The following is a 66,780-nucleotide window of genomic DNA, read 5'->3' on the forward strand; positions in this document are numbered from 1 at the left end:
TGTGTTGCATTGGGGCAAAAGATTGGGGCTGAGGCTGGGGCAAAGGCTGGGACAGAGGCTGGGGCTGAGGCTAGCGGAGTCAGATGAGAGGTGTGTTGGGGGGGGTCTGGAGGGAGTGTGAGGGGTGTGTGTGGGGGGGTCTGGAGGGAGTATGAGGGGTGTGTGTGGGGGGGTCTGGAGGGAGTGTGAGGGGTGTGTGTGGGGGGGTCTGGAGGGAGTGTGAGGGGTGTGTGTGGGGGGGTCTGGAGGGAGTGTGAGGGGTGTGTGTGGGGGGTCTGGAGGGCGTGTGAGGGGTGTGTGTGGGGGGTCTGGAGGGAGTGTGAGGGGTGTGTGTGGGGGGTCTGGAGGGAGTGTGAGGGGTGTGTGTGGGGGGGTCTGAAGGAGTGGGAGAGGTGTGTGTGGGGGGGTCTGGAGGGAGTGTGAGGGGTGTGTGTGGGGGGGTCTGGAGGGAGTGTGAGGGGTGTGTGTGGGGGGGTCTGGAGGGAGTGTGAGGGGTGTGTGTGGGGGGGTCTGGAGGGAGTGTGAGGGGTGTGTGTGGGGGGTCTGGAGGGAGTGTGAGGGGTGTGTGTGGGGGGTCTGGAGGGAGTGTGAGGGGTGTGTGTGGGGGGTCTGGAGGGAGTGTGAGGGGTGTGTGTGGGGGGGTCTGGAGGGAGTGTGAGGGGTGTGTGGGGGGGGGGTCTGGAGGAGTGTGAGGGGTGTGTGTGGGGGGTCTGGAGGGAGTGTGAGGGGTGTGTGGGGGGGGGTCTGGAGGGAGTGTGAGAGGTGTGTGGGGGGGGTCTGGAGGGAGTGTGAGGGGTGTGTGTGGGGGGGGTCTGGAGGGAGTGTGAGGGGGTGTGTGTGGGGGGTCTGGAGGGAGTGTGAGGGGTGTGTGGGGGGGTCTGGAGGGAGTGTGAGGGGTGTGTGTGGGGGGTCTGGAGGGAGTGTGAGGGGTGTGTGTGGGGGGTCTGGAGGGAGTGTGAGGGGTGTGTGGGGGGGTCTGGAGGGAGTGTGAGGGGTGTGTGTGGGGGGTCTGGAGGGAGTGTGAGGGGTGTGTGGGGGGTCTGAAAGGAGTGTGAGGGGTGTGTGTGGGGGGTCTGGAGGGAGTGTGAGGGGTGTGTGTGGGGGGTCTGGAGGGAGTGTGAGGGGTGTGTGTGTGGGGGGTCTGAAAGGAGTGTGAGGGGTGTGTGTGGGGGGTCTGGAGGGAGTGTGAGGGGTGTGTGTGGGGGGGTCTGGAGGGAGTGTGAGGGGTGTGTGTGGGGGGTCTGGAGGGAGTGTGAGGGGTGTGTGTGGGGGGTCTGGAGGGAGTGTGAGGGGTGTGTGGGGGGGTCTGGAGGGAGTGTGAGGGGTGTGTGTGGGGGGTCTGGAGGGAGTGTGAGGGGTGTGTGTGGGGGGTCTGGAGGGAGTGTGAGGGGTGTGTGGGGAGGTCTGGAGGGAGTGTGAGGGGTGTGTGTGGGGGGGTCTGGAGGGAGTGTGAGGGGTGTGTGGGGGGTCTGGAGGGAGTGTGAGAGGTGTGTGGGGGGGTCTGGAGGGAGTGTGAGGGGTGTGTGTGGGGGGTCTGGAGGGAGTGTGAGGGGTGTGTGTGGGGGGTCTGGAGGGAGTGTGAGGGGTGTGTGTGGGGGGGTCTGGAGGGAGTGTGAGAGGTGTGGGGGGGGGTCTGGAGGGAGTGTGAGAGGTGTGTGGGGGGTCTGGAGGGAGTGTGAGGGGTGTGTGTGGGGGGTCTGGAGGGAGTGTGAGAGGTGTGTGGGGGGGTCTGGAGGGAGTGTGAGGGGTGTGTGTGGGGGGTCTGGAGGGAGTGTGAGGGGTGTGTGTGGGGGGGTCTGGAGGGAGTGTGAGGGGTGTGTGTGGGGGGGTCTGGAGTGTGAGGGGTGTGTGTGGGGGGTCTGGAGGGAGTGTGAGGGGTGTGTGTGGGGGGTCTGGAGGGAGTGTGAGGGGTGTGTGTGGGGGGTCTGGAGGGAGTGTGAGGGGTGAATCTGAGGTCAGCAAGAGAGAGGGCCTGGGGGAGCGGGAGAGAGGAGGATGTAGAGGATGGAGTGAAGGGAAGAGAGGAAGGTTGTTTTTCGGTGATTCGGATGGTGAGTGGTCTTCATGCTCATCCCCTAGAGAGTGAAGAGATGGAAGGAGATGCAGAGAGTGGAGGAGAAAATGGAAAGACTGAAAGACACAGAGACGAAGGATAGACATAAAAAGAGATAGTGACGTATAAACAGAAAGTGACGTTTAAACAGACAGAGGGCAAGACATTCAGGGAGACAGAAACGTAGAGAGAGATAATGGGCCTTATTTTAACGATCTGAAACGCAAGTATCAAACGGGAAACGCAAGTAACTTTGTTGGCGGAACTCGGGCGCTGTTGCTATTATACCGGCGGGATAAATGATCCAACTCTAAAATGAGTTGGATCTGAAGTAGCTACATTAGACCTACTCATAGGTGTGGTTTGGGCGTAACGTGCAATAAACCAATCAGAGCTTCATCTCACATTCCCTTTAAGACAGGCGCGCTTGTTCCATGGTGGATTGCTATTATAACGGCGGATTTTCCAGGCGCATGCCAGGAGCGGTTTTACAGCCGAGGAGACCGACGTTCTCGTCAGGGCCGTAAAAGATAGAGAAGTGACATTGTATGGGGATGGGAGAAGAAACCCACCCAAATTAGCTTTGGTTAAAGAGGCGTGGGAGTAACAGGGGGGTCAGATGGCTGAGCGGTTAGGGAGTCGGGCTATTAATCAGAAGGTTGTTGGTTCGATTCCCGTCCGTGCCAAATGACATTGTGTTCTTGGGCAAGGCACTTCACTCAACTTGCCTCGGGGGAATGTCCCTGTACTTACTGTAAGTCGCTCTGGATAAGAGCGTCTGCTAAATGTAAATGTAATGTAATGGGAGGAAATTGCCACAATTGTTACAAATCAAGTTCACATAGATAGAGATTTCTCATGAAAATCTTTAATCATTGACATGAAAGAAATGTAACACAGCCATACAATAAATCAAAACAATGTAACGCAGCTTCGCAGGAAGAAGACCCTGGCCTCGCCAGCAGTGCGCACGGGCCAAGCATGCCCCCTTAAAATAGCATCTGAATAACGCGCCACTGACTTTAGACTACGTTTTTCCTGGTCTGTGGCAGAATTGTTTTCTGAAACTGCAAAATAGCACCAGGGAACGTTTGCGCCGGAACACGCCTCCTTTTTTCGCTGACCCGCCCCCGGGAGCGCAAGTTCATTCCCTAATTTACCGACGTGTGTCTGTGGAGGGTAAAGTCCGCTGTGCGTCGGGTGCAAAATAGGAATGATACATGCGCCGGTGTACAAAATCAATTGCGCTGGGTGCAAGATAGGGCCCCAGATCTAATATTGGACATCTGGAAGTGATCAGATCTGAAGATGTTTCAAAGAGAAGAGAAGAGGGGAGGGGAGAGGAGCATCATATGTACCCTAACCCTGGAGGTGCTTCACAGTCTTCCCTACAGACTGTCACTCATGCAACAAGCGCACACACACCAGTAAACAACCTTAACCACACATCAACACACATTGAACAGGTCAGATTTAAATACTATGATAGGTTAGAGGGAGAAAGGGGGAGAGAGAAAGAGAGAGAGAGAGAGAGGGAAAGAAAAGAAAGAAGGGGGAAAAAGAGAGTTCATGTTGGGAGAGGTTTATCTGGTCCCAATCATCATCAATCATGGGAGACTAGTGGTGAACCCCTGCTTTCTCTCCCTTCAACTCTCTCCTCTACCCCTCTCTCTCCTTTTCTCCTTCTCTCCCACTCTCCCATCCAGTGATGTCATACCTAGTCAGTGATGTCATACAGAGACCTATCAAGTGATGGGACAGAGAGGGAGGAATAGAGAGGGAGGGAGGGATAGAGAAAGAGAGGTAGAGAGTTTAGTAGGCAGGGTTAACAGGAATAACAAAGGAGATTCATCTTTCTGTTTTGTCAAACCAACACAGTGGTATGTCCTTGTTGTGTTCTAGTTTGTGAAAAATCACTAAAGATAATATAATATTGTATAATAATGCTAACAAAGTGACTCCATAGTTCATGCCCCTCTCCCCTCCTCCTCTCCTTCTCTCCTCTCCCCTGCCCCCTCCCCTCTCATTCTCTACTCTCTCCTGCCCCCTCCCTCTCTCCTTCTCTACTCTCCCCTGCCCCCTCCCTCTCTCCTTCTCTCCTCTCCCCTGCCCCCTCCCTCTCTCCTTCTCTACTCTCCCCTGCCCCCTCTCTCCTTCTCTACTCTCCCCTGCCCCCTCCCTCTCTCCTTCTCTCCTCTCCCCTGCCCCCTCCCTCTCTCCCCTCCTCCTCTCCTTCTCTCCTCTCCCCTGCCCCCTCCCTCTCTCCCCTCCTCCTCTCCTTCTCTACTCTCCCCTGCCCCCTCCCTCTCTCCCCTCCTCCTCTCCTTCTCTACTCTCCCCTGCCCCCTCCCTCTCTCCCCTCCCTCTCTCCTTCTCTACTCTCCCCTGCCCCCTCCCTCTCTCCCCTCCCTCTCTCCTTCTCTCCCCTGCCCCCTCCCTCTCTCCCCTCCTCCCAGTAGGCTTGGTGTGCAGGAGGTCAGTAGGTCAGGCTGGTCTCCAGAGGGGTTTATAATTATCTGCTGTTGGCACCAGCCACAGGTTCAAGCGCTGTGTGAGCGTGTGTGTGTATATATGTCAGTCTGTGTATGTGTGTGTGTGTAAGGGTGTGTGTGAGCACAGGCAACAGTGAGAAGGAGGACGCTCTTGGCTAGACTGGGTGATTAGTGATTAGTCGTCCCTAACTGTCAGCTCCTTGTTTTTCCTTTTTCATCAATCGTCTCTTCTCCTGTCCTCTCTCTCCCTCCCTCTCTCCTCTTCCTCGCTCTCTCCTCTCCTGTCCTCACCCCTTCCCTCTCTCCTCTACCTCCCTCTCTCCTGTCCTCACCCTCCCTCTCTCCTCTCCTGTCCTCACCCCTTCCCTCTCTCCTCTACCTCCCTCTCTCCTGTCCTCTCTCTACCTCCCTCTCTCCTGTCCTCACCATCCCTCCCTCTCTCCTCTTATGTCCTCTCCCTCTCTTTTGTTCTCTCCTCTTCTCGTCTCTTCTCTCCTGTCCCCACCCTTTCCTCTCCTTTCCTCTCTTTTCTACTCTCCCCTCCCTTTCCCTCTCTCCTCTACCTCCCTCTCTCCTGTCCTCTCTCTACCTCCCTCTCTCCCATCCCCTGTCCTCTCCTCCCACAGTAGGAATATTCACTCTGGCCTCGTTGAATGGAGTCTGTCATTCTCCCTCTGCCCTCAGAGAGCGAGAGACAGCGAAGGAGAAAGATAGATGAACTGAGATTGTATTAAATTATTTTACAATTATTATCGTTATTGTCCTGCCAGCTCAGACTCTGCAGGCTGAGCCTGAGCCTCTTCAGTCTATATTTAACACACATGGGTGAATCCAGTTTGGGATCCTGTCTCTTTTTTTTTGCAAGCGAGGAAAAAGAGATTTTGCCAATTTCCAAGAGTGCTGCGAGATGAGATGTGTTTGTTTGAAAACGGAGGAGCAGCAGGAGATCTGCACATGGCTGGCAGACTGCATTCCAGACAGACACCTCAGCCTGGACAGAGAGAGACAGAGACACAGAGTGACAAAATATGAGGCAGAGGGGGAGATAAATATATTTATCTTGTTTTTTAAACACACCCTCTTCACCCTCCTCTCCCCTACTCACCCTCCTCATCCCTTCCTCTCCCTCCTCTACCTCCTCCTCCTCTCTAATTGTTCACAGGTGTTTGTTATCAGGACACAAAGGAGGCTCCTATTCAGCCACACAACCCTAACCATGTCCAGCCTTCTGCGACTGTTACCCTCACCCTAACCATGTCCAGCCTTCTGCGACTGTTACCCTCACCCTAACCATGTCCAGCCTTCTACCCTGTTACCCTCACCCTACCCTGTTACCCTCACCCTACCCTGTTACCCTCACCCTACCATGTTACCCTCACCCTACCCTGTTACCCTCACCCTACCCTGTTACCCTCACCTTACCCTGTTACCCTCACCTTACCCTGTTACCCTCACCCTACCCTGTTACCCTCACCTTACCCTGTTACCCTCACCTTACCCTGTTACCCTCACCCTGTTACCCTCACCCTACCCTGTTACCCTCACCATACCCTGTTACCCTCACCTTACCCTGTTACCCTCACCTTACCCTGTTACCCTGACCCTACCCTGTTACCCTCACCCTACCCTGTTACCCTCACCTTACCCTGTTACCCTCACCCTACCCTGTTACCCTCACCCTACCCTGTTACCCTCACCTTACCCTGTTACCCTCACCCTGTTACCCTCACCTTACCCTGTTACCCTCACCCTACCCTGTTACCCTCACCTTACCCTGTTACCCTCACCTTACCCTGTTACCCTCACCCTACCCTGTTATCCTCACCCTATCCTGTTACCCTCACCTTACCCTGTTACCCTCACCTTACCCTGTTACCCTCACCCTGCCCTGTTACCCTCACCATACCCTGTTACCCTCACCCTACCCTGTTACCCTCACCCTACCCTGTTATCCTCACCCTGTTACCCTGTTACCCTCACCCTGTTACCCTCACCCTGTTACCCTCACCCTACCCTGTTACCCTCACCCTGTTACCTCACCCTACCCTGTTACCCTCACTCTGTTACCCTGTTACCCTCACCTTACCATGTTACCCTCACCCTACCCTGTTACCCTCACCTTACCCTGTTACCCTCACCTTACCCTGTTACCCTCACCCTACCCTGTTACCCTCACCTTACCCTGTTACCCTCACCTTACCCTGTTACCCTCACCCTACCCTGTTATCCTCACCCTGTTACCCTGTTACCCTCACCCTGTTACCCTCACCCTGTTACCCTCACCCTACCCTGTTACCCTCACCCTGTTACCTCACCCTACCCTGTTACCCTCACTCTGTTACCCTCACCCTACCCTGTTACCCTAACCCTGTTACCCTCTAGGGTTCTAGGGCTAGGGTTCTAATGTTTTATGGCTAGGGTTCAAAGGTTCTATGGCTAGGGTTCTAAAGTTCTAGGGATAGGGAACACTGGGCCTCAGACCGAAGGCGGTAGGAAACAGAGGTAAGTAGAGCAACACATTTCAGCCCACTTCCTGTACTCTCTCCTGCAAGCTGTAATGGATCCCATGTGTGGAGACAGAGAGACATGTTCCTCCAAAGATTGACGAGAAGGTTATAGACAAGACAGAGAAAATAAATACAAAGATGAATTCTAGAGCGAGAGAGACAGAGAGAGAGAAAGAGATTAAGCCCAGAAATGGGGAAAAAAGGAAATAATTAAAATATGGGAGACTCGAGACCCAGGTTAGAGGGAGAGGGAGTGATTGCTATTCCAGTCACAGCGAGGCAGCATGGCGGCACTGTGCAGTGATGTTGGATGTCGGGAGCAGCCAATCCCAGGAGACTCATGGGAGGTCGAGGGTCAACCAGCCCCTTCCTGGTGCACCATATGTTAGAGGATTTCTGCATTGCATTGTGGGATACGACATCAGCAACCCCCATTGCTTTGTTTCCAAATGACTAACACATACCTTCCCTCACTCCAGACATCCCAAGTCTCCTGGAAGGGGGGAGGGGGTGCAGGTTGGTATGTCTGGAATTACATATTATTATAATGTATATGTTATGGATAAGAATAGCATCTCATATAGAATTAGGATCTTTATTAAAGGTTCAGACAAGCTGCTAGGCAGCAAATGTACTTTGAGAAGGTGGTTGACCTCCATGTTCACCGCAGGGAGAAAGAAACACACAAAAGTGGAGGAGGTAGTAGGGCTAGCTAGCTGTGAGGTAGAGGAGGTGTAGCTAGGCTAGCTGTGAGGTAGAGGAGGTGTAGCTAGGCTAGCTGTGAGGTAGAGGAGGTGTAGCTAGGCTAGCTGTGAGGTAGAGGAGGTGTAGCTAGGCTAGCTGTGAGGTAGAGGAGGTGTAGCTAGGCTAGCTGTGAGGTAGAGGAGGTGTAGCTAGGCTAGCTGTGAGGTAGAGGAGGTATAGCTAGGCTAGCTGTGAGGTAGAGGAGGTGTAGCTAGGCTAGCTGTGAGGTAGAGGAGGTGTAGCTAGGCTAGCTGTGAGGTAGAGGAGGTGTAGCTAGGCTAGCTGTGAGGTAGAGGAGGTGTAGCTAGGCTAGCTATGGTAGAGGACTTGTAGTTACACACACACAGTACAAACATACAGAGTGCACACATGCACCAACACACACGCATGCCCTGCATGCCATTACACTTATGTGTACAGTATAAACATGCAGACACACACACCTTACTGAGTTCCCAAACTAAACATTTTCCTTTGACCCACATCTGGTCTGCTGCAGCACACTCTGGCTGCCTCAAAACCACAATACATGATTAATTTGGGGTACAATGGCATGAGCTTGCTCACACATGCAAATACAAAAACAGATACACACACACAGTCAAAGGCACTGACTGTCCCCACCGCCACACACACCTACACACACAGAGACATTCCAGTGCACTGCACTGGCTACCAACACTGGGCTAGGTGGGGGTTTGGGGCTGGGGTTAAGAGTTTAGGTTATCAATGTCAGAATAAGGGTTGGGGTCAAGGTTGGGGTCAAGGTTGGTTCTGCAGTGTTAGGGTTTGTTGTTTCCATGACTATGTGATAGAGCAGCAGGATAGAGGGCAGAATGTTCTGGAATGTTTTCCATGTCAGGCTCATGTGTGGGTAGGTAGCCTGTGTGTGTGTGTGTGTGTGTGTGTGTGTGTGTGTGTGTGGGGGGGGGGGGGGAGGCGGGGTGGCTCCTGCTACCTCATCCTTCCCTTTGCCAACCCCCTCCCCCCTCTCTGCCCCCCCTCCAGGAGGGTGTGTCTCCATGCAGCAGTTAAGACCTGGTTTCCTCCTAGAGAGGCCTGAACAGGGAGCAACAAAGACCACTTTCTACCCTCCTTCTCCTGCTCCTCTCTTCCCCCTCCTCCTCCTCCTCCTGCTCCTCTCTTCCCCCTCCTCCTCCTTCTCCTGCTCCTCTCTTCCCCCTCCTCCTTCTCCTCCTCCTCTCTTCCCCCTCCTCCTCCTTCTCCTGCTCCTCTCTTCCCCCTCCTCCTCCTTCTCCTGCTCCTCTCTTCCCCCTTCTCCTCCTCCTCCTGCTCCTCTCTTCCCCCTCCTCCTCCTTCTCCTGCTCCTCTCTTCCCCCTCCTCCTTCTCCTCCTCCTCTCTTCCCCCTCCTCCTCCTTCTCCTGCTCCTCTCTTCCCCCTCCTCCTCCTTCTCCTGCTCCTCTCTTCCCCCTCCTCCTCCTCCTGCTCCTCTCTTCCCCCTCCTCCTTCTCCTGCTCCTCTCTTCCCCCTCCTCCTTCTCCTCCTCCTCTCTTCCCCCTCCTCCTCCTTCTCCTCCTCCTCTCTTCCCCCTCCTCCTCCTTCTCCTGCTCCTCTCTTCCCCCTCCTCCTCCTTCTCCTGCTCCTCTCTTCCCCCTCCTCCTCCTTCTCCTGCTCCTCTCTTCCCCCTCCTTCTCCTGCTCCTCTCTTCCCCCTCCTCCTCCTTCTCCTGCTCCTCTCTTCCCCCTCCTCCTCCTTCTCCTCCTCCTCTCTTCCCCCTCCTCCTCCTTCTCCTGCTCCTCTCTTCCCCCTCCTCCTTCTCCTGCTCCTCTCTTCCCCCTCCTCCTCCTTCTCCTGCTCCTTTCTTCCCCCTCCTCCTCCTTCTCCTCCTCCTCTCTTCCCCCTCCTCCTCCTTCTCCTGCTCCTCTCTTCCCCCTCCTCCTTCTCCTGCTCCTCTCTTCCCCCTCCTCCTCCTTCTCCTCCTCCTCTCTTCCCCCTCCTCCTCCTTCTCCTGCTCCTCTCTTCCCCCTCCTCCTCCTTCTCCTGCTCCTCTCTTCCCCCTCCTCCTCCTTCTCCTCTCTTCCCCCTCCTACCCCTGCCCCTCCTCCCATTCATGTAGCCATAGCAATGTGTGAAGTGGTTATCAATCAATTCTGCTGGTGTGTGTGTGTAGGTATGTGCATGGAAGTGTGTGATTGTAAGTCTGTTTCTGTGCATGTAGCTGTGTGTGTGTGTATGTGTGTGAATGTGTGTGTGTGTGTGTGTGAGAAGCCATGGGCATCTCCTCCCTGAGAGCCGCTCTGATTGTAAGACTCTCTGAAGTAGAAGCACAAAGTGGATGAACCTCAAATCTGACAAATTGCTGAATTGCCTCCACGCTGTCATTCCTGTTTGGACACACTCTGCCCATCTGGTAGTCATCTACTGCTCTGCAGCACTGAACACTGCCACATTTGATCTCTCTCGCCCTCGCCCTCTCTCCCCCTCACTCCCCCCTCCTCTCTTTCTCCCTTTCTCTCTCTCTCCTTGTCTTCCTCTCTCCCTGTATCTCTCTCTATCTTTCTCAATCAATCTCATTTCTTACTCTCTCTCTCTCTCAAATCAAAATCAAATCAAAATGTATTTGTATAGCCCTTATTACACGCAAGCATGTCTGTAGGAATGAGTTCATGACTGAGCTGATTTCAAAGGAAGCGATCTGGCAGCTTAAACACCACAGACAGAAGACAGAAGAGATAAACACACACACGCAGCGGATCAGAAACACATTTGAACAATTAGTGCTCCAAAGTTTTTTGTAAGGATTGTTAAACATAAGGTTCTATGAATTCCTCCAACTGATGTTCTGCAACATGAGGCTCGAATGAAGCTCCCAAACTAAGGGTCTCCCTTCGAGGGGGGGAATCTCAAGACAAGATTCCTATCTATTAAGAAATGCTTCAAGACTGAGTTCTTCAAAGGTTCTCCAGTGTTCTCCAAGTCTGGGTTCTCACTAAATGGTTATAAAAGGGGAGGTTCTTTAAAGACTGCAGTAAACAGTTGCTGACTTGCTCTCACACACACACATATGGATAACACACATGGACAAACGCAGATGTATATAAACACACACACATGGATAACACACATGCACAAACGCAGATGTATATAAAAACATACACACAGATAAACACTCACAGATAAACAGACACATACACAGGGAAGATGCAAAGTTATTGCATGATTGTGTAATCGATAGATTTATTAATTAATTAATCAAAGATTAAAAGAGAGAAAGAGGGAGATACGGGAGAGAGGTAGAGAGATGGGCAAAGAAAAGGGAGGCTGTGCTGGGAAAGAGATAAAGAAAGCAAAAATTGTGAGAAAGGGGAAGAAGAGATGGAAAGAGAGAGAGAGAAGTTGAGGAAGAGATGGAAAGAGAGTGAGGTTGAAGGGCAGACAGCTGCAGACTAACAACCCTCAGCTTCTCAAATTGCCTCTGCCCCGGTTTCCTGCCCCCCCCCCCCCCCCATCCCTGCCCGCTCTGCCCCGGTTTCCTGCCCCCCGCTCCTCCTCCCTGCCTGCCTGCCTGGCCTCCTAATAGCCCCACCCCCAATAATCATGATGTCACCACAAACACTTTCTCTTGTTTTTCTAATAGTTTCATCTTTTATCTCTGTTGTTTTAAATGTCAGTCTACTGCTACATCTGCTGTAGGTCCTCCTCCCCTGTGTGTGTGTGTGTGTGTGTGTGTGTGTGCGCGTGTGTGCGCGTGTGTGTGTGCGCGTGTGTGCGTGTGTGTGTGTGCGTGTGTGTGTGTGCGTGTGTGTGTGCGTGTGTGTTTAGTGAGCCCCTGCCCTGGGTTTCCACAGCTCATGAATCCAGGAAATTATAGCAGAGCTGGGTAGACCATGCAGCTATAGCATCTATAGGTAGACCATGCAGCTATCGGTAGAACATCTATAGGTAGAACATGCAGTTATAGGTATAACATCTATAGGTAGAACATGCAGCTATAGGTAGAACATCTATAGGTAGAACATGCAGCTATAGGTAGAACATCTATGGGTAGAACATGCAGCTATAGGTAGAACATCTATGGGTAGAACATGCAGCTATAGGTAGAACATCTATAGGTAGAACATGCAGCTATAGGTAGAACATCTATAGGTAGAACATGCAGTTATAGGTATAACATCTATAGGTAGAACATGCAGCTATAGGTAAAACATCTATAGGTAGAACATGCAGCTATAGGTAGAACATCTATGGGTAGAACATGCAGCTATAGGTAGAACATCTATGAGTAGAACATGCAGCTATAGGTAGAACATGCAGCTATAGGTAGAACATCTATAGTTAGACAAGCAGTTATGGGTAGAACATCTATAGGCAGAGTATGTAGCTCTGCAGAGTCTGCAGCTCTGCAGAGACTGAGGGGTTTAATCCACTGGATTATCTGACTCGCATCCACTGAACTTTTCTGGAACAATAGGAATTGTCACACACACATACAGGCTCTGGATGTTGTAGGGCTGTCTTGGTCCTGGCCGTGGAACAGTGGACCAGCTCTATACCCTCGGCAGAGTCCTGGAGGGTACATGGGAGTTCGCCCAACCAGTATACACATGTTTTGTGGATTTGGAAAAGGCGTTCGACCGTGTCCCTCGGGGGCTCATGTGGGGGGTGCTCCGAGAGTACGGGGTACCGGATTCCCTGATCGGGGCTGTCCGGTCCCTGTACGACCGGTGCCAGAGTTTGGTCCGCATTGCCGGTAGTAAGTCGAACTTGTTCCTGGTGAGGGTTGGACTCCGCCAGGGCTGCCCTTTGTCACCGATTCTGTTCATAACTTATATGGACAGATTTTCTAGGCGTAGCCAGGGCGTTGAGGGGGTCCGGTTTGGTGACCTCAGGATTGGGTCGCTGATTTTTGCAGATGATGTGGTCCTGTTGGCTTCATCGGGCCGCGACCTTCAGCTCTCACTGGAGCGGTTCGCAACCGAATGCGTAGCGGCTGGGATGCGAATCAGGACCTCCAAATCTGAGGCCATGGTTGTCGACCGGAAAAGGGTGGAGTGCAAGTTCAAGTTCAAGTATCTCGGGGTCTTGTTCACGAGTGAGGGAAGAATGGAGCGCGAGATCGACAGGCGGATCGGTGCGGCATCCGCAGTGATGCGGGCTCTGCATCGGTCCGTCGTGGGGAAGAAGGAGCTGAGTCGAAAGGCGAAGCTCTCTATTTACCAGTCGATCTACGTTCCTACCCTCACCTATGGTCACAAACTGTGGGTAGTGACCGAAAGAACGAGCTCGCGAATACAAGTGGCCGAAATGAGCTTTCTCCGCAGGGTGTCCGGGCTCTCCCTTAGAGATAGGGTGAGAAGCTCGGTCATCCGGGAGGGGCTCAGAGTAGAACCGCTGCTCATCCGCATCGAGAGGAGCCAGTTGAGGTGGCTCGGGCATCTGATAAGGATGCCTCCTGGACGCCTCCCTGGTGAGGTGTTCTGGGCACGTCCCACTGGGAAGAGGCCCCGGGGAAGACCCAGGACATGCTGGAGAGACTATGTCTCTCGGCTGGCCTGGGAACGCCTCGGGGTCCCCCAGGAAGAGCTGGTGGAAGTGGCCGGGGAGAGGGAAGTATGGGCCTCCCTGCTTAGGTTGTTGCCCCCGCGACCCGACCCCCGGACAAGCGCCAGATAACGAACGAACATACATACACACACTCCACACACACATACACACATGCACACTCACGCAGGCTGCAATGTCCAAGATCCTCCTACTGTCTCTCTCTCACCTGCTTTATGAGACAACAACTGGAAGCAGGGTCACTGTGTGTGTGTGTGTGTGTGTGTGTGTGAGTATGTGTGTGTGTCTGTGTGCTTATGAATATAAAAGTGAATGTGGTGTGTGTGTGTGTGTGTGTGCGTGTCGAAAAGAGGGAGAGAGAGTTAGTGAGTGAGTTTGTTGGGCGACATGCATACCTCAGTGCATGTTGGACAGTATAAGAATGTGTTCTCTTGACAACAGACACACAGTCTCTGTGTAACATGCCTCCCTGTCGCCAGATGGGCTCTGCAGGGCCACATGTCTCCTCCAGGCAGGGATGGGCTCTGCGGGGCCAGCCAGGCTCCTGGCTCCTCGGTGGGCCTCAGACCCTGACCCCCACCCTGGAGGTCCGGCCTGCTGCCTGGAAACAATGTGAGTCATGCAGTGCCAACACCCTCCTCTCTCACACTACACAGTTGGGTGTTTATGACTGTGTGAGTGTGTGTGTGAGAAGAGAAAAGGGACTTGAGCTGGGATTACCAGTAGAAATAGCAGTGGATCACTGAAACACAACAGAGCCTGGACTGTAACATGTCTGCTCAGCCTGTAGAATGAGCCAGGCAGCTGTCTGGAGGAGCAGCTGGCAGACTGGGGAGGAGGGAGGAGGAGGAGGAGCAGGGGAGGAGGAGCAGGAGGAGGAGAGGAGAGGAGAGGAGAGGAGGAGGAGGAGGAGGAAAGGAAAAAAGAGAGGAGAGGAGGAGGAGAGAGGAGCAGGCTGCATGGTACAGAGACAAGCATGGTGTAGAGTTAGGGTTAGGTGTCGGTTTTCAACTCAAACATCAGAGTTTCATCATGAATCCACTCTGCTGAACGATAGTTAGATACTGTATAGCTTGCTTCATCTACTCTACTGTACTCTACTCCTTTCTATTCTACTCCACTCTAAACTCTACCTTACTCTGCTCTACAAAGCTATCATGTATGTCTGCTGGCCTGTCTGTCTGCATGCCTGTCTGCATGACTGTCTGCCAGTCTGTCTGTCTGCCTGTCTCTGCCTTACAGGCCTGTATATAATATGGGACACAATCCAAAAATGACACATGTTGTCAAGCCAAAGCACAATGAATGTATGTGTGTGTGTGTGTATGGATGTGTATTTCTGAATGTGTGTGTTTGAATGCGTGCAAGCATGTGAATGTTCTCTAGTCCATTTTCCACTCTCTTTCTTTGTCCAGCTCTGTGCCGATGCCCTGCCCAGATATGCAGGAATTAAGGCCCATCGCTCACAGGGAACCTTCCTAATCAAAGTGCCGATTCCTGCAGCAAACAGCTGCCCTGAGCCTTAACTCCTCTCTGTGGTCTGGTCTGGGTCTGGGTTCTCTCTGTCAGAGCAAGGAGTTACTGGGCTCAGTTGCCCACGGAGACTGTGGAGTAACCAGGGTAACATCGCCTGCTGAGCTGCAAACACACACACCTGAGGTGAGTCACTCTGACACACACACACAAACGTACACACACACCTGAGGTGAGTCACTCTGACACACACACACACATACACAAATGTGTGTACATTTGTGTATGTGTGTGTGTGTGTGTGTGTCAGACACACACCTGTGCACCTCTCTGCCGTATCTATACCATGAGTTAGTTAACTAACCATAGATACCTTCAAGAGTTAGTTGACTAACCATAGATACCTTCAAGAGTTAGTTAACTAACTATGGATATCTATAAGGGATGGATGTAGCTCAGTGGTAGAACATCACTGTAGATAGATGCAAGTGGTCGCAAGTTCAAATCCCCCTTCACATTGTTTTGAATGAAAGCAAAATATGATATTATTAATTATAATGAGTATAAATACCTCCAGATGGTTGTTTAACTACAGATCCAGCCAAGAGCTAGTTATCTAACAAGAGATACATTCAGGAGTTAGGTATCTAATTATAGATGCCTTTAATAGTTAACTTTAGATACCTGAAAGTCTGTCTATAAATATATTTAGATGTAAATCTCTGTTCCTCTTCTGGGTTTCAGAGATCCCCTAGATCTTTCTCTCCCCGTCAATCTGGACAGATACTCTATAGAGGGGGTGGGAGCAGGGAGGTAGAGTGGGTATGGAGGGGGTGGGAGCAGGGAGGTAGAGTGGGTATGGAGGGGGTGGGAGCAGGGAGGTAGAGTGGGTATGGAGGGGGTGGGAGCAGGGAGGTAGAGTGGGTATGGAGGGGGTGGGAGCAGGGAGGTAGAGTGGGTATGGAGGGGGTGGGAGCAGGGAGGTAGAGTGGGTATGGAGGGGGTGGGAGCAGGGAGGTAGAGTGGGTATGGAGGGGGTGGGAGCAGGGAGGTAGAGTGGGTATAGAGGGGGTGGGAGCAGGGAGGTAGAGTGGGTATGGAGGGGGTGGGGGCAGGGAGGTAGAGTGGGTATGGAGGGGGTGGGAGCAGGGAGGTAGAGTGGGTATGGAGGGGGTGGGAGCAGGGAGGTAGAGTGGGTATGGAGGGGGTGGGAGCAGGGAGGTAGAGTGGGTATGGAGGGGGTGGGAGCAGGGAGGTAGAGTGGGTATGGAGGGGGTGGGAGCAGGGAGGTAGAGTGGGTATGGAGGGGGTGGGAGCAGGGAGGTAGAGTGGGTATGGAGGGGGTGGGAGCAGGGAGGTAGAGTGGGTATGGAGGGGGTGGGAGCAGGGAGGTAGAGTGGGTATGGAGGGGGTGGGAGCAGGGAGGTAGAGTGGGTATGGAGGGGGTGGGAGCAGGGAGGTAGAGTGGGTATAGAGGGGGTGGGAGCAGGGAGGTAGAGTGGGTATGGAGGGGGTGGGAGCAGGGAGGTAGAGTGGGTATGGAGGGGGTGGGAGCAGGGAGGTAGAGTGGGTATGGAGGGGGTGGGAGCAGGGAGGTAGAGTGGGTATGGAGGGGGTGGGAGCAGGGAGGTAGAGTGGGTATGGAGGGGGTGGGAGCAGGGAGGTAGAGTGGGTATGGAGGGGGTGGGAGCAGGGAGGTAGAGTGGGTATGGAGGGGGTGGGAGCAGGGAGGTAGAGTGGGTATGGAGGGGGTGGGAGCAGGGAGGTAGAGTGGGTATGGAGGGGGTGGGAGCAGGGAGGTAGAGTGGGTATGGAGGGGGTGGGAGCAGGGAGGTAGAGTGGGTATGGAGGGGGTGGGGGCAGAGAGGTAGAGTGGGTATGGAGGGGGTGGGAGCAGGGAGGTAGAGTGGGTATAGAGGGGGTGGGAGCAGGGAGGTAGAGTGGGTATGGAGGGGGTGGGAGCAGGGAGGTAGAGTGGGTATGGAGGGGGTGGGAGCAGGGAGGTAGAGTGGGTATGGAGGGGGTGGGGGCAGGGAGGTAGAGTGGGTATGGAGGGGGTGGGAGCAGGGAGGTAGAGTGGGTATAGAGGGGGTGGGAGCAGGGAGGTAGAGTGGGTATGGAGGGGGTGGGAGCAGGGAGGTAGAGTGGGTATGGAGGGGGTGGGAGCAGGGAGGTAGAGTGGGTATGGAGGGGGTGGGGGCAGGGAGGTAGAGTGGGTATGGAGGGGGTGGGAGCAGGGAGGTAGAGTGGGTATGGAGGGGGTGGGGGCAGGGAGGTAGAGTGGGTATGGAGGGGGTGGGAGCAGGGAGGTAGAGTGGGTATAGAGGGGGTGGGAGCAGGGAGGTAGAGTGGGTATGGAGGGGGTGGGAGCAGGGAGGTAGAGTGGGTATGGAGGGGGTGGGAGCAGGGAGGTAGAGTGGGTATGGAGGGGGTGGGGGCAGGGAGGTAGAGTGGGTATGGAGGGGGTGGGAGCAGGGAGGTAGAGTGGGTATAGAGGGGGTGGGAGCAGGGAGGTAGAGTGGGTATGGAGGGGGTGGGAGCAGGGAGGTAGAGTGGGTATGGAGGGGGTGGGAGCAGGGAGGTAGAGTGGGTATGGAGGGGGTGGGAGCAGGGAGGTAGAGTGGGTATGGAGGGGGTGGGAGCAGGGAGGTAGAGTGGGTATGGAGGGGGTGGGAGCAGGGAGGTAGAGTGGGTATGGAGGGGGTGGGAGCAGGGAGGTAGAGTGGGTATGGAGGGGGTGGGAGCAGGGAGGTAGAGTGGGTATGGAGGGGGTGGGAGCAGGGAGGTAGAGTGGGTATGGAGGGGGTGGGAGCAGGGAGGTAGAGTGGGTATGGAGGGGGTGGGGGCAGGGAGGTAGAGTGGGTATGGAGGGGGTGGGAGCAGGGAGGTAGAGTGGGTATAGAGGGGGTGGGAGCAGGGAGGTAGAGTGGGTATGGAGGGGGTGGGAGCAGGGAGGTAGAGTGGGTATGGAGGGGGTGGGAGCAGGGAGGTAGAGTGGGTATGGAGGGGGTGGGAGCAGGGAGGTAGAGTGGGTATGGAGGGGGTGGGAGCAGGGAGGTAGAGTGGGTATGGAGGGGGTGGGAGCAGGGAGGTAGAGTGGGTATGGAGGGGGTGGGAGCAGGGAGGTAGAGTGGGTATAGAGGGGGTGGGAGCAGGGAGGTAGAGTGGGTATGGAGGGGGTGGGGGCAGGGAGGTAGAGTGGGTATGGAGGGGGTGGGAGCAGGGAGGTAGAGTGGGTATGGAGGGGGTGGGAGCAGGGAGGTAGAGTGGGTATGGAGGGGGTGGGAGCAGGGAGGTAGAGTAGGTATGGAGGGGGTGGGAGCAGGGAGGTAGAGTGGGTATGGAGGGGGTGGGAGCAGGGAGGTAGAGTGGGTATGGAGGGGGTGGGAGCAGGGAGGTAGAGTGGGTATGGAGGGGGTGGGAGCAGGGAGGTAGAGTGGGTATGGAGGGGGTGGGGGCAGGAAGGAAGGGGGGGTTTGGAGGGCTCAGGGAGAGAAGCCACTTGTAGAGCAGCGCTGTGCTTCACTGACCAGGGAGCATCACCTCCTCACTGACCAGGGAGCTTCACCTCCTCACTGACCAGGGAGTTTCACCTCCTCACTGACCAGGGAGCTTCACCTCCTCACTGACCAGGGAGCATCACCTCCTCACTGACCAGGGAGTTTCACCTCCTCACTGACCAGGGAGTTTCACCTCCTCACTGACCAGGGAGTTTCACCTCCTCACTGACCAGGGAGCATCACCTCCTCACTGACCAGGGAGTTTCACCTCCTCACTGACCAGGGAGCATCACCTCCTCACTGACCAGGGAGTTTCACCTCCTCACTGACCAGGGAGCATCACCTCCTCACTGACCAGGGAGTTTCACCTCCTCACTGACCAGGGAGCCATCATCTCCTCACTGACCAGGGAGCATCACCTCCTCACTGACCAGGGAGCATCACCTCCTCACTGACCAGGGAGCTTCACCTCCTCACTGACCAGGGAGCCATCACCTCCTCACTGACCAGGGAGCATCACCTCCTCACTGACCAGGGAGCTTCACCTCCTCACTGACCAGGGAGCCATCATCTCCTCACTGACCAGGGAGCATCACCTCCTCACTGACCAGGGAGCTTCACCTCCTCACTGACCAGGGAGCCATCACCTCCTCACTGACCAGGGAGCATCACCTCCTCACTGACCAGGGAGCATCACCTCCTCACTGACCAGGGAGTTTCACCTCCTCACTGACCAGGGAGCATCACCTCCTCACTGACCAGGGAGCCATCACCTCCTCACTGACCAGGGAGCCATAATCTCCTCACTGACCAGGGAGCTTCACCTTCTCACTGACCAGGGAGCATCATCTCCTCACTGACCAGGGAGCTTCACCTTCTCACTGACCAGGGAGCATCACCTCCTCACTGACCAGGGAGTTTCACCTCCTCACTGACCAGGGAGTTTCACCTCCTCACTGACCAGGGAGTTTCACCTCCTCACTGACCAGGGAGCATCACCTCCTCACTGACCAGGGAGCCATCACCTCCTCACTGACCAGGGAGCCATAATCTCCTCACTGACCAGGGAGCTTCACCTTCTCACTGACCAGGGAGCATCACCTCCTCACTGACCAGGGAGCTTCACCTCCTCACTGACCAGGGAGCATCACCTCCTCACTGACCAGGGAGTTTCACCTCCTCACTGACCAGGGAGTTTCACCTCCTCACTGACCAGGGAGTTTCACCTCCTCACTGACCAGGGAGCATCACCTCCTCACTGACCAGGGAGTTTCACCTCCTCACTGACCAGGGAGCATCACCTCCTCACTGACCAGGGAGTTTCACCTCCTCACTGACCAGGGAGCATCACCTCCTCACTGACCAGGGAGTTTCACCTCCTCACTGACCAGGGAGCCATCATCTCCTCACTGACCAGGGAGCATCACCTCCTCACTGACCAGGGAGCATCACCTCCTCACTGACCAGGGAGCTTCACCTCCTCACTGACCAGGGAGCCATCACCTCCTCACTGACCAGGGAGCATCACCTCCTCACTGACCAGGGAGCTTCACCTCCTCACTGACCAGGGAGCCATCATCTCCTCACTGACCAGGGAGCATCACCTCCTCACTGACCAGGGAGCTTCACCTCCTCACTGACCAGGGAGCCATCACCTCCTCACTGACCAGGGAGCATCACCTCCTCACTGACCAGGGAGCATCACCTCCTCACTGACCAGGGAGTTTCACCTCCTCACTGACCAGGGAGCATCACCTCCTCACTGACCAGGGAGCCATCACCTCCTCACTGACCAGGGAGCCATAATCTCCTCACTGACCAGGGAGCTTCACCTTCTCACTGACCAGGGAGCATCATCTCCTCACTGACCAGGGAGCTTCACCTTCTCACTGACCAGGGAGCATCACCTCCTCACTGACCAGGGAGTTTCACCTCCTCACTGACCAGGGAGTTTCACCTCCTCACTGACCAGGGAGTTTCACCTCCTCACTGACCAGGGAGCATCACCTCCTCACTGACCAGGGAGTTTCACCTCCTCACTGACCAGGGAGCATCACCTCCTCACTGACCAGGGAGTTTCACCTCCTCACTGACCAGGGAGCATCACCTCCTCACTGACCAGGGAGTTTCACCTCCTCACTGACCAGGGAGCCATCATCTCCTCACTGACCAGGGAGCATCACCTCCTCACTGACCAGGGAGCATCACCTCCTCACTGACCAGGGAGCTTCACCTCCTCACTGACCAGGGAGCCATCACCTCCTCACTGACCAGGGAGCATCACCTCCTCACTGACCAGGGAGCTTCACCTCCTCACTGACCAGGGAGCCATCATCTCCTCACTGACCAGGGAGCATCACCTCCTCACTGACCAGGGAGCTTCACCTCCTCACTGACCAGGGAGCCATCACCTCCTCACTGACCAGGGAGCATCACCTCCTCACTGACCAGGGAGCATCACCTCCTCACTGACCAGGGAGTTTCACCTCCTCACTGACCAGGGAGCATCACCTCCTCACTGACCAGGGAGCCATCACCTCCTCACTGACCAGGGAGCCATAATCTCCTCACTGACCAGGGAGCTTCACCTTCTCACTGACCAGGGAGCATCATCTCCTCACTGACCAGGGAGCTTCACCTTCTCACTGACCAGGGAGCATCACCTCCTCACTGACCAGGGAGCATCACCTCCTCACTGACCAGGGAGCTCCTCCTCAAAGGACAAAAGATCTTTAATGAATCCACAGAGACAAGCTTCACTTCAGCCTGGCCAACATGGATCCTCCTACCTCCAGACCCACACCTCTGGACCCCTTCCACACCCACACCTCTGGATCCCCTCCACACCCACACCTCTGGACCCCCTCCACACCCACACCTCTGGACCCCCTCCACACCCACACCTCTGGACCCCCTCCACCCACACCTCTGGATCCCCTCCACACCCACACCTCTGGACCCCCTCCACACCCACACCTCTGGACCCCCTCCACACCCACACCTCTGGACCCCCTCCACCCACACCTCTGGACCCCCTCCACCCACATCTCTGGACCTCCTCCACACCCACACCTCTGGACCCCCTCCACCAACACCTCTGGACCCCCTCCACCCACACCTCTGGACCTCCTCCACACCCACACCTCTGGACCCCCTCCACACCCACACCTCTGGACCCCCTCCACCCACACCTCTGGACCTCCTCCACCCACACCTCTGGACCCCCCTCCACCCACATCTCTGGACCCCCTCCACCCACATCTCTGGACCCCCTCCACACCCACACCTCTGGACCCCCTCCACCCACACCTCTGGACCCCCCTCCACACCCACACCTCTGGACCCCCTCCACCCACACCTCTGGACCCCCCTCCACACCCACACCTCTGGACCCCCTCCACACCCACACCTCTGGACCCCCCTCCACCCACATCTCTGGACCCCCTCCACCCACATCTCTGGACCCCCTCCACACCCACACCTCTGGACCCCCTCCACACCCACACCTCTGGACCCCCCTCCACACCCACACCTCTGGACCCCCCTCCACCCACATCTCTGGACCCCCTCCACCCACACCTCTGGACCCCCTCCACACCCACACCTCTGGACCCCCTCCACCCACACCTCTGGACCCCCCTCCACACCCACACCTCTGGACCCCCTCCACCCACACCTCTGTCTTTGGATGTCAGTGAACATGCTAATTGGGTGTGCTCAAGCCTTCGGCGAGAGCACAACCTTTGTTCTCTCACATATATATTTATTTATTTATTATTATTATTTATTTTCGCCCCCCTAAGGATCAGTCAATATTTGGACTACATACACAACGGCGGTGTCAAAAGGTTCGTCTTGGTAGCGATTGCGTTGGTTGTATTTTTATTTACGTTCCGTTGCATGGTTTAAGTAGAAATTGCGTTTTTGTGGTGAAAAGTGAAGCTAACGGTGGCTAATTTGCTAGCCACAGTCACTGACGTTACTAACGTCACTAACGTCACGAAACACGCGTGACTACCTGTAGCAGAACATTCGTTTCGCATCTGTTAACTTGGGGGATAGCTAGGCTAACTATAGCTTTACTGCAAGGCAGCTGCAGAAACGCCACAAGCAAAGAGGCCAGGGTGATAACTATTTACTCATTTTACTTTGTGATGTGAAACACAATTATGAAATGTAATGTACAATATTAGCTGATATTATTAAGGAAGTAGGCCCACATCTATTTTCGGAAACGGTAGTCTACTATTTCACTGAAGCATTAGCATGACATTAGCCTCTGTTGCCCGGGCAACACATACCACAGTGGTCTATGATGCATCTGTTTTCAATCGTTAAAATAAACATTCCTCACAAATACATTTTCTTTGTAGGATTTATTATGACATTACATTACAAGTAAACGATTTGTTGGTGAAATTATCATTACCTGTGGTTTCAAACCAGTGTTGCTCATTGCAACGCTGTAGCCTACGCGAGAAACACGACAAAAACATCTAACTTACACAGCTGTTTAGGAAGTCAAACGGCGACAGAACATGTTCGGCACTCCCCTTACTTAAATCAAAAGTCTTTCAATAGGTGAAACTATCTGACTACTAACCTGAACTTCATTGCCACAGCCTAAACTTTGTCAATCTGTTCATGAAAATAATTAATTTCAGCCTAAACCGTACAACGGAACGTTTAATCGAATTCAACCAACGCAATCGCTACCAAGACGAACACAGCAGTAGTCTAGTACTGTACTGTAGTAGTAGAATTTACCGGGGCAGCTTCTCCACACAGGGCTATATCGCATTTTGCGTTGTTACTGACAATGATCGCTACCAGTGAGCTTTTTATGAATGAGCGATTTTCCACTAAATAAATGTCAAGCTTATTTACGTTTTTGGGGGCATTTTTTCAGTTAGCAGATGGTAATGTTTGAATCGCGATTCCATCCTCTACTGCCGGTAACGTCGTAGAATAATCTTCAAAGGGGGTTCTTTATTAATGAATGAATGCAATATGAGTAGGCTAAATGCCTGAAAATATCACGAGAAGGGAAAACTTAAAAGGACGTTTAAGTCATAGAGATTAGGTCAATTTTTACACCGGTCTGCCAAATGTATTCGTTTGGATTCAGCTATGAGGCTGCCTCTTGCAGGGGAAATGAGAAGACATCATATTTCATTCTACACTTAACTCGTATTTTGAGTTGTAAATGAGCAGCAAAAAAAGATGCTTTTAAATCTATGTAATCTTTATAAATAATAAGTAGGCCCTATGCATTTTTATATAAAATATACAGAAATATCAGTTATAAAAATGTCATTAAAAAACGTACCCCTGTGCAACCGACGCAAGCAAGCACACCCTACAATTTCCCCAGAAATTGTACCCTCTCTAGTATAATTAATAGTCATATAATTAAACTACATGTTTTCGCTGTTTTTCTTCCTAGGAAATGTTATCCATCCATGCTTCCACTCCTCAAACTGACAGGTGAGACCAACACAGCTCTTGCATTCACAGCATCAACAACGCTTTGCTACAGTGTCTCCTGCATTCACAATATCAACAACGCTTTGCTACAGTGTCTCCTGCATTCACAGCATCAACAACACTTTGCTACAGTGTCTCCTGCATTCACAGCATCAACAACGCTTTGCTACAGTGTCTCCTGCATTCACAATATCAACAACGCTTTGCTACAGTGTCTCCTGCATTCACAGCATCAACAACGCTTTGCTACAGTGTCTCCTGCATTCACAGCATCAACAACGCTTTGCTACAGTGTCTCCTGCATTTACAGCATCAACAACGCTTTGCTACAGTGTCTCCTGCATTCACAATATCAACAACACTTTGCTACAGTGTCTCCTGCATTCACAGCATCAACAACACTTTGCTACAGTGTCTCCTGCATTCACAGCATCAACAACGCTTTGCTACAGTGTCTCCTGCATTCACTTTGCTAACCCTTATTCAGTAATTAGCTGGGTCCATTATAATTTTTTGTGTGTGGGTGTGTGTGAGTGTGTGTGTGAGCGTGGGTGTGGGTGTGTGAGCGTGGGTGTGTGTGAGTGTGTGAGCGTGGGTGTGTGTGAGTGTGTGTGTGGGTGAGTGTGTGAGTGTGTGTGAGTGTGTGTGAGCTTGGGTGTGTGTGAGTGTGTGAGTGTGTGAGCGTGGGTGTGTGTGAGTGTGTGAGTGTGTGTGTGAGCTTGGGTGTGTGTGAGTGTGGGTGTGTGTGAGCATGGGTGTGTGTGAGTGTGGGTGTGTGTTTGTGTGTGAGCGTGGGTGTGTGTGTGTGGGTGTGTGAGTGTGTGTGTGTGAGCTTGGGTGTGTGTGAGTGTGAGTGTGGGTGAGCGTGTGAGTGTGTGAGCGTGGGTGTGTGTGAGTGTGTGAGTGTGTGTGAGTGTGTGAGCTTGGGTGTGTGTGAGTGTGGGTGTGTGTGAGTGTGTGAGCATGGGTGTGTGTGAGTGTGTGTGTTTGTGTGAAGCGCTGCCCAGCCCGGCTTCACAGCTGGGCAAATGAAATACAGAGTTCAAGGTTCAAGAGATGGAAAGTTGGCCACAAAGGAGCAACACGTTGCTGTAATGGAACAAAATCATAGCTGAGAAGTTTAGCTGTGATTAGATATGTAAATGCAAAGTACTGTAAAGGACCTCTATTTATTAAAACGTTTTGGTCGTAAAAGCTTGACCGTAAAGCCTTTGTTGTTATGTAAAAACATGTTCCAGTGGCCGTGTCCCGTGATTACCGCAAACCACACACGTAAATATCAAGTACTTAACGAATCATTTGTATTTCATTGGCCAACAACCGCCGCGGCTCCGCCCCTCCCAGTTAGAGCCGCCCCGACGGAAGGGGCCCCCTTTGAATGACAGCACTTGGGAAAGGAGACGATTTTTTTTTGTAATTTCTCGCAGCTCCAGCGTCCATGAGAAGCAGTCGAAGTTCTTTATTCTAACTGGATGGATTGGTATGGGGAGAAGCGGACCTCACAACGTGGCTAAGCTGCAGCTTTGGAACTGTTTAACCCTGACCATGGTCTTATCCTGCCTGCTGCTGCGACCAGGTACGATGGGGTTCTTCTCCAACTCCTGCACGAACAGTTTAACAGTTTCTCCGAACTGTGGAATGGTGGTGATGATGGGAAAACATTCTTGGTTTGAAGCACTGTTTTGGGCTACGCATCACTTATTATGTAGAGTATGAGGCTGGTAGGAATGAGTGAACGTTTATACATTTAAACAATAGTTATAATTAGTTATAGGCTAATTGTTTTCAAATGTTAACCAATCTTGGTAGAGACACGGTAGCTCCAGAGCTTCTGTAGTTTAGTGGCTGCTGCACGAGCTCATTTCAGGGCAAAGTTTTCTCCAGCTGACGAACTGGATAAAACAACTTTACTTATTATTTGGTTTGGAGAAATCCAATGTTGTCATCATAAAGCCGAAGTTAAAACTAATTGGGTAACAAGCATATCCTCTTTTTAGCAACCTTGAGCTAGCTAGCTAACGTTACCTCTCAATTTAGCGTAGCTAATGTTACTTTGTAACTTCCAGACTATTAAAGGTCTAGCTTTGCAGTGTGCTCGCTTGGATGAGAGCGAACGTTCCACGAATATGTTTTTTAAATTTTTATGTCACAACTATTACTTGGTAGCCAAGACACAAACTGTTGGGTACTTTACATGTTTTTTATTCGACGGTGTTGTGTTTCATTCATGCTTGATTTGCTACCATGTTCTGAGCTTGACTCCGTGGCCTGCCTAGCTGACCGAACAGCCCGTCTTACTGTTACATGAACACTGTAAAGACGATGGCCGCCGTCTCTCTGCTTCTACTGACGCCTGTAATATAGCCGAATTAAACTTCTTACACTATCAGCTACATTACAATATCTACCTTACGTAAATGTTGCCACAGTTCCAAACGAACAAATGGTCTGTGTTGTTTCTGTTACTAAATTGTCCCCAGTGAGCAAAACTATCTTGCATATTTATTAGTAAAACATTTCAACTGAATACCTGGTACATTTGGATGGACCTATCCCCATAACTCTGAAATGTGCATTTTTACCGTTCTTGTTCCAGACATGAGCTTTCTGTTTTGTTGTTTTCCGGACTTATTCTTTTTCAGTGTTTTAACATGTTGATGTCTCAAGTAGAACCCATTTAACCCCAATACAACTGGTAATTATTCAACCCCATTTTAAATATATTAGTCAAGTCACTGGAACCTAATAAAGACTAAATGCTGAGAGCCCCTTTTAGCCTTTGATACATTCAGCACAACACTCAAACACACACACACACAACACTCAACTCACACATAACACACTCACAACACACAACACTCTCAACTCACACAACTCTCTCACACACACAACACTCAACTCACACAAAACACACACCCCCACTACTTTCCTGCCGCCTCATGTTGGGTGCTCTCTGCGGTCAGCTACAAAGACCTGTTTTGTTGTTGATGGTTCAACAGGCAGTGATTGTGTGGAGCAGGGATCAGCTCCACTGTGACCCCTGTGCTTGTGGTTGGGTTAGGGTTAGGGAGGTAGAAAGGCTAGGGTCTGGCCTCCCACACCCTGCTCTCTCACCGGAGACTCTCTCTGTCTCTCTCTCTTTCCAGGAGGGGAGGGGGTGGTGGAAGATGGCAACAGGATTCTCTTCCTTAACTTAAATACTAAAGCTGAATGTACTGTTATTCTGACCTAGCTGGGTACAGCTCAGTGGTTAGAGCTGAATGTACTGTTATTCTGATATAGCTGGGTACAGATCAGTGGTTAGAGTCTTTGACTGCAGAGGAAGAGATCGCAGGTTCGGATCCCCCACCATATGTTGCTGTGGATAAAAGCATCTGCTAAACAAACATATAATTATTTTGAATGTTATCATAATATTTTTTACAGAAACAGCTCATATTTCTGTTCACTGTCTGGCAGGGGGCTTATCTTGAAGATAAAACCTACATTGACAGAACAGTTGTGTTTACTTCTAAATGGGTGCTTGACTGCTGCTGTTAGCTGCTGGGAAACTCTCGATCTTCCAGCCAAAACAAGAGGCTCAAAACCAACAAAGAAGTCACCTTTCGTACCAGAAGTGTATTTACGTTCAGATTTAGGCTGGCAGCTTTTCACTTCCTGCTCTGGGTGTTCCAGCTGGTCGTGAAGCAGGAACGAGCCTAGCCTTCTGTGCTGCAGGCCTCCGCCCACCGGGACCAGAACCAGAACAGAACATGGACCAGACCCTGGAGAACCAGACCAGAACATAGACCAGACCCTGGAGAACCAGAGCATACCCTGGGGGGTGTTCCATCAACGTCGCTAACGCAAGTTGCGCTTACACGAATAAGTCTCACTTGGGTAAACGTCAACTTAGACTTAAGCCTCAAGCCATTCCACTAACGTTCCGTTCCACTAACAGGCAACGCTAATTCAAGCTAGACCTCAATAAGCTTAGACTGTGCATCCCAGATCAGGCGATCGTCGAAAAGAGGAGTTATGTCGCAAAAAGCAAAGCGTAAACCAGCAGAGAGGTGTTATTTTCAGCAGCTTAAATTGTTTTTTTTTGGGGGGGGGGGTTTCCCCAAAAAGGGCAATGTTGCCGCAATTAACACGGCAAGGGAAACAACTTGTCAAACCATTATGACCGTTAAAATGCGTAAATTGTAGGCCTACCAAATCTACTTAGCATAACTATATGCATTTAGGCCTACTGATAATTAGCGTAATTTGATGAGCTGTCTGAAACCGTTCTGACAGTAGCCTATAGACAATATTCTCAACAGGAGATTTAGAATAATAGCCCAAGAAAGTGTGGCAGCAATTGAAAATTGTAGGATAAAATTCAAAACACTGAAGAAGGCCATGGTTAATTGCACTTGATGTGGGCTAATAATGTTTGTCTTCACATCTTGAACAAAATTAATAAATTACTTCAAAATAACTTTGCCACACACATTTATCAACTGCTAAATGCTGAGATTTAAGATAAAAGGGAAAGATGACCATGACTAAAATGGGGATCCACTGAAATAAGTATTATTGCACAGATCCAGCACAAACTTTCAGATCAGAAGGTGACCCAAACTGTAGCACACTTTGCTTGGCAGAACAGTCATTTAAAATTGCTCAGCATGACTAAAAATATATATAATTATTATATTACGCGTGCATATTTAATCCAAATCCAATTATTACTGTTCTGGCTGACAGTGTATGGACAGCTGACCCAGATTTCCAATTAACATAGTCTGCCTCCACAGATCCAGATGGGGCTTGGTCAGTGGCAGACTGTGGCTGTTTGAAGGGCTTGGTCAGTAGCAGACTGTGGCTGTTTGAAGGGCTTGGACAGTAGCAGACTGTGGCTGTTTGAAGGGCTTGGTCAGTAGCAGACTGTGGCTGTTTGAAGGGCTTGGACAGTAGCAGACTGTGGCTGTTTGAAGGGCTTGGTCAGTAGCAGACTGTGGCTGTTTGAAGGGCTTGGTCAGTAGCAGACTGTGGCCGTTTGAAGGGCTTGGTCAGTAGCAGACTGTGGCTGTTTGAAGGGCTTGGTCAGTAGCAGACTGTGGCTGTTTGAAGGGCTTGGACAGTAGCAGACTGTGGCTGTTTGAAGGGCTTGGTCAGTAGCAGACTGTGGCTGTTTGAAGGGCTTGGACAGTAGCAGACTGTGGCTGTTTGAAGGGCTTGGTCAGTAGCAGACTGTGGCTGTTTGAAGGGCTTGGTCAGTAGCAGACTGTGGCTGTTTGAAGGGCTTGGACAGTAGCAGACTGTGGCTGTTTGAAGGGCTTGGTCAGTAGCAGACTGTGGCTGTTTGAAGGGCTTGGTCAGTAGCAGACTGTGGCTGTTTGAAGGGCTTAGACAGTAGCAGACTGTGGCTGTTTGAAGGGCTTGGTCAGTAGCAGACTGTGGCTGTTTGAAGGGCTTGGTCAGTAGCAGACTGTGGCTGTTTGAAGGGCTTAGACAGTAGCAGACTGTGGCTGTTTGAAGGGCTTGGTCAGTAGCAGACTGTGGCTGTTTGAAGGGCTTAGACAGTAGCAGACTGTGGCTGTTTTGAAGGGCAGGGGTGGAAACATTTAACCCTTTTGTTATCTTCGGGTCATTCTGACCCATCAGTCATTGTGACCCACCGTCGTATTGCGACAACTTTACCGCATGCAACAACAAAGTGAAGCATTTTCTTTTAACCGTTGGGCTGTCTCAGACCCCCCACATTGCAAAGGTTAAAAGAAAATTATTTGTATTTGTTTTTGTATTGGGTAAACACAACGATGGTTCGTTATGAACCTTTTTTTTTTTTTTTTTTCTCTTTGGCTCTCGACGAAGGCGGTCGCATTTTTCTCTCCTCCCCTCCCTGACCTTCCCTGCTTGGCTCTGTCTTGTCTGTCTCAAGATACTCTCTCATCATCACTCGCCGAAACTAGAAGCATGGAATTAATTAGCTGGTCTCTCAATGCAATTGACACCGTCTTCTCGAAGAGAAGCTCGGGTTCGGGGGTACCTAACTGTCCTGACGGGACGTTCGCAGCTGGCTACACGATGGACGCGTGGGCGAATTGGCGTGTCGTGTGCCTAGCGGCGCTTTCCGTGGAGGACGTTGAAGACATCTTCATATTCGGAACCGTGATTACAGGCTTTCTGCTGTTTGGAATAGGCGCTGGCCTTGTATATCGGAAAATCAAGGAAACGGCTGTGGCCATCAAAAGCCCCGTTAGGCTGCCCGACATGATTGATGCGTTGGGCAGAGCTGTTGGAGCTCAGACTGTGAACTTACAACGCAGTATGGATTACAACAGGGATAAGTTTGCGGCTCTGCAAAGGAAGATGGAGGAGATGGAGACATTCCTGAAGGGTGGCCGTGAAAATTGAGTCGCGGCTACTCGTCAAAACAACTACCCCAATCTTATCCACTTTCGGCCCCGTAACCAGCACAGGCCTTGACCAAGGCCGTTGCTGGAAAACAACTCCCCTGGAGAGCGCTGAAGCGAGACTATCTTGCTCTTCCCTCCCCCCCCTCCCCCCCACCGACATCTGTGGTTTGGTCTCTGCCTGGGTCATGACCAAGGATGTCTCCTTGCCAACACAATCTGCATAGGGAGAATCGGACTGATTGTGGCCTAGTTCGGGGGCGCCAACCCAGACCTACTCACACATTAACTTTCACCTACTACAGATATCACCACCCCCCCACCCCCATCCAACGCCTTCGCCTGCTTGTTTCCCCAGGGTGGCTGGCGGGTCTGTGTCCAGCGCCTACCATGGCTGCAGGTCCAGATGCTGCTTGTCTACCCCTCCCCACTCCCCGTTGCAAGTCACGTGTCTTTGTAAATGTTGTTGTGCTTATGTGCTGAGGTTTTTGTCTGTTCCCACACTGTACTCCTCTACGAGCATTGTCTGGGGTTGCCTTTTTCTCTCCTCCTCTCTCCTCATGTTATGCTGTAACTCTCTAGTTGGCACCGAAAATGGCTGCCTAGGTAGGCTCTCCTGCCAAAGTAAATTCCTTGTCTGTGCAAACTTTCATGGCGAATAAACACCAATTCTGATTCTGATTGGGTAATGTGACCCGAAGGCAGCACAAGGGTTAAAGGGCTGCTACTGCACGACATGGGCTCTCACTAGTGTAACAATGGGAATGGGCCAGAAGAAGGGATAAATGCTCTTTGTATAAACTGAGAACCTTCATCCACAGGGTTGTCAAAGAACGGATATGACATAATTGATTGTAACTTGTCTAGACGCTCTGCTTAGTTTCTAAGGCCTTATTTTATGTCAATTAACCAATGTCTTTTTAAAACAGTTATAGTGACATTATTTCTTGTTTATTTAAATTAATACATTCTTAAGAATGTCTGCACTTCAAAAAGTCTGCACTTATGTTTCCGAACAAAGTGCTTTGCGCGCAGGAATTTACTCGACGGAACTGTCTTTTGACATTCTGTTTCTGCCTGTTTGAGATTATTTGCAACACCTCTTAGTTTAGCTAGACTTTTAGCCTGACACGGAGCAGGCTAGTTCCGAAGTATAAGTTACCTTGGTTACGTAGCTAGAACTAGAATAAGCCACTTTAATGGAACGGAACTCTCGCTGAAGTAAGCGAGACTTGGCGAAATAAGTCTCGCTTTTCTTTAATTGACGTTGATGGAACACCCCCCCCTGGAGTATCATAAACATAGACCAGACCCTGGAGAACCAGACCAGAAAATAGACCTGGGGTCTCATTTATAAAACTGTGCGTAGGATGCTTACTAAAAGTGTACGTACGGCCAAAAGCCTAAATAGGCGTACGGCAAAAAATAAATAAATTATAAAACCGTGCGTACGCACACCTGTAAGCAATGTTCCCTTTATAAATCATAGATTACCCACAAGTGTGTGTGTGTGTACATGAATCAGCATCTTACCCCGCACTGAGCCGCCCCCCATTTTTAACCATAAATGGTCAATGCAAAGCACCTCATGAATGCTAATCCAGTATATTAATGACCCTGGCATGCGATTGTTCTTTACGATGAATCATGGCGACCGGTGGGGAAAATAAACAACAAAGTGCAACTTCTCAGACACTGTTAGCCTATTGGTGGAGGCCCGAAAACCACATTATTTGATGGCCGGTGGATCACCAATAAAATAAACTGGCGTCAACTGTGCCAGACGATACCCCGAGTCGAGATACAATCTGAAAACAAAAGCATTTTGTTATGAACAGTCTATTAAAGTCTGGACTGATAACGAGGACATAGTGTATCGATTGCTCGGGAGCTTAACGACTGTATTTCCAGTTTTTGACATATGAGGATATTTGCACAGTATTAAAGAAATATATTTAGTTATACACTGTGTTCTGCAGTTATATAAAGGTAGGATATGTGATGTTATGCTGTATTCCAAGCAGTCAGGCATCTCCCCCTCCTGCACTCCCGTAGTGGACAATCTGATGGTGAGACAGTGCTGAATTTTGATTTAAAATTTGAGTTGGATTGTACAAGGTGTTTATGGAACAATTATCACTCAGTATGCCTACCAGCGCAAATAGCACAGCTGGATTTAATCTTCATGATAATGATGAAATGGATTGAAAATAACGTGTGTGAGGAAAACAAAATGTATAAATATTACGAGTAATCGTTCTTCCCACATTTACTTTCTGCAGTCTGACTACAGTACGGTCATCTGCGTCGCCAATTCCCACTGTCTCCAAAATGTGCGTAGGCCTACAGATAGATACAGTCAGAGTTTGCGTGAAGGACCGCACATTCTCCCGTCAAGTTTGTTTTATATAAATCTCAACCTTTGCGTGGGAAGTGGCGTACGCACATTTTCAGCCCAGTTTTACGTTTATAAATGAGACCCCAGAACCTGGAGAACCAGACCAGACCCTGGAGTACCAGAACATAGAACAGACCCTGGAGAACCATACCAGAATCTGAACCAGAACTGAACATAGACCAGACCCTGGAGAACCAGACCTGAACCTGAATAAGTTGGATAAGTCTTGTTTTTGTAGGGGTGTGCATCAGAATTCTTTTTGGCTTTTGTAAAAGTCTGTTAAGATTTCCATTACTCAGGTGTAACCCAGTGGTTGGACAACATTACGTGTTTGATTGACAAGGCCAAACCCCTCCTCCAGAGTGGTTCCACTGCGGCACCCCAAAAAGCAGCTTCACGATTGGTTAACCTGTTGCCATGGCTTGACAAAGCACAAATAGTTCCCTTTTACTATTTTTGTGGCCCCAGTGCTCACAGGAACAGTGTTGGTCTCAAGATCATTTCTTCAATATAATGTGAGTTCTGTTGAGTTGTCCCAACTCATACAGCTGTGGACCAGACCAGACCATGAAAGTTACTATGGACCAGACTAGGCCAGACCATGTAACTTTTTACGGTTTGCGATTGGGAGAGCAATGTTCTGACTGGGTGATATGTCATAGTGACTGTTCTGACTTCCTGATATGTCATAGTGACTGTTCTGACTGTCTGATATGTCATAGTGACTGTTCTGACTGGCTGATATGTCATAGTGACTGTTCTGACTGGCTGATATGTCATAGTGACTGTTCTGACTGGCTGATATGTCATAGTGACTGTTCACTGTGTTCTGACTGTCTGATATGTCATAGTGACTGTTCTGACTGTCTGATATGTCATAGTGACTGTTCTGACTGGCTGATATGTCATAGTGACTGTTCTGACTGGCTGATATGTCATAGTGACTGTTCACTGTGTTCTGACTGTCTGATATGTCATAGTGACTGTTCTGACTGTCTGATATGTCATAGTGACTGTTCTGACTGTCTGATATGTCATAGTGACTGTTCTGACTGGCTGATATGTCATAGTGACTGTTCACTGTGTTCTGACTGTCTGATATGTCATAGTGACTGTTCTGACTGTCTGATATGTCATAGTGACTGTTCTGACTGTCTGATATGTCATAGTGACTGTTCTGACTGTCTGATATGTCATAGTGACTGTTCTGACTGTCTGATATGTCATAGTGACTGTTCTGACTGGCTGATATGTCACCAGAATCAGAATGGGATTTATTCGCCATGAAAGTTTGCACAGACAAGGAATTTGCTTTGGCAGGAAGGTGCATACAATAAACATATACCTAAAATTTAAATATGTGGACTATCTATACTAAGTGTACATAAACTAGCAGTACTAAGTGGTATTAGAATAGAATTAAATATACAATAAAACATCTTGGACCAGGAAGATGTGACTGTGACATAGTGACTGTTATGACTGGCTGCGATGGCATAGTGACTTCAGTGTTCTGACTGTTCTGTTTCTTGTTGTGCTCCAGCTCACTGTCAGCAGTGTCGTATCCAGCGCTGCAACGCAGAGTACGTGACCTCGACATCGCCCTCCAGTGGGCTCCAGGAGGAGATGCACCCGGACTACTGCATCTCCCTGCGGGCGTATGCCCTCTGCACCCGGCGCACCGCGCGCAGCTGCAGAGGAGACCTGGTGTACCACTCGGCCGTGTTCCGCATCAAGGAGCTGTTCTCACAGCACAACTGCTCCTCCGATGGGCCCACCTCCCCCGCCAGGGCCCCCGGCACCCCCCGGCCCCCCCTCCCCCGGCTCTGCGACTATGAGAGCCGGGCCCTGGCTGCTGGGCACCTCGGCAGGTATGCCCACTGCAGCCTGTTCGGGGACCCCCACCTGCGCACATTCAGGGAGGAGTTCCAGACCTGCAAGGTGGAGGGGGCGTGGCCTCTCATAGACAACCGCTACCTGTCCGTGCAGGTCACCAACGTACCTGTCGTCCAGGGATCCAGCGCCACGGCAACCAGCAAGGTAGGCGGGGTTTGGAGACGGGCGGGGAAACTGGAGCTAAGGGCTCTGAACTTGATGATGATAATCATAATTATATGATTTTATTCATATTTTGTTTTATTCATGTTTTGTTGCATAGGGTTAGTGTGTGTGTGTGCGAGAGGGACAGTGCGCGAGAGGGACAGAGCGTAGTGTTGGCTGGGGCCATGGTTGAGTGCTCCTGTGTTAACGGGTCATATGGTAGTGATTAAGGTGCTCCACATTCCCCTCTCACCCTGTCTGAAGCGGCGTCACCCCTCTGATAGAGGCTCTCAAACTCTCCTGAGAAACCAGGAGGAATAACCAGCTAGCCCTGGTCTGGTCTGGTTCTAGCCCTGGTTTGGTACAGGTCCTAGGTCTGGTCTGGTACTGGTACTGGTCCTAGCCCTGGTCTGGTACTGGTCCTAGGTCTGGTACTGGTCCTATGTCTGGTCTGGTACTGGTCCTAGCCCTGGTCTGGTACTGGTCCGGTTTGGTACTGGTCCTACACCTGGTCTGGTATTTGTTCTAGGTCTGGTTTGATACTGGTCCTACACCTGGTCTGGTTCTGGTCCTAGGTCTGGTCTGGTACTGGTCCTAGGTCTGGTCTGGTTCTGGTCCTAGGTCTAGTTTGGTACTGGTCCTAGGTCTGGTCTGGTTCTGGTCTTAATCGGGTACTAGTCCAGATTCTAGAAGGCTGTGGTTGTGCTGGCTGGTATTCAAGATCTCTCTCAGAGCTCTGTGCAGACAGTGAGGTTATCTCACATTTGTCAGCAGGCTTCTTAAAGTGAGGTACGAAGAATGTTCTGGAGGAAATCAGCGTTCTCTAGTTTGTTGGCAGTAGAGTCCTGTAGCTAGTCTGGATCCTCTGCAGGAGATGGAAGCTATCCATGGGTTTCAGTCACGTGACTTTTTGTTGTTGTTGCAGCCCCCATCTTTATGACCGATTCGCAGCCTCTCCTCGGGTCTCCTCAGTGAGCATAAATGATGTTACACAAAGTAGAACACCTTACCACCGACGAAAAGTAACGGTATTTAAAGAAAATAAATACTTTAGGTTTCGATCCTTATTAACTGTCAAGTGAACTGCTTACTCCACTAAAGTGTAGTAAAAACTTGCCAAATTTGACGTTTGCTGACATCTACGTTTACCTCGTCCACAATCCCTCTCCATACACCGGGGAAGCTCTTAAGGCATTTAAAAGCACTGAAGTCTACCGCTACTTCACCTCAGGATGGGTTAATGATCCCAAAATGAATCATCTGGATATGAAGAAAATGTTCTTGATCACAAGAAGGGTAAATGGCAGTCTGTTAATCAAGCGATATTAACATTACACGAATAGCGTTTATCACTGAACTGAATTGCCATCAGATTCTGTTGTAATATCACATCGGGACACCAAATGAAAAGTAGTTTAGCATACTAACGCCACTACAACAAGTAGCAACATAACGTATTTCAACCATATAACGCTAACGGAGTCAGGTGGCTGAGCGGTTAGGGAATCAGGCTAGTAATCCAAAGGTTGCTGGTTCGATTCCTGGCTGTGCCAAATGACTTTTGTCCTTGGGCAAGGCACTTGACCCTACTTGCCTTGGGCAGAATGTCCCTGTACTTACTGTAAGTCGCTCTGGATAAGAGCGTCGGCTAAATGACTAAATGTAAATGTACCGTTACTAATGTAGCCTAAATATAGATAGTGCAAGCGGTCCAGAATAACATTATACATGCTCAAATTATAAATTAAATTTTTTAATCAATTTCTTGCGATGTTCACGGTTTTTTGTGACATTGTAAAAGGGATTAGAGAATGCCAGGAGCAGCTAACAGTTACAGTCATAATAGAATGAGATCCCCACCGGTCAAGTGTGGACTGGTGCAGCAATTTAACAGAGCAAAAAAGGGGAATTTGATGCAACCCCACACACCAAGACAGCGACAGCCCCCCTCATTTGGAACATGAAATCTGTTCCAGGGGAAGAGAACTCTAAAATAAGTTATACTTATAGAATAAGGATGGAAACAACCCATCCCCCGTTGCCTCCAACTAGTAACATACTTACCTTTAACAGTCGTAGAATTGACTAAACAATAACGTTTTTAACCTAATTTTAAATGTCGAAACAGTATCAGACTCCTTAATTGAGACGGGTAATTTGTTCCAGAGAAGAGGTGCTCTATATGAGAACGCCCTACCTCCAGCTGTTTTTTTCTTAATTTTGGGAACCACAAAATTGTCCTTGCGGGGCAATAGGGTGCAAGGAGACTGGAGAGGTACAGTGGTGCCAATCCATGCAGAGATTTGTAGATTAGTAGTAGAACTTTGAAGTCAGCTCTGGCTTGGATAGGGAGCCAGTGTAGAGAGACAAGAGTAGATTTTATGTGATCAAACTTTCTTGTTCTGGTCAATAGTCTAGCAGCAGCATTTTGCACCCTCTGTAAAAAATTTTGGTGGGTAATTGGGAGGCCAGAGAACAACACATTGCAATAGTCCAATCGGGACGTAACAAATGCATGTATTAGTTTTTCGGCATCATCCTTTGAGAGAAATTTTCGTATTTTGGCAATATTACGTAGATGGAAAAATGCAGTTCTGGTAATTTGCTTAATATGGTACTCAAACGAAAGGTCTGGGTCCATTGTGACTCCTAAATTTTTTACTAGCTGGCTTTGAGAGACTTTGACGCCGTCTAGGTCTAAGGTCAGATTGGAAAAATTATTTCTATATTTTTTAGGACCGAAAATTTGAACCTCGGTTTTATCCGAATTTAGAAGAAGGACATTTGCAGTCATCCAAGCTCTCAACCTAGAAACACATTTTTCCATAGCATGTGGAAATTCTCCAGACTTTATAGACATATATAGCTGAGTATCATCTGCATAACAGTGAAAATTTACCCCAGAGCTTCTAATTATGTTTCCTAAAGGCAGCATATAGAGAGAAAATAACAGAGGGCCTAGAACTGAACCCTGTGGTACTCCGTATTTTACAGTGGAGCTCCTGGATGAGCAGCCATCATAGTGGACATATTGTGATCTATCAGATAGATACGATCTAAACCACTGAAGTGACGTACCAGAAATCCCAACATAGTTCTCCATACGTTCCAAGATAATCTCATGATCCACCGTGTCAAAAGCTGCACTTAGGTCTAGAAGAACCAGGACAGAGATAGAACCCGCGTCAGAGGCTAACAGTAGATCATTGACTACCTTGGCTAATGCAGTTTCAGTGCTGTGGTGGAGACGAAATCCAGACTGGAGAGGTTCATAAAGCTGATTTGAGGAGAGGTGCTCAGTAAGCTGTTGTGCCACAGCCTTTTCTAAAATTTTGGAAAGAAATGGCAAATTTGAAATTGGCCTGTAGTTGCTAAGACAACCTGGATCCAGGTTTGTTTTTTTAAGAAGGGGCTTAATAATAGCTTGTTTGAAATCGTTGGGGACTTGGCCAATTACAATAGATTCATTAATAATACTAAGCATGGGTGGTCCAATAATAGGGAGAAGTTCCCTACAGAGTTTAGCAGGGAGGGGATCGAGAAGGCAGCTAGTGGGTTTCGAGGAGTCTATCAGCTCGATGAACGCTTCCATAGAAATAGGGTTAAAGTGAGTGAGAGCCTCAACATGCAGCATGCTTGGTATAGGGGAAAGTTCCGTGTTGATGGCCACTCCTCCAGGACTAGTCTGTAGTTTGTCCCTTATTGCATAGATTTTTTGGTCAAAGAAATCTAAGAAATCATTGGGAGAGAAATCTGAACTCAGAGCAATTCAGTCCTAAAGATGGTGCCGCGACCACTGTGTGACGTCACATGAAATCTATGAATATACTGTAGCTAGTCTGGATGCTCTGTGGGAGATGGAAGCTATACTGTAGATGGTCTGGATGCTCTGTGGGAGATGGAAGCTATACTGTAGCTAGTCTGGATGCTCTGTGGGAGATAGAAGCTATACTGTAGCTAGTCTGGATGCTCTGTGGGAGATGGAAGCTATACTGTAGATGGTCTGGATGCTCTGCAGTAGATGGAAGCTATACTGTAGCTAGTCTGGATGCTCTGTAGGAGATAGAAGCTATACTGTAGCTAGTCTGGATGCTCTGTAGGAGATAGAAGCTATACTGTAGCTAGTCTGGATACTCTGCAGTAGATGGAAGCTATACTGTAGCTAGTCTGGATGCTCTGTAGGAGATGGAAGCTATACTGTAGCTAGTCTGGATGCTCTGCAGTAGATGGAAGCTATACTGTAGCTAGTCTGGATGCTCTGTGGGAGATAAGCTTGGATGCGTGCTGATGTGAGATGGTTGTGTCAACATCAGTTAAACCAAGTATGGTCTCTTTATATACAGTTTGTTAGTTGTCTTATCACAGTAAGAGAGTCATTAGTCATGCTCTGTTTAACCACCCAAGCTGCAGAAAGACCTCAGTGTTGGAAGTGTGATGCTGGGGTGACACCCTGTGGTGGTTTTGGGCATTACATTCTTTCTCTCCTCATGATTCATCTTGTGGTCTCCCCTCCCTCCTCAGATAACGGTGATCTTCAAGTCGTTCCAGGGCTGCACGGATCAGAAGGTGTACCAGGCCACAACCGAGGACTTGCCCTCGGCCTTCCAGGACGGCAGCAGCAGCAGTGGGGGGGACGAGGCGTCCAGCCTGCTGATCCTGGACCGGCCCGGCCCGGCTGGGCGCCATGTCCACATCCAGGCACGCTACCTGGGCGCCTCCATCATCGTGCGCCGTGTGGGGCTCTACCTGACTTTCGCCATCCGGGTCCCCGAGGACATGCTGGGGCCGGAGGAGGTGGGCCTGCAGCTCTGTCTCCATGGCTGTCCTCGCAGCCAGCTGATCACACAGCACACGCTGGGGCCTGCCCCGCCCCCCAGGGCCCTGCCCCCCAGGGCCCCGCCCCCCCAGGTCTACTCGGTGGAGCAGGCCACGGCTCGTTGCCGGGAGACACTGCAGGTGGAGGATGTGTATTTCCAGTCGTGTGTGTTTGACCTGCTGACCACCGGGGACCCGGCCTTCTGTCTGGCCGCGTTCGGGGCGCTGCAGGATCTGAAGGCCTTGCCCCCTTCCAGACTCAGGCAGAGCTCTGCCCCTAGTCCCCCCAGGACTCCTCGCCTGCACAGCAGGGGAGCATCCCTCCCCACCACACACACTCTGCTGCTGCTGCTGGGCCTGCTGCTGGGCCTGCTGCTGGTGTGAGGAGGAGGAGGAGGAGGAGAGACTCCTGTCTTTCACTCCCTAAACAATCTGAAGGACCCAGCGTACACACACACACACACTCGTCTACACACCTGTACATTGGATCAGCACTAACAGACTCTGAAATGTGAAAATCCCCAAATGACTGTTTAACTCTGCTCTGATTGAAGGCGGGTTCATCAAAATTGATTTTTGTAAATAACAAGTCCTGGTGCCTGATTATTATGGTCTGCACTGGCCCAGACACCCAGGTGGCTCATGGTTTTGGAACAGATGTGTGGTCCACTCCATTGTTATCTCATCATATTTACAGAAAACTGTGTTTCTTATTCACAGTATTCAATAACTGAATGTAAAGACAAGGTACAGGACATGGTACCCCTGTCCGTAAAATCTGAGGTACAGGACATGGTACTCAGGACCACTCTGAGTAACAGTCCTTGGAAGTACTGTGTCATATACCTTCATATCTGTCAAACCTTGCTCCTGTAGGGTTACACTCCAAACCTGCTCCTGGAGAGATACCTTTCTGATGCAGGTTTAGAGGCCTGATAAAAGGTATATACTACAGTATACCTCACCATGTCAGGTACATGCTTCCCCTTTGTGCCAGGGTGTCTGTGTGTGTGTGGAGGGTCAGTACTTACGTGTGTGTGTGTGTGTGGAGGGTCAGTACTCACCAGGGTGTGTGTGTGTGGAGGTTCAGTACTCACCAGGGTGTGTGTGTGTGGAGGTTCAGTACTCACCAGGGTGTGTGTGTGTGTGTGTGTGTGTGTGTGTGGAGGGTCAGTACTCACCAGGGTGTGTGTGTGGAGGGTCAGTACTCACCAGAGTGTGTGTGTGTGGAGGGTCAGTACTCACCAGGGTGTGTGTGTGTGGAGGGTCAGTACTCACCAGGGTGTGTGTGTGTGGAGGGTGATTGTCAGTCATTCCCAGATTAAGATCAAAATCCTCCCAAAGACAAAACTCCCTTATCAAGCTGCTCTGACCTCATCTAACCCATCTAACCCTAACCCTCTTCACTCAGACTGACTGTGAGGTGTGTTAGTGACCTCATCTAACCCTAACCCTCTTCACTCAGACTGACTGTGAGGTGTGTTAGTGACCTCATCTAACCCTAACCCTCTTCACTCAGACTGACTGTGAGGTGTGTTAGTGTGTGTACCCTTTGCCTTCCTATCTTTCAAGGTAAACAAACAAAATCTCTATATTATAATATATTGAAAGATTGTATATAAGTGTTTTATATGGTGTACATGTTTTAACTGTAATGTTTTACACATTTGTTGTGATTTAGTTAGATATTGTTGAATACTTTTATTGAAAGTGAACTAATATGTGTTTTACATTTTATTACAATCATTCATTTTACATAATAAAAAAAAGTGTTGGGTTGATGTTAGGTGTTTGTTTTGTGTTTTCTTAGTTTTACTGCTGAACTCTTCTCTCTTCTCATCCTCCTCTCGTCCCTCCATCCCTGGTAAACTAACCCTAACCTAAGCCTGTCCTAATGACAGGATGAATCTCCAGCAGTGATGGGAATTAATTGCATAAAAATCCAGCTCTTGGTAAGATAGAGAAGGGATGGATGCAGGTACAGAGCACCTCATACAGACCGGAGTGTAAAGTCGAGACAATCTCCCCTAAACTTTTACTGAAGGGTGCCCTCTTCTGCGGAGCACCCAGCCTGGAGGTCAGCAAGCTGTACCCCCCCCCCCCCCCCATCAGACAAGATAAGGTTTTCTCTGAGCAGGGTATGAGGTTCATGTGTTGTATGTCAGAGCAGAGTATGAGGTTCATGTGTTGTATCTCAGAGCAGGGTATGAGGTTCATGTGTTATCTCTCAGAGCAGGGTATGAGGTTCGTGTTGTATCTCAGAGCAGGGTATGAGGTTCATGTGTTGTATCTCAGAGCAGGGTATGCGTGAGGGCATCATAAACAGATGGTAATAAAGATGAACTGCCTTGCTGTACTCTGACCTCACATCATCACCGTCGTTCGACTTTCTGTCCCTCCCCTCTTCATCTCACTTTCTGTTTTCTCTCCTCTCTCCAGACTATCCAGTCATTCAGTCTGATAAGGACCAGTCAACCAGTTTGTATTTTTATTGTAAAATTGAAAAAAAGGAGATAAAGAGAAAAGCCCCAACAAGCATTTCTGTTTGATAAATACCTTAACATAACTATGAAATAAAATAACTGATTAAATTAGATAAATAATTGGCTTAATACGCAAATAAATTATTACATAAATATATACCATTGACATCAAGTAATTACTTGATCAAATAAATAATTATAAAACAATCCTTTTAATAATGAGTATGAAATGATCTAAGCAGCAAGTTTTCAAGAAACGTCAACAGGAATCACTGTTTGGTTTCTCAGACTATGACAGAACTTTTATTTTTATTTTTTATATATATATAAAAAAGGTTCTGTTCGCTATTCAGTGTACCATGCTTTTATGACACTGCCACACAGGCAGAGGGCGCACTCCCCTTTCAGAAGGAACTGTAAACAGCGTTTATCCTCCAGTTTTTGAAGACAGCTTTGCCTCAGTGCAAGTCAAGTCAACATAACAGATTCAGTATATTTTCTCATATATTTTTGTTGCATTGTGCTGAGAAACCAGAAGTTTAACATCTTTAAAATGCAAACCCCCTCCCTAGTAACCCCCTAGAAAGTTTCTGTGCTTCTACATACAGACTTCAAATTTATAATAAGATACTATCCTCAGCATTCAAACCATAGTTAAAGAATCATTAATACGAGTATTACCATTACCAACCTTTAACCGCGGGCTCTCTATTGGGCATGCTCAGAAAAGTATGATTGCGGCGATGGCTGAATAATGATGACAAACGGGAAGTTGGTTAAATAATGGCAGTGTGATAACATCATTGGGAGTGTTAAGGGTTAGGGACTCAAACCCTCCTCACCCCCACCCCCCTCCTCACCAGCCTACTGTGGCCCGGGTTCTACCGTGGGCCTGGTTTTACCGTGGCCCTGGTTCTATCGTGGGCCTGGTTCTACTGTGGCCCTGGTTCTACTGTGGGGCTGGTTCTGCTGGTTCTACCGTGGCCCTGGTTCTACTGTGGGGCTGGTTCTGCTGGTTCTACCGTGGCCCTGGTTCTACCGTAGCCCTGGTTCTACCGTGGGGCTGGTTCTGTTGTGGAGCTGGTTCTGGTTAGGGTTCTGCTCTCGTCACAACACCTCATCTCTGGCTCATTTTATTCCTGACACGTCTGCATAAACACAAAGTTGCCACGTTTAATTGGCACTCGACCTACGCTGTTTTAAAGGCCACGTTTAATTTGATTTGAATAATTTAGATGCTGTACATTTCCAGTGGGTGGAGGGAAAGGTTCTAGAAAAGGAGGGTTCTAGAACAGGTGGGTGGAGGGTTCCGAGGAGGGTTCTCCTCCTCTCTCACCCTCTCCTTCTCAACAACATCCTCTCTCCTACCTCCTCTTCTCTCCTGTTTTTGTCCAAGGAAAGGCAGTAAGGAAAGGCAGTAAGGATTCCAACCCCAGAAAGGAGGACATGTTAGTCGTGGAAACCAACCGTGTGGAGCCCCCTCGCTGCTGTGGGCGCCTAGCAACTGAGCAGATGTCATGTGATGTGGATGGAATGTTCCAGATGGTATGTTGTGAATGATCTGAGCATGCCCCAAACCAGGTCTAAACCCCACATTCTACACCACTAAAATAGAATAGCTTTTTAAAATATATATTTTTTTCTCTCTATTTGTTTAAATATATTAAACCTGGCAGTAGCTATAAATGTAAAAGGAACAAAACCCATTGTTTTCCTCTTTCAACCTGAAGTTAGTGTTTCCTTTTAAGTTTAAACTTTATAATAAATATTTAGTGGTATTAGTATCATCAGTATGTCAGGGTCAGGGTTGGGTCAGGGACCGGGGTTAGGGGTCAGCCTCTATCACTGCTGAGAACAATACACATGTTTAGTTCTTTGGTCCCTTATTCTGTTGCTAATGGTAACCTCTCTGGTCTAAAGAAGATGGATTTGGATAGAAGGGGAGGAGAGGAGGAGAGAGGAAGAGACGGAAGGAGGAGAGAGGGAAGGAGGAGAGAGGAAGAGAGGGAAGGAGGAGAGAGGAAGGAGGAGAGAGGAAGAGAGGGAAAGAGGGAAGGAGGAGAGGGGAAAAGAGGGAAGGAGGAGAGAGGGAAGGAGGAGAGAGGAAGAGAGGGAAGGAGGAGAGAGGGAAGGAGGAAGAGAGGGAAGGAGGAAGAGAGCGAAGGAGGGGAGAGGAAGAGAGGGAAGGAGGAGAGAGCAGGAGAGGGGAGGAAGAGAGGGAAGGAGGAAGAGAGGGAAGGAGGAGAGGAAGAGAGGGAAGGAGGAGAGAGGAAGAGAGGGAAGGAGGGGAGAGGAAGAGAGGGAAGGAGGAAGAGAGGGAAGGAGGAGAGAGGAAGAGAGGGAAGGAGGAGAGAGGGAAGGAGGAGAGAGGAAGTGAGGGAAGGAGGAGAGAGGAAGAGAGGGAAGGAGGAAGAGAGGGAAGGAGGAAAAGATGGAAGGAGGGGAGAGGAAGAGAGGGAAGGAGGAGAGAGCAGGAGAGGGAAGGAGGAGAGAGGAAGAGAGGGAAGGAGGAAGAGAGGGAAGGAGGAGAGGAAGAGAGGGAAGGAAGAGAGGGAAGGAGGGGAGAGGAAGAGAGGGAAGGAGGGGAGAGGAAGAGAGGGAAGGAGGAGAGGAGAGAGGAAGAGAGGGAAGGAGGAGTTTGATCTTCAAGTGTCGACCCTCATTAGTCCAGTGGTGACAGCTGCTAACTCCTCCATATGTGTGACTGTGTGTATATGTGTGTGTGTGTATAATACGTATATAGAAATCTATATGTTGTTGCTGCTTTTTTAGTTAGTTTGTTGCTTAACTAACAGTTCTGTCAGGGCTGACCCTAACAGTTCTGTCAGGGCTGACCCTAACGCTGTTCTGTCAGGGCTGACCCTAACTGTTCTGTCAGGGCTGACCCTAACGCTGTTCTGTCAGGGCTGACCCTAACGCTGTTCTCATCTTGACCTGCCTCTTGCTGCGTCATCTGCGTGTACGTTGTCGTGGCAACCACCCCGTTGCTCCATCTGTCGCCAAGATAACCCGCGTCTTCATAAGTAAATGCTGATATGTCTTCGGAAATACTTTTTGTATTGATGTTTTTGTTTTCTTCAAACATATTTTCTTTTTCAAAAGAAATAAAAAGCTGAACTCCTGTGAGATATCCTCCCCCTAAGAGAGACCAGCCAATTACAGACCTGGAAGAGAGAGACCAGCCAATTACAGACCTTACTCCTGAAGAGAAGTGAAACACATTCACACACACACACACTCTCTCTCTCTCTCTCTCTCTCTCTCTCTCTCTCTCTCTCTCTCTCTCTCTCTCTCTCTCTCTCTCTACCTCCCTCTGTCTCTCTACCTCCCTCTGTCTCTTTCTACCTCCCTCTGTCTCTCTCCAGTAACCTGCTTTCCAGGGTAAATTACAGTCAGTTGTACATAATTAGAACATATCTCTGTACTTACCAGGTTTTTCTAGCTACTGTGCAAGACCCTTCTCAGGACCAGGTAGACCCACCTGGTGTGGGTCTCACCTGGTCAGACAGAGCTGGTCTCACCTGGTGTGGGTCTCACCTGGTCAGTACGGCCTGCTGGCATCCTTGGGCCTCTTGAGCTGCACCTTCAATCTCTTCATACCGATCTGGAAGCCGTTCATGGCCTGGATGGCAGCCTGGGCGCTGGATGGGTTGTCGAAACTAACAAACCCTGGAACACAGCACATTCCATAATAACCACAAGTCCTGTCTGCTGCTGCTGAAACTATTCACAGTGCTAATATAAGCCTCTCTCTACCTTTTCTCTCCTCTCTCTCGTGTGTGTGTGTGTGTGTGTAGGGCTCACCGAAGCACTTGCTCTGGTTGGTGGCGCGGTCCATGAACACCTTGGAGGAGATGATGCTGCCGAAAGGGAGAAACATCTGCAGGAGCTCGCTGTCCCCGAACTCCTGAGGCAGGTGGTAGATGAAGAGGTTACAACCCTCTGGTCCTGCAGCGCACACACACACACACACCATAGATACACACACACACCAACACCACAGATACAGTCACACACACCATAGATACACCCACACACACCACAGACACACACACCACAGATACACACCACAGATACACACACACACACACCACAGATACACACACATACCACAGATACACACACACACGCCACAGACACACACACACCACAGATACACACACACCACAGATACACACACACATTCTTGATGAGAGATGATTTGTTTCTCAGAATAAATTTACTTTGCTAAATTAAGCTAAATTACCAAAAATCGATTTTTGTGATTATAAATATATATATGCTCATATATGCCATATATATGAGTGTATATAGTATATATAAAGCCATCTCACCCTCACCTTCTCTCTGCTGGTGCTGCAGTGCCTGAGGGGGGAGGCTGGGGGAGGGGTAGATCGCTGGAGGGGAGAAGGGGAGAGAGGGAAATATATCAAGCATGCATCAAGTGTGTGTGTATTTGTGTGTGCGTGTATTTGTGTGTGTCTACGTGCATACCTGTGTACTGCTGCACCCCGGTGTAGGCCGGCTGCAGGCTGTCAGGGGCGGGGCTGTGGGTGGAGTACGGGGGGAGGCCATTGGTGTACAAAGGCTCCAGGGAGGGGGGGGCAGTGGGCAGGCCGGCCAGGGGGGCGAAGCCGTTCACCAGGGGACTCACCAGGCTGGGACCAGAGCTAGAGAGACTGGCTGGAGGAGAGCTGAGGCCTGGAGGGGAGGGGAGGGTTAGGACCCGCACTACTTTCAAACAACCCCTGAACCCTGATCCCTGAACTCATTAGTGTGTCATCACACACACACGCATGCGGTGCTCACCCAGGGCCTGGTGGAAGTCTGCAGCCGCCCCCAGAGACGTGTGCTGGAGTCCGTTGAGGCTGAGCGCCCCCATGTGGTGGAGCTGGGTGGTGGGGAAGGAGATGCAGGGGGCCAGATGCCCCCCCTGCCCCCCTGTCATGACGGCTGTCTGCTGCTGCATCAGCTGGAAGGAAGAGAGGAGGAAGAGGAGGAGGGAGCGAGGAGGAGAGGAAGAGAGAGGAGGGAGAGAGGGAGAAAAGGGAAGAGAGAAAGAGAGGGAAGAGGGGAGGGTTTAAAAGGTGCCGCCTATTAGTATTACTCTCCAGACACCTGAAGACGATAATCTCTTTATCACAATTTTTCCAAGGTTGCCCTTTGTCAGCTGTGGTTGTTAGTAATATCACCTGCAGGGGGCGATGTTTTCTGTGTTGGCTTCCATCTCTTCTCTCCCCTCCCCCCTGCCCTCCCGCCTCTCCCACCCACGCACCTTCATTCATAACATAATGTTTAACCTCCCTCTGTCTCTTCTTATCTCTCTTTCTCCCCTCTCTCTCTGTCTTCCTCCCTCCAGATCAACGTTGTGTAGTGACACCCAGACATATCCAGGCTCTGATCTAATCTCATTGTACACAGATAGACAACATGTATAAAGACAGCATGATGGCTCTTATTATTAGAGTTGACTGGATTCGTTTTTTCTCCTCTTTCCTCTCATCACCTTTCCATCTTTTCCCAATTTTCTGTCTATCTAATCTGCCCTGGACTGAGTGAGAGGAGAGGAGGTGTGTGTGTGTGAGTTTCTTTGTGTTTGGTTGTATGTACATGTATAGTGTGTGTCCAGTGTGTGTGTACACACCGCATGTGCGTAGCTGCTATAGGAGGTGAAGGGCAGGGCAACAGCAGGGTTGAAGATCCCAAACTGTCCAACGATCTGCTGCATGCGCCGGACGGTGCGCTCCTTGTCCGTGTCGGCAAACTTCACCACCAAGCTGGACGAGGAGCCCTGAGGGAGGAGAGACTCACAGCCCTGAGGGAGGAGAGACTCACAGCCCTGAGGGAGGAGAGACTCAGCACTGAGGGAGGAGAGACTCACAGCCCTGAGGGAGGAGAGACTCACAGCCCTGAGGGAGGAGAGACTCACAGCCCTGAGGGAGGAGAGACTCGCAGCCCTGAGGGAGGAGAGACTCGCAGCCCTGAGGGAGGAGAGACTCAGCACTGAGGAGAGACGGACGCACACTTCACCTCTCTGATACGGTACATGTTACATGGTACAGAATGAACAGACAGTTTTGCTGGAACTACTTAGTAGGTGTACATTATCACCTGATAATGGACACCCCTGCAGCCAATCAGAATCGAGTATTCACCCAGACCAAGGTATAAAGAATGTTATAGTATGTTACAGTATGTTGCTGTATGTTACCGTATGTCAAAGTATGTTACATTGTGTTACCGTGTGTTGTGGTGTGTTACACTGTGTTTGAGTATAGTAAAGTTGTGTAACATCACCAGTCATTTGGAAACAGAACTGGGACACAGGAAGTGAATTACTGCACAACCGGTAATAACAGCTTTGTGTTATTGGGTTAGGTTAAAAGAGTGGTCCTGAGGTTCATGTGTAGTGTGAGTCAGTAGAGTATTAGTGTGTGTTTTTTGTGGGAGGGGGGTATGCTGCAACACTAAATAGTATCATCGTAGTAAAAAACTCCTTTCCTTATATATAGAACCATCATCAGGTACAACCCTCACAACTCAGAATGTCACATGTTGATCCGATTTCTATAATCAAATAATCTACCAAGAGGGGATGAACTCTATCTTCCTACTTTTCTCTTTCCCTCTTTCTCCCTCTCTTCGCCTTTCTCTCTAACCCTCCCCCCTCCCTCTCTTCCTCTCGCTCATCCCTGCTCCCTCCTGCTCACATGCAGATGAATAATGCAGGAGGCAGTTTGGTGAAAGGTGAAGTAAACAAGTCTATTGGTTAATATCCCTGGAGGCGGTCTGGGAGGAGAGGAGGCAGGGAAGGGGAGAGGGGAGGTAAGGAGGGAGGAGAGCAGGGATGAGAGGAGGCAGGGGGAGAGGGGAGGTAAGGAGGGAGGAGAGCAGGGATGAGAGGCAGGGGGAGAGGGGAGGTAAGGAGGGAGGAGAGCAGGGATGAGAGGAGGCAGGGGGAGAGGGGAGGTGAGGAGGGAGGAGATCAGGGATGAGAGGCAGAGGGAGAGGGGAGGTGAGGAGGGAGGAGAGCAGGGATGAGAGGCAGGGGGAGAGGGGAAGTGAGGAGGGAGGAGAGCAGGGATGAGAGGCAGAGGGAGAGGGGAGGTAAGGAGGGAGGAGAGCAGGGATGAGAGGAGGCAGGGGGAGAGGGGAGGTGAGGAGGGAGGAGAGCAGGGATGAGAGGCAGAGGGAGAGGGGAGGTAAGGAGGGAGGAGAGCAGGGATGAGAGGAGGCAGGGGGAGAGGGGAGGTAAGGAGGGAGGAGAGCAGGGATGAGAGGAGGCAGGGGGAGAGGGGAGGTGAGGAGGGAGGAGAGCAGGGATGAGAGGCAGAGGGAGAGGGGAGGTAAGGAGGGAGGAGAGCAGGGATGAGAGGCAGGGGGAGAGGGGAGGTAAGGAGGGAGGAGAGCAGGGATGAGAGGCAGGGGGAGAGGGGAGGTAAGGAGGGAGGAGAGCAGGGATGAGAGGAGGGAGAGAGGCAGGGGGAGAGGGGGAAGTATGTTACAGCCCTAAGCATTATTTCACCAGCCCAGCAGTTCACCAGGTACTGGTGCATAAGTGTTACTGGCGAGGCCTGGGTAGGGTATTTACGTGTGTGTGTGTGTGTGTGTGTGTGTGTGAGGGAGATGGAGGAACTTACTGGTGAGGTCTGGCTGCCGTGCAGAGCACTGATTGCAGACTGGGCTTCTGCATGTGTAGAGAACTTTACAAAGGCACAGCCTGGACATACACACACACACACACACACAGAGACAGGACTCTTTCATTAAATACAGTAAAATGAAGTGTTTGAGTGTGTTTATGCATGCATGTGTATACTGGAAGGACGACAGTATAGCAGCACTGTGTGTGGGCTAAGCTAGCTTCCTGAGTTGAGCTAACCCACCCCCTCATCCTCACCCCCCTAACTCCCCCACCCATCAGAACAGGAAGTGTGGATGTTTGGTTCCTACCTTTGCTGTTTCCATCAGGACCCCTGAGGACGGTGCACTCCTCAATGACTCCGTACGGCTCAAACAGGTGATACACATCCTCCTCCGACTGCTGCTTGTTGAGCATTCCCACAAACAACTTCCTGTCTTCTGAAACCATACACAAACACACTGGTTGAAATGAACAGAGTAGAACTGAATCTGACTGGGCAGAATAGAAGAGAATAGAAGAGAAGCAGCAGAATAGAAGAGAGCAGAACTGTGCAGAATAGAACTCCAGGGAAAGTCCTTGTCAGTGAGATGGTCAATTTGACAACAACTACTCATCCAGCATATTATTAGTCTTGTTTAACTGAAAATAAGAGGAGGAAGAGAATAAGGAAACAGAGGGAGTTAACCATGTCAATATGTCTGAGAATAGAGACATTCCTGATCACCCATGGCCATATATGAATGAGGGAGATGTTAGAAATTGTCGGCGTCAAAGAGGATTCCCGGCAAATGCGCTACATGTCTATAGTGTCTTTTTGTATGTTAATATGATGTGATGTCCAACAGGTAGTAGTAATGGCTACTTTTTACTTTAACCACAGTGAAAAAGTGTAGTCAGTACTTAAACCTTTACCAGAGTATTTTAAACATGAGTATCTACTTGAGTAAAGGATGTGTGTACTTTTGCCATCTCTGGTGTGTGTGGCTAAGGTATGTCTGTGCACATGAGTGAGATTGGTAACTGCATTGTGTGGCTTTTACAGAGAAAGAGAGAAATAAAGAGGGAGAAACAGAAATAATGAGAGGGAGAAGGGACATGGAGAGAGGAGACATACAGAGAGGAGAGAGGGGGGACATACAGAGAGGAGAGAGGGGGGACATACAGAGAGGAGAGAGGGGACATACAGAGAGGAGAGAGGGGGGACATACAGAGAGGAGAGAGGGGACATACAGAGAGGAGAAAGGGGGGACATACAGAGAGGAGAGAGGGGACATACAGAGAGGAGAGAGGGGGGACATACAGAGAGGAGAGAGGGGACATACAGAGAGGAGAGAGGGGGGACATACAGAGAGGAGAGAGGGGGGACATACAGAGAGGAGAGAGGGGGGACATACAGAGAGGAGAGAGAGGGGACATACAGAGAGGAGAGGGGGGGGGCATACAGAGAGGAGAGAGGGGGGACATACAGAGAGGAGAAAGGGGGGACATACAGAGAGGAGAGAGGGGGGACATACAGAGAGGAGAGGGGGGGACATACAGAGAGGAGAGAGGGGACATACAGAGAGGAGAGGGGGGACATACAGAGAGGAGAGAGGGGGGACATACAGAGAGGAGAGAGGGGGGACATACAGAGAGGAGAGAGGGGACATACAGAGAGGAGAGAGGGGGGACATACAGAGAGGAGAGAGGGGGGACATACAGAGAGGAGAGAGGGGGGACATACAGAGAGGAGAGAGGGGGGACATACAGAGAGGAGAAAGGGGGGACATACAGAGAGGAGAGAGGGGACATACAGAGAGGAGAGAGGGGACATACAGAGAGGAGAGAGGGGACATACAGAGAGGAGAGAGGGGGGACATACAGAGAGGAGAGAGGGGGGACATACAGAGAGGAGAGGGGGGGGACATACAGAGAGGAGAGAGGGGACATACAGAGAGGAGAGGGGGGGGACATACAGAGAGGAGAGGGGGGGGACATACAGAGAGGAGAGGGGGGGGACATACAGAGAGGAGAGAGGGGACATACAGAGAGGAGAGAGGGGACATACAGAGAGGAGAGAGGGGACATACAGAGAGGAGAGGGGGGGGACATACAGAGAGGAGAGAGGGGGGACATACAGAGAGGAGAGGGGGGGGACATACAGAGAGGAGAGGGGGGGGACATACAGAGAGGAGAGAGGGGACATACAGAGAGGAGAGAGGGGACATACAGAGAAGAGAGGGGGGGGACATACAGAGAGGAGAGGGGGGGGACATACAGAGAGGAGAGGGGGGGGACATACAGAGAGGAGAGAGGGGGGACATACAGAGAGGAGAGAGGGGGGACATACAGAGAGGAGAGAGGGGACATACAGAGAGGAGAGAGGGGACATACAGAGAGGAGAGAGGGGACATACAGAGAGGAGAGGGGGGGGACATACAGAGAGGAGAGGGGGGGGACATACAGAGAGGAGAGGGGGGGGACATACAGAGAGGAGAGAGGGGGGACATACAGAGAGGAGAGAGGGGGGACATACAGAGAGGAGAGAGGGGACATACAGAGAGGAGAGAGGGGACATACAGAGAGGAGAGAGGGGACATACAGAGAGGAGAGAGGGGGGACATACAGAGAGGAGAGGGGGGGACATACAGAGAGGAGAGAGGGGACATACAGAGAGGAGAGAGGGGGGACATACAGAGAGGAGAGAGGGGACATACATTCAGCTCTTTCCCCCTCCTCTTCCCCTATCTCCCCCTTCCCTCCTCCTCCTTCCTTCCGTTAAACTCAACATGATTCCTGACCTTGATATTCTGTGTTCAACAGTGATCTTTGCTGCTCCACCTACAACAGGGTTTGTGTTTGAAATGTGCGTGTGTTTACATGTGTGTGTTCACGTGTGTGTGTTCACGTGTGTGTGTTCACGTGTGTGTGTTCGTTCACGTGTGTGTGTGACATGTATCCCGGTTGAAGGTCTGTGCATGTGTGTTTCTGTTCATGCGTACATATGTGAATGTCTGTATATGTGAGAGAGAGGGAAAGAGGGAGTAAATGAAGAGATAGAGCAAGGGGAGAGATAGTGGGGAGAGAAAGAGAAGGGAGGAGAGAAAGATGAATAAATGAGGGAGAAGATCTCTACCTCCACGACTCTCACTGTCGGCAGGCTTCACCTGGATTGGACGAGTCATCTAGAAAAGAGACAGACAGGTTAGACGCACAGAGAGAGAGAGAGAGAGAGAGAGAGAGAGAGAGAGAGAGAGAGAGAGAGAGAGAGAGAGAGAGAGAGAGAGACAGACAGACACAGACATGTTAGATAAAGAGAAAAACGGGTATAATAAAAGAGAATACCACAGAATAAGGAAGATCAATGCTGGCCTTGAGGAATGGGCTGGGGGGAGGAGCAGAGCAGAGTAGGGGAGAAGAGAAAAGGAGGAGAGGAGAAAAGAAGGCTGGAGAGAAAATGAGAGGAGGAGAGGATGGATGGGGAGAGGAGGAGAGGGGAGAGGAGAGAGTAGAAGTGAGGAGAGGACAGTGGGATGAGAGGGAGAGGGAGAGGGGGAGGGCAGGGGGGAGGGGAGAGGGGAGGAGAGGAGAAGAGGGGTGGGAGTAGAGGAGAAGAGGGGAGGGAGGAGGGGAGAGAAGAGAGGAGGAGGGGAGGGGGGGAGAGGACAGTGGGATGAGAGGGAGGAGGGGAGGGGAGGGGGGAGGGGAGGAGAGGAGAAGATGGGAGAGAGGAGGGGAGAGGGGGAGAGGGGAGAGGAGGAGGGGAGGGGAGAGGAGGAGGGGAGGGAAGAGGACAGTGGGATGAGAGGGAGGAGGGGAGGGGGGGAGGGGAGGAGGGGAGGGGAGAGAGGGGAGTGGAGGAGAGGAGGGGAGGGGAGAGGACAGTGGGATGAGAGGGAGGAGGGGAGGGGAGTAGAGGAGAAGAGGGGAGAGGGGAGAGGAGGAGGGGAGAGGACAGTGGGATGAGAGGGAGGAGGGGAGGGGGGAGGGGAGGAGAGGAGGGAGTAGAGGAGAAGAGGAGAGGGGAGAAGAGGGGAGGGGAGAGGACAGTGCGATGAGAGAGAGGTACAGCATATGAGGGACACCAGCCTGGTCAGGGTTAGGGACCATCTGCTCTCCCAGCACAGCAACCCCAAACATCAAACAAACACACACACATATATAAACAACACACACACATACTGTATATATATATAGACACAACACACACACATATATATATATATATAGACATAACACACACACACATTTATATAGACACAACACACACATGTTCTGTCACTTGAAATCCCAGCTTGATCAGTCAGTCGGTGCCCTCTCCTCCTCTCCTCTCCTCCCCTCCTCTTCTAAGCCTCCATTTAAGGACATTTGTAAGCATGCATTTATTCATAAGTCAGTATTAAATTTAAAGATGTATTTTACATTTTACAGTCAACATTGATATATGGTAAGGTAGTCAGCCGGCACTGGGGCGCGCTCATACACACACACACCCCACTGCCCTTTCCCTGACCCCCCCCCCCCCCCTCCCAACACTTGGTCTAATGATTTATTCATGCTAATAAAGTAGATAGGCCCCAGACATACTCTGGGTCCCTGTTAGTGTCCCCCTCTCCCCTCCCAACTCCTTATGAATCTCCTCCCCCTTTCTTTTCTTCTCCACTCCTCTTCTCTTCTCTCTCTCACCTCCCTTACGTGGTGGACTGGAAGTGTTTCAGGACAGGAAGTGTGGTGGACAGGAAGTGTGGTGGACAGGAAGTGTTTCAGGACAGGAAGTGTGGTGGACAGGAAGTGTGGTGGACAGGAAGTGTGGTGGACAGGAAGTGTTTCAGGACAGGAAGTGTGGTGGACAGGAAGTGTTTCAGGGCAGGAAGTGTGGTGGACAGGAAGTGTTTCAGGACAGGAAGTGTGGTGGACAGGAAGTGTTTCAGGACAGGAAGTGTGGTGGACTGGAAGTGTTGGTAGGAAAGGATTGATGGACTAGAAGCCTGTCAGTAGAATCTGGGATGATGCAAACCTTCAAACCTCTATTCTGTCCCTCCATCCTCTCTGTCCCTCGCTCCTCTCTCTGTCCTCGCTCCTCTCTCTGTCCTCGCTCCTCTTTTTGTCCTTCCTTCCTCTCTCTGTCCCTCCATCATCTCTGTCCCTCCATCCTCTCTCTGTCCTTCCTTCCTCTCTTTGTCCTTCATTCCTCTCTCTGTCCTTCCTTCCTCTCTCTGTCCCTCCATCATCTCTGTCCCTCGCTCCTCTCTCTGTCCTTCCTTCCTCTCTATGTCCTTCCTTTTTCTCTCTGTCCCTCCATCAGCTCTGTCCCTCGCTTCTCTCTCTGTCCTTCCTTCCTCTCTCTGTCCTTCCTTCCTCTCTATGTCCTTCCTTCCTCTCTCTGTCCTTCCTTCCTCTCTCTGTCCTTCCTTCCTCTCTATGTCCTTCCTTTCTATCTCTGTCCCTCCATCATCCCAAGTAATTCCTCGTCCTCCCACCCCCCCCCCCCTCCTCTCTTCTCTTAACCTGTTTACGCTCCTGTTTCGCCCGCGAGACAAAAATGCTGCCTCCCCCTTCCTCAGTTACGACGCACTAAATTCTAAAAAATATATTTTTTAGACGCTACACATGTTATACATCGTTGGAAAGCTACGATTCTTGTGCTTCCATTGAAATAAACCAATTCAAGATCAAGTCGCAATAGCAAGCAAAGTCAACGTCTTTTTCCGGTGAACATTCCTTCAACAATGCCAAAGAAAAAGTTGTACTCACCCTAAGTTGTTCAAATAGGTCCAGGTGTGCAAATCATGCCATCAAAACTTGATCTGCGTAAGTCCCAAGGGTTCAAAGTATCTAACCATGTAAAGTAATTCGTCCAAAATACAATGTTTTACGTTCATGAATAGCCATTATCCTTTGTTTCATTATGCAAGTTAGCCGACGGAAAGAAACAACTTGTTCACATAAAAGTGTTATTTTCTCCGATTTATCAACGGAGTATTTACAAAATGAAGGTCCTCAAAATGTCCGTTGAACCCTCCCCTTTTGATTGACACCTTGTTCGACCCAATAGGAGCTTCCATGCCCCGTTGACAGCCCTCTAAAGCCAACTAGGTCTGTGCGTCCTGCCCCCCGCCCCCCCCCACCCCCCCCCCACACTGGTTCTAAACAAATTTCTCGAACTGGCTTCGACTGGCTCTGAAATTAGCTCGTTAGCCTTGTAGCTGACAGCTAGCTGAAAATGCCAATACCTCATTTGTATGCGTCTGTGGAGCCTTCAAAATAACAGTCGATTGCGCAATATGGTTGACAGAATCAGTGTTCTTTGTGCGCCAATCCTTGGAATCAGATAAAGCACTCCAATGTGTTCATGCTTCAGTTTTTGTGTTTCAGTATTACTAATTAGGGATTTAGCTATTATATATGATATTTCTAAGTACCAGAGATGGGCCAGAGATAACAATTATGAAAAATAATACCTTTTTATTTTGACCTTGACCTTGGTTACAAAGGGTCATTTTGGAGTCTCCAAAAGACCCTTTTAGAAAATTCCTGGATGTACTCTTATAAAAACATGTGTCAAATATGAATATATTGTGGTATTATGTTTGACTTTTGATTTGAATTGGGTAAGGCTTCAACCTGTGGTCCAATTTAGTCTTCCAGATAATACCTACCACCTCTAGGCCTATTCAGGCCTCTGTTTTCAAAACAAAATCTAGGCGGAAATAGAAATTTTCACTTTCCTTGTGTTCAAGCTTCTATTACTCAACACTAGAAGGACTGACAGGGGTCCTGACAACAGGGGACATAACTTCAGAGTGTCAGCTTTCAAAAGAGATCATTTACATGCATGTACTCCAAATGGTTCAAGAACAGCTTCCAATTTACTTTGGGTATGCTGTTTAGGCGTTTTCAGGCAAATTTAACAGGAACATGAAAAGGTTAAATCTCTCTCCCCTTCTCTACTACTATCTGACTGCCTGCATGCCTATCTGTCTGTTTTTATGTCTGTTTGTCTGTGTAGATGGGCTAGCAGTGTGCGAACAGCGACATTCATTTATATGTAAATGACCCCAACACCAGCCCTTCCAGCAGACAAGTGCACACATACACACACACACACACACTTACACAAACTCTTCTCTCTCACATGTCTTTAAGACTGCTGATGCTGTATATTTGCTAATTAGGAAGATCTCGCCTATGTCTGTGACTGTGTGTGTGTCTCATTATTGATGTCAGTAAAACAATACTCCTGCGTTACAGTGCAAGTGTGTGTGTGCAAGGAGCACAAACAACCTGGGAGAGCAGAGGAAAGAAGGGGAGAGGAAAGAGGGGAGAGGGGAGGCAGAGGGGCAGAGGGAGAGAGGAGAGGGGAGGGAGGCAGAGGGGGAGAGGGGAGGGGAGGCAGAGGGGCAGAGGGAGAGAGGAGAGGGGAGGGAGGCAGAGGGGGAGAGGGGAGGGGAGGCAGAGGGGGAGAGGGGAGGGGAGGCAGAGGGGCAGAGGGAGAGGGGAGGGAGGCGGAGAGGGGAGGCAGAGCGGGAGGCAGAGAGGGAGAGGGGAGGGAGGCAGAGGGGGAGAGGGGAGGGGAGGCAGAGGGGGAGAGAAGGGAGGCAGAGGGGCAGAGGGAGAGAGGAGGGAGGCAGAGGGGGAGAGGAGGCAGAGGGGGAAAGGAGAGGGGAGGGAGGCAGAGGAGGAGAGGGGAGGGCAGGGCAGAGGGGGAGAAGGGAGGGCAGGGCAGGGCAGAGGGGGAGAGGAAAGAGAAGAGAAGGGCAGAGGGGGAGAGGGCAGAAGAGGAGAGGATAGGGTAGCTGGTCAGAGGAGATAGTGGGGTAATTATGACTCTTCTAATTAAAAAGGAGATGGAAATTAAATGAAGTGGACATTTGTTATTGTGAACGATTCATGATGCAATCACTGACCACTATCACAAGCTGTGTGTGTATGTGTGTGTTTGTGTTTGTGTGCGGGGGGGTTAAGGGGCTCACACGAGGTCTTTCTCCTCAGCTAATTATCGAATTGGGTGTGCTTTGCCTTCGGCAAGGGCACAACCTTTGTTCTCTCACATATATATTATTATTATTATTATTCTTTTTGCCCCCCTAAAACTCAGTCAATATTTGGCCTACATAGACAAAGTAGGTGTCAAAAGGTTCGTCTTGGTAGCGATTGAGTTGCTTCTATTGGAATTTACGTTCCGTTGCATGGTTTAGGCTGAAGTTAAGTTTTTGTGGCGAAAAGTGAAGCTAACGGTGGCTAATTTGCTAGCCACAGTCACTGACGTTACTAACGTCACTACGTCACTAACGTCACGAAAACACGCGTGACTACCTTTGGCAGAACATTCGTTTCGCATCTGTTAACTTGGGGGATAGCTAGGCTAACTATAGCTTTACTGCAAGGCAGCTGCAGAAAGGCCAGGGTGATAACTATTTACTCATTTTACTTTGTGATATGACACACAATTGTCATGTGTAATGTACAGTATAAGCTGATATTATTAAGGAAGTACATCTACTTTCGGAAACAGTAGTCTACTATTTCACTGAAGTATTAGCATCATGACATTAGCCTGTGTTGCCCGGGCAACACATACTACAGTGGTCTATGATGTAGCGTTATCTGTTTTCAATCGTTAAAATAAACATTCCTCACATATACATTTTTGTTGTAGGATTTATTCTGACATTAGTAAACGATTTGTTGGTGAAATTACCATTACCTGTGGTTTCAAACCAGTGTAGCTCACTGCAACGCTGTAGCTTACGTGAGACACACTACAAAAACATCTACACAGCTGTTTAGGAAGTCAAACGGCGACAGAACATGTTCGGCACTCCCCTTACTTAAATCAAAAGTCTATCTAACTACTAACCTGAACTTCATTGCCACAGCCTAAACGTTGTCAATCTGTTCATGAAAATAATTAATTTCAGCTTAAACCGTACAACGGAACGTTAAATCCAATTCAACCAACGCAATCGCTACCAAGACGAACACAGCAGTAGTCTAGTACTGTGCCGTAGTAGTACAATTTACCGGGGCAGCTTCTCCACACAGGGCTATATCGCATTTTGCGTTGTTACTGACAATGATCGCTACCAGTGAGCTTTTTATGAATGAGCGATTTTCCACTAAATAAATGTCAAGCTTATTTACGTTTTGGGGGGCATATTTTCAGTTAGCAGATGGTACTGTTTGAATCGCGATTCCATCTTCTACTGCCGGGCAACGTCGTAGAATAATCTTCAAAGGGGGTTCTTTATTAATGAATGAATGCAATGAGTAGGCTAAATGCCTGAAAATATCATGAGAAGGGAAAAACTTAAAATGACGTTTAAGTCATAGAGATTAGGTCAATTTTTACACCGGTCTGCCCAATTTATTCGTTTTGTTTCAACGATGAGGCTGCCTCTTGCAGGGGAAATGAGAAGACATCTATTTCATTCTACACTTCACTCGTATTTTCAGTTGTAAATGAGCAGCAAAAAAAAAATGCTTTTAAATCTATGTCATCTTTTTTTTTTATAATTATTTTTATTTGGAAATGTTTATGAACACATTCATATTCTGAGCATACATTTTAGAAGACATTTCCATGGTGTTTTGTTGTTTTTGTTTACATACACATACAAACAACAGTATCCCACCCACCCCACCCACTTGAACATGTAGTACACACACTTAGACTAACAAAAAGAAGAGAATAGAAAAATAGATACAGTAAAAATAAATAAATAAAACAGTAAGCAAGGTCATCATACTTAGTCGCGCCAAATGTCACCATGTACTTGTTCACATGCATATTCACAGACACTCTACATTATAGGCTGATATGCCGGTATCAATCCACATCGTAATTACACAGACAGTGCATCATGCATACATACGGTACTCTATACATGATATAGGGCCCTGATGCAAGAAATATTGCTATGGGGTGTCAGGTATAGTTTTGAGTTTCCCTATGTATTTCAAAACCGGATCCCAGGTGGAGTAGAATTTGTCCCTTGACCCCCTAAGCGAGTATTTAATTTTCTCTAATTGTATAAAGTGCATCAGGTCACACATCCACAAAGACGCTTTGGGAGGGTTTTTGATGCCCAATGTAATAATATTCTTCTGCGTGCAAGCAGAGTCACAAAGACCAATATGTTTTTATAACTATTTCTTACTATAGAATGTCTACGATCCGTGATACCAAATATAGCTGCTGCTGCATTTGGTTGGAAATCAGTATTGAGCGCATCAGATAATGTTTTAAAAATCATAGACCAGTAAGTGACCAGAGCAGGGCATGACCAGAACATATGGGTTAAATTGGCAGGGGAGTGGTGACATCTGTTACAACTAGCATCAGAACCAGGATATATTTTTGCTAATTTTGCTTTGGAAAAGTGAGACCGGTGTAAAACTTTAAATTGTATTATACTTAATTTTGCACAAGAAGTGCTGTCATTCACTCTTAGTAAAGCACAGTTCCACATGTCATCTTCCATGTCTTCCCCCAATTCATCCGCCCAGTCCGCCCTTATCTTCGCGATGGTTATGGTTTTAAGAGATGCTATACAATCATGTATTCTAGAAATTAGCCTTTTCGAATTGAATGGGGATTCTAGCAGATCATCTAAGCCTGACACTGAAGATTCATTTGGAAAGTTGGGGTCCTGGCTCATAAGGAAGTGGCGTACTTGAAAATATCGAAACAGGCTAGATCGAGGAAGGCCAAATTTTTGTGATAAGCAGTTAAAGCTGGCAAATACACAATTTATGTACATATCTTTAAATTTAGAAATGCCTAGTCTCCGCCAAAAAGAGAATGTAGCATCTAATTTAGCTGGGGGGAAAATATGGTTGTTGCATATAGGGCTTAAGCTAAGAGTTTGTTTGAAATCAAAGAACCGTCTCATTTGAAACCAGATCTTCAAAGTGTTGATGACAATTGGGTTGTTTGTGAACTGGGTAGTAGAAACGGGAAGACTGGAAGTGACCAGAGCCGTGAGAGATGTTGAGATGCATGATGTAGCTTCATACTGGCACCAGTCCGTATCCGGAGTATGAAGCCAAAACATTATTTTTTGAACATTTGCAGCCCAGTAGTAGTAGAGAAGATTAGGAAGAGCTAGGCCTCCCTGCAATTTAGGCCTCTGTAGAAGCTCTAAACGTACCCTAGGGTTCTTGCCATTCCAAATAAAAGAAATAAAAGCGCTATCAATACCTTTAAAGAAAGACCTAGGAAGGTAAAGTGGGATACATTGAAACAGGTAGAGGAATTTTGGGAGCACACATCTTGATGCAATTCACTTTACCTGCTAAGGACAAGTGGAGTGTTCTCCATTTCTTTAGATCTAGTTTGACTTTATCAAGTAGAGGAGCAAAGTTTTCCTGGTAGAGGTTGTCCATATCTCTTGTGATGTTAAAGCCCAAATATTTAAAACCTTTTCTAGACATTGTAAACGGTAAAACATTATCCTGGATTTGAAGAGCCAAGTTGTTAACAGGGTAGCATTCACTTTTACTAAAGTTCAGTTTATACCCGGAAAATTTACCAAATCTTAACAGGGCTTGGATGATATGAGGTACATTAAGAATAGGGTCCGAAACAAATAATAATAAATCATCGGCATATAAACTTAGTCTATGCTCATCTCCCCCTCTGAAAATTCCACTTATAGATGGTAATGATTTGAGTGCGATGGATAAGGGCTCTATGGCCAAGGCAAATAACAGTGGACTAATTGGACATCCCTGACGGGTCGCTCTCGACAGAGTGAAGTACTGTGATTGCCTGCCGTTAGTAACCACCGAGGCCTTGGGTGAACTGTAAAGAAGTTTAATCCATGAAATAAAATATGGACCGTACCCAAATTTCTTTAAACACGTGAATAAATATTCCCACTCAACCCTGTCAAAAGCTTTCTCTGCGTCTAGTGAGATGACCACCTCAGGTACCTCACTGGGCGCAGGGGAGTGAATAATATTCAAAAGCCGTCGGATATTTGTAAATGAGTGTCGACCTAGAATGAAACCGGTTTGGTCAGCAGAGATCACATCAGTCATTGTGGTTTCTAGGCGTAGGGCAAGTGCTTTAGCTAGGATCTTCACATCACTGTTTAGGAGGGAAATGGGTCGATATGAGCCACATTCTGTATTCTCTTTACCTGGCTTAAGCAGGAGAATAATCGATGCCTCAGTGAGAGTTTGTGGTAATGACCCACGGGACCTAGACTCTATAAACATTTCAAGTAGAATTGGGGATAGTTTCTTAGAAAAAGTTTTAAAAAATTCTATTGGGTAGCCGTCGGGGCCAGGTGTCTTACCACTTTGCATTGCCAATATTGCGTTAATAATTTCAGACAGTTGTAATGGGAGTTCAGTCTTTGTCTTATCCGTTACCTTTATGGAAGGAGCTTCAAGATTGCAAAAGAAATGTTCCATATCAGTTCTATCATTGGTCGCCTCTGATGTATACAGGTTAGAATAAAATGAGGTAAATGTTTCATTAATTTCTCCCGGGTCAGTAGTTAAATCCCCATTTGGTTTCCTTATTTGTGAGATTTGTTGAGAAGCAGATTGGGCCTTAAGTTGGTGTGCTAGAAGGCGGCCAGCTTTTTCTCCATGCTCATAAGCATATTCACGTGATTTTAACAACATTTTTTCTGTTTTACCGGTTGACAACAGGTTGTATAAATCTATGTCATCTTTATAAATAATAAGTATGCATTTTTATATAAAATATACAGAAATATCAGTTGTAAAAATGTCATTCAAAAACGGACCCCTGTGCAAGAAATTGTACCCTCTCTAGTTCCTTTTACAACCGTTGGGTTAGTGTTAGTGTTGGGTTAGTGAGAGAGAGGGTGATAGGGTTAGAGAATGAGAGAGTGAGTGATAGAGATATAGAGTTATATATAGTGAGAGAGTGAATGATAAATGGTTAGAGTGAGAGAGAGATCTCAGGGTCTCTGGTTTCAGTTTAATCTGCAGCCTGACCTCTAGCAGCCCTGAACCCTCTCAGAATAGGTATTCATCATGACCCCTGACCCCCTGTACCTGGTTCAACCCCTCCCCCCACCTCCTCTCCATCTGGACATTCTCTCACCTTCCACACAGTCAGATTGACTAACACTAACCCTAACCACCACACACACACTAACCTATACAAACACACACGCACACACTCCACACACACATTCTGCTCCAGTGGCCAGTGCTGAGCTGGATGGCCAGCTGATAAACCAGAAGGACCCTAACCCTGACTGGATGTGACTTCATCACCTTGGTGATTCAGCCTGCATGTTCCTCTCCTCCTCCCCCTCTCATCCTCCCCCTCTCCTCCTGCATGTTCCTCTCATCCTCCCCCTCTCCTCCTGCATGTTCCTCTCTTCCTCCCCCTCTCCTCCTGCATGTTCCTCTCTTCCCCCCCCTCTCCTCCTGCATGTTCCTCTCCTCCTCCCCCTCTCCTCCTGCATGTTCCTCTCTTCCTCCCCCTCTCCTCCTGCATGTTCCTCTCTTCCTCCCCCTCTCCTCCTGCATGTTCCTCTCTTCCTCCCCCTGTCCTCCTGCATGTTCCTCTCTTCCTCCCCCTCTCCTCCTGCATGTTCCTCTCCTCCTCCCCCTCTCCTCCTGCATGTTCCTCTCTTCCTCCCCTCTCCTCCTGCATGTTCCTCTCTTCCTCCCCCTCTCCTCCTGCATGTTCCTCTCCTCCCCCTCTCCTCCTGCATGTTCCTCTCCTCCTCCCCCTCTCCTCCTGCATGTTCCTCTCCTCCTGCATGTTCCTCTCCTCCTCCCCCTCTCCTGCATGTTCCTCTCTTCCTCCCCCTCTCCTCCTGCATGTTCCTCTCCTCCTCCCCCTCTCCTCCTGCATGTTCCTCTCCTCCTCCCCCTCTCCTGCATGTTCCTCTCTTCCTCCCCCTCTCCTCCTGCATGTTCCTCTCTTCCTCCCCCTCTCCTCCTGCATGTTCCTCTCTTCCTCCCCCTCTCCTCCTGCATGTTCCTCTCCTCCTCCCCCTCTCCTCCTGCATGTTCCTCTCCTCCTGCATGTTCCTCTCCTCCTCCCCCTCTCCTGCATGTTCCTCTCTTCCTCCCCCTCTCCTCCTGCATGTTCCTCTCCTCCTCCCCCTCTCCTCCTGCATGTTTCTCTCCTCCTCCCCCTCTCCTCCTGCATGTTCCTCTCCTCCCCCTCTCCTGCATGTTCCTCTCTTCCTCCCCCTCTCCTCCTGCATGTTCCTCTCTTCCTCTCCCTCTCCTCCTGCATGTTCCTCTCCTCCCCCTCTCCTGCATGTTCCTCTCTTCCTCCCCCTCTCCTCCTGCATGTTCCTCTCTTCCTCCCCCTCTCCTCCTGCATGTTCCTCTCCTCCTCCCTCTCTCCTCCTGCATGTTCCTCTCCTCCTCCCCCTCTCCTGCATGTTCCTCTCTTCCTCCCCCCATCCTCCTGCATGTTCCTCTCTTCCTCCCCCTCTCCTCCTGCATGTTCCTCTCCTCCCCCTCTCCTGCATGTTCCTCCCCTCCTCCCCCTCTCCTCCTGCATGTTCCTCTCTTCCTCCCCCTCTCTTCCTCCCCCTCTCTTCCTCCCCCTCTCTTCCTCCCCCTCTCCTCCTGCATGTTCCTCTCCTCCCCCTCTCCTGCATGTTCCTCTCTTCCTCCCCCTCTCCTCCTGCATGTTCCTCTCTTCCTCCCCCTCTCCTCCTGCATGTTCCTCTCCTCCCCCTCTCCTGCATGTTCCTCTCTTCCTCCTCCCCCTCTCCTGCATGTTCCTCTCTTCCTCCCCCTCTCCTCCTGCATGTTCCTCTCTTCATCCCCCTCTCCTCCTGCATGTTCCTCTCCTCCTCCCCCTCTCCTGCATGTTCCTCTCTTCCTCCCCCCCTCCTCCTGCATGTTCCTCTCTTCCTCCCCCTCTCCTCCTGCATGTTCCTCTCCTCCCCCTCTCCTGCATGTTCCTCTCCTCCTCCCCCTCTCCTCCTGCATGTTCCTCTCTTCCTCCCCCTCTCTTCCTCCCCCTCTCTTCCTCCCCCTCTCCTCCTGCATGTTCCTCTCCTCCCCCTCTCCTGCATGTTCCTCTCTTCCTCCCCCTCTCCTCCTGCATGTTCCTCTCTTCCTCCCCCTCTCCTCCTGCATGTTCCTCTCCTCCCCCTCTCCTGCATGTTCCTCTCCTCCCCCTCTCCTGCATGTTCCTCTCTTCCTCCCCCTCTCCTCCTGCATGTTCCTCTCTTCATCCCCCTCTCCTCCTGCATGTTCCTCTCCTCCTCCCCCTCACCTCCTGCATGTTCCTCTCCTCCTCCCCCTCTCCTCCAGCATGTTCCTCTCCCCCTCACCTCCTGCATGTTCCTCTCTTCCTCCCCCTCTCCTCCTGCATGTTCCTCTCCTCCCCCTCTCCTCCTGCATGTTCCTCTCCTCCTCCCCCTCTCCTCCTGCATGTTCCTCTCCTCCTGCATGTTCCTCTCCTCCTCCCCCTCTCCTGCATGTTCCTCTCTTCCTCCCCCTCTCCTCCTGCATGTTCATCTCTTCCTCCCCCTCTCCTCCTGCATGTTCCTCTCTTCATCCCCCTCTCCTCCTGCATGTTCCTCTCCTCCTCCCCCTCTCCTCCAGCATGTTCCTCTCCTCCTACCCCTCACCTCCTGCATGTTCCTCTCCTCCTACCCCTCTCCTCCTGCATGTTCCTCTCCTCCTCCCCCTCACCTCCTGCATGTTCCTCTCCTCCCCCTCTCCTCCTGCATGTTCCTCTCCTCCTCCCCCTCTCCTCCTGCATGTTCCTCTCTTCCTCCCCCTCTCCTCCTGCATGTTCCTCTCCTCCCCCTCTCCTCCTGCATGTTCCTCTCCTCCCCCTCTCCTGCATGTTCCTCTCTTCCTCCCCCTCTCCTCCTGCATGTTCCTCTCTTCCTCTCCCTCTCCTCCTGCATGTTCCTCTCCTCCCCCTCTCCTGCATGTTCCTCTCTTCCTCCCCCTCTCCTCCTGCATGTTCCTCTCTTCCTCCCCCTCTCCTCCTGCATGTTCCTCTCCTCCTCCTTCTCTCCTCCTGCATGTTCCTCTCCTCCTCCCCCTCTCCTGCATGTTCCTCTCTTCCTCCCCCCATCCTCCTGCATGTTCCTCTCTTCCTCCCCCTCTCCTCCTGCATGTTCCTCTCCTCCCCCTCTCCTGCATGTTCCTCTCCTCCTCCCCCTCTCCTCCTGCATGTTCCTCTCTTCCTCCCCCTCTCTTCCTCCCCCTCTCTTCCTCCCCCTCTCTTCCTCCCCCTCTCCTCCTGCATGTTCCTCTCCTCCCCCTCTCCTGCATGTTCCTCTCTTCCTCCCCCTCTCTTCCTGCATGTTCCTCTCTTCCTCCCCCTCTCCTCCTGCATGTTCCTCTCCTCCCCCTCTCCTGCATGTTCCTCTCTTCCTCCTCCCCCTCTCCTGCATGTTCCTCTCTTCCTCCCCCTCTCCTCCTGCATGTTCCTCTCTTCATCCCCCTCTCCTCCTGCATGTTCCTCTCCTCCTCCCCCTCTCCTGCATGTTCCTCTCTTCCTCCCCCCCTCCTGCATGTTCCTCTCTTCCTCCCCCTCTCCTCCTGCATGTTCCTCTCCTCCCCCTCTCCTGCATGTTCCTCTCTTCCTCCCCCTCTCCTCCTGCATGTTCCTCTCTTCCTCCCCCTCTCCTCCTGCATGTTCCTCTCCTCCCCCTCTCCTGCATGTTCCTCTCTTCCTCCTCCCCCTCTCCTGCATGTTCCTCTCTTCCTCCCCCTCTCCTCCTGCATGTTCCTCTCTTCATCCCCCTCTCCTCCTGCATGTTCCTCTCCTCCTCCCCCTCTCCTGCATGTTCCTCTCTTCCTCCCCCCCTCCTCCTGCATGTTCCTCTCTTCCTCCCCCTCTCCTCCTGCATGTTCCTCTCCTCCCCCTCTCCTGCATGTTCCTCTCCTCCTCCCCCTCTCCTCCTGCATGTTCCTCTCTTCCTCCCCCTCTCTTCCTCCCCCTCTCTTCCTCCCCCTCTCTTCCTCCCCCTCTCCTCCTGCATGTTCCTCTCCTCCCCCTCTCCTGCATGTTCCTCTCTTCCTCCCCCTCTCCTCCTGCATGTTCCTCTCTTCCTCCCCCTCTCCTCCTGCATGTTCCTCTCCTCCCCCTCTCCTGCATGTTCCTCTCCTCCCCCTCTCCTGCATGTTCCTCTCTTCCTCCCCCTCTCCTCCTGCATGTTCCTCTCTTCATCCCCCTCTCCTCCTGCATGTTCCTCTCCTCCTCCCCCTCACCTCCTGCATGTTCCTCTCCTCCTCCCCCTCTCCTCCAGCATGTTCCTCTCCCCCTCAC

The 66,780-nt window shown here is 50.2% G+C and overlaps 2 protein-coding genes across 3 annotated transcripts; one reads left to right on the forward strand and one right to left on the reverse strand.

Annotated features, from left to right (window-relative positions):
• The first annotated feature begins 14,909 nt into the window (after positions 1–14,909).
• rgmd (RGM domain family, member D) lies at positions 14,910–40,778 on the forward strand. 2 transcript variants are annotated; one of them, XR_009929448.1, is made up of 6 exons: positions 14,910–14,979; positions 23,740–23,780; positions 25,208–25,356; positions 34,105–34,601; positions 39,123–40,500; positions 40,585–40,778. XR_009929448.1 is itself a non-coding variant. In XM_062455616.1 (5 exons), exons 2-5 carry the CDS (start codon positions 23,743–23,745, stop codon positions 39,798–39,800), a joined length of 1,362 nt encoding a protein of 453 aa, XP_062311600.1. In that variant the 5' UTR covers positions 14,910–14,979; positions 23,740–23,742; the 3' UTR covers positions 39,801–40,778. The 2 variants fall into 2 exon arrangements, 1 of the variants encoding a protein (XP_062311600.1); XM_062455616.1 differs by having other exon boundaries at positions 39,123–40,778.
• A 3,915-nt stretch (positions 40,779–44,693) lies between these two features.
• On the reverse strand, positions 44,694–52,728 carry LOC134016219 (CUGBP Elav-like family member 5). The gene is made up of 10 exons (XM_062455606.1): positions 52,660–52,728; positions 49,853–49,981; positions 49,540–49,619; positions 47,544–47,690; positions 46,709–46,871; positions 46,394–46,600; positions 46,234–46,296; positions 45,704–45,847; positions 45,437–45,568; positions 44,694–45,063 (listed from the first exon to the last, which is right to left on the reverse strand). Exons 1-9 carry the CDS (start codon positions 52,706–52,708, stop codon positions 45,441–45,443), a joined length of 1,110 nt encoding a protein of 369 aa, XP_062311590.1. The 5' UTR covers positions 52,709–52,728; the 3' UTR covers positions 44,694–45,063; positions 45,437–45,440.
• Positions 52,729–66,780: the final 14,052 nt, after the last annotated feature.

This window comes from Osmerus eperlanus, unplaced genomic scaffold (genome assembly GCF_963692335.1).
Source record: "Osmerus eperlanus unplaced genomic scaffold, fOsmEpe2.1 SCAFFOLD_48, whole genome shotgun sequence".
Lineage (NCBI taxonomy): Eukaryota > Metazoa > Chordata > Actinopteri > Osmeriformes > Osmeridae > Osmerus > Osmerus eperlanus.

Coding starts and splice junctions, on each gene's coding strand:
- rgmd (XM_062455616.1), top strand. CDS start 23,743: ATGTTATCCATCCATGCTTCCACTCCTCAAACTGACAG. Junction 23,781..25,207: donor TCCACTCCTCAAACTGACAG/GTGAGACCAACA, acceptor AATTTCTCGCAG/CTCCAGCGTCCATGAGAAGC. Junction 25,357..34,104: donor CTGCCTGCTGCTGCGACCAG/GTACGATGGGGT, acceptor GTTGTGCTCCAG/CTCACTGTCAGCAGTGTCGT.
- LOC134016219 (XM_062455606.1), bottom strand. CDS start 52,708: ATGACTCGTCCAATCCAGGTGAAGCCTGCCGACAGTGAGAGTCGTGGA. Junction 47,691..49,539: donor ACGGCAGCCAGACCTCACCA/GTAAGTTCCTCC, acceptor CTCCTCCCTCAG/GGCTCCTCGTCCAGCTTGGT. Junction 45,848..46,233: donor CCAGCAGAGAGAAGGTGAGG/GTGAGATGGCTT, acceptor TGTGCGCTGCAG/GACCAGAGGGTTGTAACCTC.